General features: G+C 36.9%; 1 protein-coding gene across 2 annotated transcripts; it reads left to right on the top strand.

Moving 5' to 3' along the window:
• The first annotated feature begins 34940 nt into the window (after positions 1–34940).
• On the top strand, positions 34941–68188 carry CYP2C8 (cytochrome P450 family 2 subfamily C member 8). 2 transcript variants are annotated; one of them, XR_010146990.1, is made up of 10 exons: positions 34944–35203; positions 36742–36904; positions 37075–37224; positions 39476–39636; positions 46758–46934; positions 59357–59498; positions 62208–62395; positions 64001–64039; positions 65922–66063; positions 67651–68188. XR_010146990.1 is itself a non-coding variant. In XM_001153207.7 (9 exons), the coding sequence occupies exons 1-9, from the start codon at positions 35036–35038 to the stop codon at positions 67830–67832; spliced, it is 1473 nt and encodes a 490-aa protein (XP_001153207.1). In that variant the 5' UTR covers positions 34941–35035; the 3' UTR covers positions 67833–68188. The 2 variants fall into 2 exon arrangements, 1 of the variants encoding a protein (XP_001153207.1); XM_001153207.7 differs by lacking the exon at positions 64001–64039 and having other exon boundaries at positions 34941–35203.
• Positions 68189–72089: the final 3901 nt, after the last annotated feature.

Genomic DNA, 72089 nt, shown 5'->3' with positions numbered 1-72089 from the left:
CCTCACTATAGTATTAAGAATATAACTTTTTTTCTTTTTTGTTCTATTTACATAATATTTTTATTGAGGACAATTCATATACCATTTCTTCATACATTTTAAGTATAAATCATGGTTTCATTATTTTCATAGAGCTGTGCAGCCATGACAGAAATCAATTTTAGAACAGTTCCTTCAACCTGAAAAGATAACCAATATGCTTAACAGTCACTTCCTATTGTTCCCCAATTCCCCAGCTCTAGGCAATGCTAATCTACTTTGTGTATCTATAGATTTGCTATTCTGGACATTTTACATATATAGAGTCATACAGTAATTGATCTTTTGTTTCTGTCTTCTTTCACTTGCATAATCTTTTCAAGATTCATTGATGTCGTAGCACACATAAGTACTTCATTTCCTTATACGGTTGACTAATACTCTAGTGTGGATATATTATATTTTATGTTTCCATTCATTGATTGATAAACATTTTGATTGTTTCTATTTTTTGGCTATTATAAATAATGCTGGTATGAATATTTATGTACAAGTTTTTGTGTATATATATGTTTTCATTTGTTTACAGCATATACCTGAAAGTGGAATTTCTGAGTCATATGGTTACTCTATGTTTAATCTTTGGAGCAACTGTGGCTGGATCAAAGACACGCCTATAAGAACTAAAAAGAATATATTCCTACAAGAAAACATAGGCATAAAATTGGCTGAACCATTTTATATCCTCAGCAGGGTGTATGATGGCTTCCATTTTTTCATACCCTTGCCAATGCTTTTCATTATCTGTCGTTTTCACGCTAGCCATCCTAGTGGGTAAGAAGTGGCTTTTTATTGTGGTTTTAACTTGTATTTTCCTCATGGCTAATGAGGTTGGGCATTCTTTCATGTGCTTATTGACCATTTGTATTATCCTTTTATGGAAATATGTATTCAGATTCTTTGCATTTTTAATTGCATCATTATAATTTTTTAAGTTATTGAGTTGGAAAAGTTCTTATATACTGATACAAGTCTCTTATCAGATACATAATTTGAAGATATTTTCTCCCATCCTGTGGGTTATCTTCTCTTTTCTTGCCAGTGCTCTTTGACATACAAAAGGTTTCTAATTTTTATAAAACCTAATATACTGATTTCTTTGGTTGCTTGTAGTTTTGGTATCATATTTAAGAAACAGTTGCCTAATCCGGGATCATAACGATTCATTCCAAGTTTTCTTCTAAGAGTTTTATAGTTTTAACTCTTGCATTTATGTCTATAATCTCATTCTGAGTCAATTTTTCATTCTAGTGTGAGTTATGTGTCCAAATTTATTCTTTTGCACACGGATATCTAGTTGTCTTAGCGCCATTCATTGAAAAGAATATTTTTGTCCTAATGAAGAATCTTGGCACATTTGTTGAAAATCAATTGGCTATACATGTGAGGGTTTATTTTTGGATTCTCAATCCTATTCCATTGATCTATAAATCTTTCTTTGTACGCCACTACACCCAATCATCTTTGTTGTAAATTTTGATGTTGAGAAGTGTTATTCCTTCAATGTTGTTTTTTCCACAATTTTTTTGGTTCTCAACAATTTGGGTTACTTACATTTCCATATAAATTTTAGGACAACCCTGTCAATTTCTGCAAAGAAGGTAGGAGGGATATGGTTATGGATTGTATTCAATCTGTAGATTTATTTAGGAAGTAATATCATCTTAACAATGTTAAACCTTCCAATAGATGAATGTGGGATATCTTTCCCTTTACTTAGATCTTCTTTAATTTCTTTCAACAATATTTTCTATAGGCTAGCTTAATCTTGATGGACTGTCTTTATACAACCACTGATTCATCAAATTCACTTCCATTAATGGAAATATTAGCATTGGCTTATAAATGTTCTACTCTCCTTTGGCCTAAAAATAATTTTGAGTTGACAAATTTAGAAAAGTGTATGAAGTTGATGTTACAATTGAAGATGATTTTGTATGTCTAGCAAGTACAAATGTGGAAAGGATTGATGTGTCTCAGTAGAGTTGATTACACAATATTGGAAGTTCCACATATCACTCAGAAATTATAAGAACATTAATAAAATAATCTTGGCATAGAAGATTGAATACGATAAAAAGTACTTTGGGTATGTTAATGATCCCCTGTAGTCAATATTTCAAATTGTCACATTTTATTTTCTTGAAAGCTGACAAAGTGTGTCTTCCAAATTTGTTCTGCTTACTTAATAAGTTTTTGGTTACTCTTAGGTGCTTACATTTCCAAATAATTTCTAATGGTATCTCTTTGTTAATTTCCCCAAAACACTCTTCTGTTATTTTTATCAGGGTGACATTAACTTTGTAGGTCAATTTTAAAGAATTGATTTCTTGACATGTTGAATTTTTTAATTCATGAATCTGATTTTGCTTCCAATTTGTTATGGCTTTTTTTATTTTCTTAGTAATGTTTAGTTTTAAGTGCAGTGACTTGTACATCTGTTAGGTTTTTTCCTTAAGCAAATGATATTTTTGATGTTATTATAAATAGTGTGCATTACAAAATGCCTTCTCATTTCTTTTTTTCTGGTACAAGGAAATATAATTACCTTATTATGTTTATGACCTCATATCTAGCAACTTTGCTAATTTTAGTTATCATTGACAATAATCTTTTTCTTGATGCATTTGTAATTTCTATGTACACAATTCTGTGATCTGATTTAATGTTTATTTCTTATTCTGTAATGGTCATAACTTTAATTTATCTGTATTGCATTATTTCACTGGTAAGGACAGTGTTGAATATAAATCATGATAGTGGGGAGCCTTGTTATATTTCTAATCTCCAGGAGAGAGTGGAGGTTTAATATCTCACAATTGGTGAGATATTAACACAAAATGGTGTTTAATGTATAGTTTGGTAAATTTTTTTATCAGATTTAGGCAATTGTCTCTCTTATTATTTTAAATTTTTTGGTCACGAATATGTATAATTTGATCAAGTGGATTCCGTTTGTTCAAATTTTATTTCATTTTTAGTTGACAACAATTGTATATATTTATGGGGTATAAAGTGATATTTTGATACAGGTATACATTATAGAATTATCAAATGGGAATGATTATTATATCTATCATCTTGAACATTTATTTCTTTGGGATGAAAACTGTTAAGCTTTTATCTATTTTGAAATAGATATTATTGCTAATTATAGTCACATTTCTGTGCAGTAGAACACTACAACTTATTTCTCCTATCTAACTGTAACTTTGTGGCTATTTGCTGATGACTCCCCTTTCCCTATCCACCCCTTCTCCAAAGACTCTAGTCACCATCATTCTACTCACTATTTCCATGAGTTTGACTTTTTTAGATTCTACCTATATGTGAGATCTTATAGTATCTGCCTCATTGTGTCTGCCTTATTTCACTTAACATAATGTCCTCTAGGTTCATCCATGTTGTCACAAATAACAGAATGTTCTGGATTTTTTAAAGATTGAGTAGCATTCCATTGTGTATATATACCACATGTCTTAATTCATTCATCTGTTGATGGACACTTAGGTTGTTCCGATATTTTCGCTGTTGTGAATAATGCTGCTATGAGCATGAAAGTGTGGATATCACTTTCACATGCTGATTTTATTTTCTTTGGGTATAAACCCAGTAGATTGGTGGATTATGTGATAATTCTATGTTTAGTTTTCTGAGAAACCTCCATATTGCTTTCAAAAATGGTTGTGCTAATTTACAATACTAACAACAGTGTATGAATTTTCTATTCTTTACATCTTTGCCAAGATTTATTTTTCTTTTTTAATCTATTAATATGGCCATTTATTTTGACCTGCCTATATATGTGGTATACATAACGTATATTAATATGCATTAATGAAAATACACATAGAGACACAGTTATATTTGATTTGCTATATTTAGTTGAGGATATTTGTATTTATATTTATAAGAAACATTGGTCTGCTAATTTTACTCATCAAAATTTTATTGTCAGTTTTCTGATATTAAGGTAATGTATGCTTAATCATATTAAGGTAAATGTTGCTCTCTTAAAATAATATAGGGAATGCTCCCTAGTGTAAACATATTTTTATTGCCTTTTTTCCTTCTCTATTTTTTTCTTTTTATTATTATTATTATTATACTTTAAGTTTTAGGGTACATGTGCACAATGTGCAGGTTAGTTACATATGTATACATGTGCCATGCTGGTGTGCTGCACCCATTAACTTGTCATTTAGCATTAGGTATATCTCCTAATGCTATCCCTCCCCCCTCCCCCACCCCACAACAGTACCCAGAGTGTGATGTTCCCCTTCCTGTGTCCATGTGTTCTCATTGTTCAATTCCCACCTATGAGTGAGAACATTCGGTGTTTGGTTTTTTGTCCTTGCGATAGTTTACTGAGAATGATTTCCAATTTCATTCATGTCCCTACAAAGGACATGAACTCATCATTTTTTATGGCTGCATAGTATTCCATGGTGTATATGTGCCACATTTTCTTAATCCAGTCTATCATTGTTGGACATTTGGGTTGGTTCCAAGTCTTTGCTATTGTGAATAGTGCCACAATAAACATATGTGTGCATGTGTCTTTATAGCAGCATGATTTATAGTCCTTTGGGTATATACCCAGTAATGGGATGGCTGGGTCAAATGGTATTTCTAGTTCTAGATCCCTGAGGAATCACCACACTGACTTCCACAATGGTTGAACTAGTTTACAGTCCCACCAATAGTGTAAAAGTGTTCCTATTTCTCCACATTCTCTCCAGCACCTGTTGTTTCCTGACTTTTTAATGATTGCCATTCTAACTGGTGTGAGATGGTATCTCATTGTGGTTTTGATTTGCATTTATTTTTTTATTGCCTTTTTTCCTTCTCTATTCTTTATCTGTTCATTTATTTCTATATTTGGCATGCCTAGTAAGCCTTGGTTAAGTGCCAGTAGTTACATATAAAAAAATGCAGAGTTTCCAGTGAGGTTTATCTTCTTCCAGAAAGGGTTCATCCCTCTCACACTAGGCAGATAGAATTATTTAACACCTCCTGCCTTCACCCAGAATTAGATATGAACAACATCCAACATTGACTGTAGCCATCAGCTGACCTCTGAGGTTCTCCCATCTATGGATCCCTGAGACTGATTTTTAGCTGAAAAGTTCTCCAATCTTCTAACCCACAGTTTCTGTGTTTAATCAGCCTTTTAGTTGCTACTCTAATAGCTACTCCATTTCACTTGAAGCCAGCACATATGACTAGTATTATTTTAAAAATGAGATAACAGGGAGGCAGAGGTTGCAGGGAGCAGTGATTGTGCCACTGCACTCCAGCCTGGGCAACAAAGCAAGACTCCATCTATAAATAGATAAATAAATAAATAAATATAAATTTTAAAAAGATAACTAAAATTCTAGTTTGAAAGAAAAAACGGATTGTGAGTTTGCTGAGGTTGAAATTACTACTGTCATCTTCTGGGTAAGAAGGAATTCTGAATATCTGTGTTGTGCCATATGGAAGCCACTAGCCACAGGTACCTATTAAGTACTACAAACGTGATTAATGCAACTGAACAACTGAATTTAAAACTGCCTTTACTTGTAATTACTTTAAATTTAAATTAAATAACCATGAATCACTATGGCTACTGTATTGGACAATGCAGATCTAAGTTTTTTTTTCAGTAATGCAGGGTTAGAAATCCTTCATCCTCAATCTGTAATACTAAAATCCTGAAAAATTAAAAGCAAATTAAGTTATTTGTAATTTTATTTGATGGCCAAGACTTTAAGTGAAGTGAAATGAATCCATTTATGTCCCTTACTCATCCACCTTTGTGTAATTACTAATAGTTTTCTAAAGAAATATCAAAATGTTTGATTATATTTTATCATCCACATTACTAGAAGTTTCCAAAATCTGTAGAAAATATAACAATATATTTTTAAAGTCAAACCATTCTGGATTAGAAAACATATTGGGCTCCAGGGATTTCAGATAAAGGATGGTGTACTTATACCTCCATGAAGACAAATAATCATATCCCCAGTTAAAGCAGAAAAGTGGGAAGAGGGTATGATTGACTACCACCCCCCACCCACAGATAATTTTGAAATGAATGGTAAAAATAATTTTGAGAAAGGAAAATTTCCTCCAAGTTGTAAAATAGTTATGTGGATTTTATGTGCCCAAATTATGCCTCTTCTTAGGTTTTCATGTGATTTTCCTTCCAGGAAAATACATGATCAGAGTCACAGTTGCATGCATAGGGAAGAAGGTTGAAGGAGTGTCATTTATGAACAGAGCATTCTCCCTTTGGCTTTTCTAAATAAGTCAGGTACTGTCTCAAGCAAACTGCCCTGAAAATGGAAAATTCAAGTAGGTGTTCCAAAACACAAGTGACCTGTGTTAAGTCAAGTTTAGCCTACAGGTATCTGTTTACATGTTTTAATGTCAGTCCAAAGGTTTCTCTATAGATAGTGGACTCTGACCTGCCTGAACATGTAAACAAACTGTAACCTACTCTTGTACCAGTTACCAAGTTTCGGCTAATCAAAGGCAACCAAATGTTCCAACTATGTTCAAATAAGACAACTGCTAAGCTGTAACCAATCTAGCTATTTCTGCACTTCACTTCCATTTCTTGTACATCACTTCTCTTTTTCTGTCCATAAATCCCCTCTGACTACATGGGAGTACAGAGTTGCTCTGAAGCTATTCTAGCTTAAGCAGCTGCCCAATTTACAAATATTATTTGCCTAGTTAAACTTTGTTAAATATAATTTGCCTGTAGGTTTTAATTTTAACAAATGTTGTCGGAAGTGGGATCCAAAGTAGGTATTTTAGTGACCCCCAAAACATCAAATGACCAAATGAGGTACCTGCCATGTTGATTCATGTCCATTACTTTCTCACAGCTACTGGGGATTGTGGTTAAATTCTCTCTTGGATTACAAAGCTCTACAGATTTGTATTTTGAGCTATCTGTGTTTGAACACATTTTTAATCCAAGCTGGATTTAACAGTCATAACAAAAACTGGATTAAATTAAAATTCAGATTAAATTTAATCCTTAACTGACTTGGATACAGTTAGAGGCCTTAAATGCCTGACTTGGTCTTACAGAAACTGACAGTAAACGGAAATACTGAAAAGGGTGTGAAGTTCAGTTTTCATAAATTGCAGAGTTTTTTTTGTGTGTGTGTGTCCTATCCCCTTTGCTGCTTCTTCGTGCGTAGTTAGGTGGGGAAAAATCATTGGCTAAAGTGATCAAGAGGAATCTGAGAGCCAAAGCTAACATTTAACATAAAGATAAGATTCTTAATATCTAAAGAAATGAGTACTCTACCTTCTGGCTATGCCTACCTATACATGTATAATTATTAGGCTCCTAAAACAATAAATGCTTACAAAACTGAGTTACTAAAAATATTAAATTACAATAAAATGTTCCAAATGAACAACACTACACTTTAAAAAGTACATTTACAAATGATAGCTTCCAAACTAGTCTCATCCAGGGATACCTATTGATATGCAAGAGCTTCTAAAGAGTGCAATATGTGTATTGCATCATTTAAAAGGCTTTCTAAAAGATAAATAAAAGGCTTAATTGAATAATTAATAAAAATGTTCCATATGCTGATTCTCTTGGAAAAGGCAGAGCAAAATGGCAGAAGAGAAGGCAAAATTAGTTGAACCCTCATAGTATCCAGTTTTAACTACATATTACTAAAGAGGCACTAAAGAGATAGAAAAAAAACCAAAAACAATCTTGACTCTCCAATCACCCCTTCCCCACTTCTCAACAGTAGCAGCATGGTGCAGAGAACATTTCTGTGTGCTTGTGGAGGGAGAACACAGCAAATCTGAGGCATTGAACTCAGTACTGTCCTGTTAGAGAAGAAAGAAAAACTGGATTAAAACTCAGCTGATGTCCACCCATGGAGGGAGCATTTAAACCATGCACAGCCAGAGAGGAATTGCCAATCCCAGTGGACCAAACTTGAGTTAACACAAACCTCACCACCAAGGGCTGAAGTACACTGTGTCTGTAAGTAAACTTGAAAGGCAGTCTAGGCCATAAGGACTACAACTCTTAGGTTAGTCCTGGGGCTGGACTGGGTCCAAAACAATAAACTGGGGGTGGGGTGGGCACACAACCTACTGAGATACCAGTTAAGGTGGCAAAGGGAATGCTGGTGTTACCTGTCTCATAGTCGCAGGTTGTACAAGTTGTGACTTCAAAAATATCCCTTCCTTCCACTTGAAGAGAAGAGAGGAAAGAGAGGGGAGGACTTTGTCTCACACCTTGAACACCAGCTTAGTCATGCTGGATAGGGCACCAGTCACAGGCATGAGGCCCCCATTCCAGGCCCTAGCTCCCAGATGACATTTCCAGACACACTTGATCCAAAAAGAAACCCACCGCCTTGAGGAGAACCCAGTCCTGGAAGCATTTATCACCTGCTAACTGAAGAGTCCTTGGGTCCTGAATAACCAGCAGCAATACCCAGGTACTACATCAAGGGCCTTTGGTAAGCCTCTGAAACTTGCAGGCTTCAGGTGGGATTCAGAACATTACCAGCTATGGTGTCTATGGGTTGAAACTCCTTCCACTTGAGAAAAGCTGAGGGAAAGTAAAGGGTTTTTTTGTCTTGCACCTTAGGTACAAGTGCAGCCATAGGAAGGTGGAGCACCAAACAGGCTCTTGGGGTCCCCAATTCCAAGATTTGACTCTTAAATGGCATCTCTGGACCATCCAAGATGGGGGACGCCCTGAAGGGTGAGTCCCAGGCCAGGTAGCATGCATCACAAGCTGACTTAAGAGCCTTCAGCTTCAAAGGAAATATGTACATAAAATATACATATCCATGTATATGTAATGTATATTGTATAAATTTGTGTAGTTACTGTTTTAAATTACTAAAATAATTTATAATTAATATTTAGTTTGTCAAATCCAAAAATCCTAAAAAAATAAAAACTTTAGATATGTTTCTACCATCTAATGATCCATTTTAACATGTTTAGAGATACTTCATTCAATTATTATTTTCAATACATGTTTTCTAGCTATATAATAACTTTTTCCTATACAAGAAGACACATACTATAACAGTAACTAAAAGGTTATTAAAAATGTGTTTTCTTCATGGGACATTTTGAAAAATATATTTTCTGACAAAGGTACTTATTTTACAAGCTATAAAATATTATAAATATGGTAACATTAGATAAAGATAACTAAATCAATTAGATTGCATTAGTAAAAACCAATACAGATTAATGGCAATCAGATCCACTTCCAGTGGAAAACATAAGTTCACCTCTTATAAAATAGTCACTAAAAGGCCTTTGCCCTAATAACAAAACTTCATATACTTTCACTCCTATATTCTAATATCACTAAATATTATGAGACTCTAATACATTATGCCATAATATATATTTTACCATGTAAAAAAGCTTTTCATAATCTATTGACTAAATACAATCCTACCTATGATAATCTAAAACCTAAACTTTGGGTCTTCTAAAAACAACATAAAAAAAGACTACCCTTGCCACGCAGACAATAACAAAATTTTAAGACCTCAAACCTTATGTTTGTAATCTCACAACTCAAAATGGTCCTCCAGACTCTGAAATCTATACACCCATTACAGATCTTAAAGTAAATCTTTCTCCCTGAAAACAGATAACATCCTAGACATGGACAACTACCCAAAATAACAAATCAAGACTTCTCTGCCATTATAGAAACTCTTAACTTTCTCAATTTTTTCCTACTTATGCCTTTATAAAAATTAAAACTAAAATAGCGGTCTTATGTACACTCATAGGATATACTTTTATTTGTAAAAATATTCACAGCCAACTTTATACATAGACAAACTTATGCCTTAATAAATAAAAACCAAAGGGCCAGTGTGGACAAAAAAATTAATGGTACCTTCACTATTCCATAATCAGTCAGAAACAAAACATTGGTTAACTCCTCTCTACAAAGGTTATGACTATATAGCAGACTTCTTTAAATTCCATTATAAGAGTTATATTAAATAATAAAATTACACTAAGTTACTGACTAAACACAAAAATTATCCAATTACTAACACTTCTTGGAACACATAAATATATTGAATATTATAAAAATTTGATTATAAAAATTAACAGGCTATTTGCTTAAAAATAGACTATCTAACTCATTCTTTAATCTATTTGATTTTAATTCATTTGGGTCATGGCTCATAAAAATCCTTACCAAAAAAATACTTCAAACTGTTACCATTATCCTAATAGTCATAATAGTAATCCCCTGATACACTAAATTCTCTCGAAAGCTTTAAATTTTTACATGTAGCCTTCCATAAAATGTCAAATAGTCTGTCTTCAACTAAAAAACCAAAAATTCAAATATAATGTAGTCATAAAAGTACTAAAACCTATAAACAATGTATTAAGACCAAAAAAAGTAAAATGACATTAAAGTTCTAAAAGTCACTCTCGCCTAAATTAAAACCACACCCAAAAAAGTTTTTAAACAGAACTAGGAGGCCAATTTTTCTGCTATTTATTTATTTGTCTATTTGTTTTTATTTCTACTTTTGTGTTCAAGATGTACATGTGTGGGTTTGTAGTGTGGGTAAATTGGACGTCACTGAGGTTTGGTGTACAAATGGTCCCATCACACAGGTAGTGAGTATAGTACCAGATGGGAAGCCTTTCAACCCATGCACCCCTCTCACTCTCCCTCTTCAAGCAGTTCCCAGTGTTTATTGTTCCCGTCTTTGTGTCCATGTGTATTCAATGTTTGCCTCCCACTTATAAGGATATAGAGTATTTGGTTTTTTTTGTTCCTGCATTAATTCACTTAGGCTAACAGCATCCAGCTGCATCCATGTTGCTGCAAAAGATATAATTTCTGTATTTTATGGCTGTGTAGTATTCCACTGTGCATATGCACCACATTTTCTTTATCTAGTCCAGCATTGATGGGCATCTGGGTTGATTGCATGTCTTTGCTATCGTGAATAGTGCTGCAATGCATAAAATGCATGCATGTTTTAGAGAGAACAATTTATTTTCCTTTGGGTATATATCCAGTAATGGAATTCCTGGGTTGAATGGTTGTTCAAAGTTCCTTGGGAAATTTCTACACTGCTTTTCAAACTGGCTGAGCTAGTTTATATTTCCACCAACAGTATATAAACATTCCCTTTTGTCCACATCTTCACCAGCATCCCTTGGTTTTGACTTTTTAGTAGGAGCCATTTTAACTGGTGTGAGATGGTATCTCATTGTAGTTTTGATTTGCATTTCTGTAATAATTAATAATGATGAGGAATTTTTCATATATTTGTTGGCTGTATCTATGTCTTCTCTTGAGAAGTATTTATGTCTTTGCCCATTTTATTTTTAAATTATTTATTTTTAATTAAATAAGAATTCGACATATTTATAGGGTACAACATGTTTTCATATATGCATACAATGCAGAATGATGAAATCAAGCAAATTAGCATCTCCATCACCTCACCTACTTTTCTTTTATTGGTGAGAACATTTAAGATCTTTTCTTTTAGCACTTTCAAAACATACAATACTGTTTGCCCTTAGTTTCCCACTCAGGTTTAGAAAAATTCAGTGACAGGCTCAGGAGTAAGGCATGAAGATAATAAATGATCACTGTTATTACTCTCTAGTACTGGGCTGAATATCAGGAATCTAGAAATGGTCTAGATTCTGATCCTGATGCTACTGAGTGGCAGATTGAGAATTATACAGCCACCAGCTGCATTGAATGAATTTAGGCAAGTCTCTTAGGTGACCAGCCCCTGTAAAACTTTGAGCATGGAGAGGCAGAGTACAGTGAATGCCCTCTGTAGGCAGAAAGGAGGACAGGGAAGAGAAATTGTGTCAAGATGAACAAGTATCTTCTCTTAGATTCACCAGTAGTTCAGTCCCTTCCCTCTATAGAAGAGCAGAGAAAGACCAGGAATACTGCTTTAATGGACTATGTCCCCAAATGTCAAGCCACATTAGGAGCAATAAATAAGTATTCTTGCTTGACAGTGTCATGAACTAAAAATGCTGTCAGTAATCTGGCCATCACCCAGAAGTTAGAATATTTAAAATGAGAAATATACCATCTTGAGAAAAGCAAAAACAAAAAAAAACAAAACTTTTGCACAAGTAATAATGGCAATAATAGCTATTGGCTTTTGAATGTTTATTACATACCAGGCTGTGTTCTAATGAAAGTATTTCATTTAACCCTCACATAACCCTATGATATAGGTATATTTATTATCTCCTTTTTACAGATGGGGATAATGATGCAAAGACAGCCTAAGGAACTTGCCCCATGATACATAAGATGGGATGAAATTTGTATCTTTTCTGGCTTGTTTCCATCCAAGAGTAAGAAGTGTATTTTGAGGGATTTATGTAGTTCACATGGATGGATTTGTGTGGTTTGTAGACTTACCCTAGAATGCAATTTGAAACTTCTTCTGTCTGTGATCACTTATTTTTTCTTATTATACAAACACTGACTACCATAAGCTCTATTTTAATTCAGAGATTAGTTCTTTTCTTCCATCTAAGACATTCAATCCAATGCCCTGTTTGATTTTACTGAGATATAGTTTCTAGACAAAAGCTTTCTATTTAACTGTCACTATGGCTCATCCAATCAGTTACATGCTGTTTTACCTATAGGCCCCTTTTCTTTACCCCATTGTAGATAGATAATCAGAACAAACGCTTGAAAAGTTTGAGGCTACCATTACAGTTTGCAAAATTTGTCAGAAGCAGACTCACCCTAGGATGCAATTTGAAATCTCTTCCTACATTCTGTTGTCATTTATCTGTTTTTCTTTTCTTTTCTTTTTTTAATTTATTTTATTTTTTATTACACTTTAAGTTCTAGGGTACATGTGCACAACATGCAGATTCGTTACATAGGTACTCATGTGCCATGTTGGTTTGCTGCACCCATCAACTCATCATTTACATTAGGTATTTCTCCTAATGCTATCCCTCCCCCAGCTCCCCACCTCTTGACAAGCTCCAGTGTGTGATGATCCCTGCCCTGTGTCCAAGTGTTCTCATTGTTCAGTTCCCACCTATGAGTGAGAACATGTGGTGTTTGGTTTTCTGTCTTTGTGATAGTTTGCTGAGAATGATGGTTTCCAGCTTCATCCATGTCCCTATAAAGCACATGAACTCATCATTTTTTATAGCTGCATAGTATTCCATGGTGTCTACATGCCACATTTTCTTAATCCAGTCTATCACTGATGGACATTTGGGTTGGTTCCAAGCCTGCTATTGTGAATAGTGCCACCATAAACATACGTGTGCATGTGTCTTTATAGCAGCATGATTTACAATCCTTTGGGTATATACCCAGTAATGGGATGGCTGGGTCAAATGGTATTTCTAGTTCTAGATGCTTGAGGAATCACCACACTGTCTTCCACAATGGTTGAACTAGTTTACAGTCCCACCAATAGTGTAAAAGTTTTCCTATTTCTCCACATCCTCTCCAGCACCTGTTGTTTCCTGACTTTTTAATGATCGCTGTTTTGACTGGCGTGAGATGGTTTCTCATTGTGGTTTTCATTTGCATTTCTCTAATGACCAGTGATAATGAGCATTTTTTCATGTGTCTGTTGGCTGCATAAATGTCTTCTTTTGAGAAGTGTCTGTTCATCTCCTTTGCCCAGTTTTTGATAGGGTTGATTTTTTTTCTTGTAAATTTGTTTAAGTTCTTTGTAGATTCTGGATATTAGCCCTTTGTCAGATGAGCAGATTGTAAAAATTTTCTCCCATTCTTTAGGTTGCCTGTTCACTCTGATGGTAGCGTCTTTTGCTGTGCAGAAGCTCTTTAGTTTAATTAGATCCCATTGGTCAATTTTGGCTTTTGTTGCCATTGCTTTTGGTGTTTTAGTCATGAAGTCCTTGCCCATGCCTATGTCCTGAATGGTATTGCCTATGTTTTCTTATAGGCTTGTTATGGTTTTGAGTCTAACATTTAAGTCTTTGATCCATCTTGAATTAATTTTTGTATAAGGTGTAAGGAAGGGATCCAGTGTCAGCTTTCTACATATGGCTAGCCAGTTTTCCCAACACGCTTTATTAAATAGGAAATCTTTTCCCCATTTCTTGTTTTTGTCAGATTTATCAAAGATCAGATGGTTACAGGTGTGTGGTGTTATTTCTGAGGGCTCTGTTCTGTTCCATTCATCTATATATCTGTTTTGGTACCAGTACCATGCTGTTGTGGTTACTGTAGGCTTGTAATATAGTTTGAAGTCAGGTAGCCTGATGCCTCCAGCTTTGTTCTTTTTGCTTAGGATTGTCTTGGCAATGCAGGCTCTTTTTTGGTTCCATATGTATTTTAAAGTAGTTTTTTCCAATTCTGTGAAGAAAGTCATCGGTAGCTTGATGGGGATGGCATTGAATCAATAAATTACCTTGGGCAGTATGGCCATTTTCACAATATTGATTCTTCCTATCCATGAGCATGGAATGTTCTTCCATTTGTTTGTGTCCTCTTTTATTTCATTGAGCAGTGGTTTGTAGTTCTCCTTGAAGAGGTCCTTCACATCCCTTGTAAATTGTATTCCTAGGTATTTAATTCTCTTTGTAGCAATTGTGAATGGGAGTTCACTCATGATTTGGCTCTCTGTTTGTCTGTTATTGGTGTATAGGAATGCTTGTGATTTTTGCCCATTGATTTTGTGTCCTCAGACTTTGCTGAAGTTGCTTATCAGCTTAAGAAGATTTTGGGCTGAGACATTGGGGTTTTCTAAATATACAATCATGTCATCTGCAAACAGGGACAATTTGACTTCCTCTTTTCCTAACTCAATACACTTTATTTCTTTCTCTTTCCTGATTGCCCTGGCCAGAACTTCCAACACTATGCTGAATAGCAGTAGTGAGAGAGGGCATTCTTGTCTTGTGCCGGTTTTCAAATATGGTGATTTGGTTTTTGTTGAATTGTTTAATTTCCTTATAGATTTTGGATAACAGGCTTTGTTACACGCATCTTTTGTGAATATATTCTCCTGTTCTCTGGTTGTCTGTTTATACTTAGTTTTGTTTTTTTTTTTTCCTCTGTAGAAGCTCCTTAATTTATTCCACTTATCAATTTTGGTTTTTGTTACAATTGCTTTCGGGGTCTTAGTCATAACTTCTTCACCAAAACTGATGTCCAACATGGTATTTCCTAAGTTTTCTTAATTTTTTTTTAGGTCTACATTTAAGTCTTTAGTCCATCTTGAGTTATTTTTTGTATAGGGTGAAAAGAAGGGTGCCAGTTCTAATCTGCTGCATATGGCTAGCCAGTTATTCCAGCATCATTTATTCAACAGGAAATATTTTCCACATTGTTTGTTATTGTTGACTTTGTTGAAGAACATGTGGTTGTACGTGTGTGGCTTTATTTCTGGGTTATATAATACGTTCCATTGGTCTACGTGTCTTTGTGCCAGTACCATATTATTTTGGTTACTATTGCCTTGTAGCATATTTTAAAGTCAGTTAATATGATGCCTCTAGCTTTGTTCTTTTGCTTAGAGTTCCTTTGGCTATTCATGCCCTTTTTTTGTTCCATATGAATTTTAGAATAATTTTTTTAATTACTGGAAAAATGACATTTTAATTACAGGAAAAATGACATTGGTGGTTTAATAAGAAAAATAGTGAATCTTTAAATTATAAGGTCATTTTAATGATATTGATTCTTTTTATCCATGAGAATGGAATGTCTTTCCTTTTGTTTTCATTACCGCTAATTTCTTTCAGCAGTGTTTTGTAATTTTCATTGTAGAGACCTTTCACTTCCTTGGTAAGCTGTATTTCTAGGTATTTTATTTTTTGTGGCTTTTGTAAATGGCATTGTATTCTTGATTTGGCTCTCAGCTTGGAATTTATTGTTATATAGAAAAGCTACTAATATTTGTACACTAATTTTTTATCCTTAAATTTTACTGAAATTGTTAGTCAGTTCTACGAGCCCTCTGACAGAGTCTATGAGGTTTTCTAGGTATAGAATCATATTGTCTGTGAAGAGAGTTAGTTTTGCTTCCTGTCTTCTTATTTGGATGCTTTTTATTTCTTTCTCTTGCCTGATTGCTCTGGCTAGGACTTTCAGTACTATATTGATTAAGAGTGGTGTGAGTGGGAATCCTTGTCTTGTTCTAGTTCTCAAGAGTAATGGTTCCAGCTTTTGCCTGTTCAGTATAATGTTGGCCATGGATTTTCATATATGGCTTTAATATTTTAAGAAGCCACTATGTTAAACTAAATTCATGCACTAGGCCTTAAAAAACCAGACCAAACCAAAAAGAGTCACTCATACTAACTACAACATAATCAAACTAAAAGTTAAAAGAAAAAAAAATCAAAACAGAACAAGTTTTTTTTTCTCTCTCTCTTAAAAATACTGGAGGGAAGGTGGAACAATATGACAACATAGAAGGCTCCAGTAATCATCCCCCCTGACAGGACACCAATTTAACAACTATCTGTTAGAAAAAAAAACAGTCTTGAATAAACAATACCATCCCTCCCCCATCTCTTGCCCCTACCTCTGCAGCTACTGTGTGCTGCAGAAAGCATTTCCGAGAGCTGGGGGAGAGAACACACAGCAATTGTGAGGCATTGAACTCAGTGCTGTCCTGTTACAGCAGAAAAGAAAGCCAGAACAGACTCAGCTGATACCTGCCCACAAATGGAGCATTTAAACCAGCCCTAGACAGAGAGAATTGTCAATCCAGGAGATGGAACTTGAGTTCCCGCAAGCCTCTCCCCCATGGGCTAACATGCTCTAGAGTATCTAAATACTCTTAAAAGGCAGCCTAGCTCACAAGGACTCCAACTTTTAGGTGAGTCCTAGTGCTGAACTGGGCCCAGAGTCAGTAGACAGGGTGGGTGGGGAACGTGACCTATTGAGACATCAGCTGGTGATGGCTAAGGGAGTGCTGGCACCTCCCCTCCCCAAAACCTCAGGCTGCACAGCTCACAGCTCCAAAAGAGATCCTTTCCTTCCACTTGAGGCAAGGAGAGAGAAGAGTCAAAAAGACTTTGTCTTGCATTTTGGATACCCAGTCACCCACAGCAAGATAGGGCACTAGTCAGAGTCATGAGGCCCTGGTTCTAGTCCCTAGCTCCCTGATGATATTTCTAGACAACTCTGGCCCAGAAAGGCTGTGTTGAAGAGAAGGACCCAGTCCTAGCAGCATCCATCACCTGATGAATAAATAGTCCTTAAGCCCTGAATAATCAACGGTGATACTAAGATACTAAATTGCAAACTTTGAGTGAGACTCTGAGACTTGCAGGCTTCGGGTACCAACTTGGCCACAGAGGTGCAAAGTTCAGGACAAGAGGGGAGCCCACTTCCCTGAATAGTGAGTTATAGGCCAGGCAGCATTAAATACAAGCTGCCTGAGGCCCTTAAGCCTTAATGGACCATCAGTGGTAGTCTTGTAGAACTTCCCAGGGGTCTGTCGTGGTGGCCATGGAGTGAGACTCTTCTGCCTTTGGAAAGGGTAGGGAGAGTGGGAAGAACTGCATCTTGTAGTTTGAGTGCCATCTCAGCCACAGTACCACAAAACACCAGGTATACTTCTAAAGATTTTGACTCTAGTCCCTGGCTCCTGACAGGACCTTTGGACTCACCTATGGCCTAGAGGACCTCACCATCCTGGAGGGAAGGACACAAGCCCGGCTGGCGTTGCCACCTGCTGAGTGCAGAGCCTTAGGGTTTTGAGCAAACATATGATATTGTTTATTCAAGACTGTTTTTTTTCTAACAGATAGTTGTTAAACAAAGCATAGTTACAGAAGCCCATGGGTGGGATCAGGTGCTGTGTTGGCTTCAGGTTTGAACCAGTGCAGTCATAGTGGTGGAGGCCACAGGGTTGCTTGTGTCACCCACCTGCAGCTTCAGATGGCTCAAAAGAGAGAGACTTTGTTTGTTTGAGAGAAAGTTTGAAGAAAGAACAAGAGCATCTGTCTGGTAATGCGGAGAATTCTCCAAAATTTTGTCCGAGAACATCACGATGGTAACTCAATGAATCTGCAAGAACTACAGCATTACTGAGATTTCATTATCACCTAAAGCAGATACAGCTTAGACAACACCCAGATTCTTTCAAATAACTGAAAAACCTACCAAGAAGGACTGGTACATACAAGCTCAGACTGCAAGGACTACAATAAATACCTAATTCATCAATGCCCAGATACAGATGAACAAGTGTCAAGAAAATCCAAGAAAACATAACCTCACCAGATACACTAAATAAGGCACCAGAGACCAATCCTAAAGAAACAGAAATATGTAACCTTTAAGACAGAGAATTCAAAATAGCTCTGTTTAGGAAGCTCAAAGAAATTCAAGATAACACAGAAAAAGAATTCAGAATTCTATCAGATAAAGCTAACAAAAAGATTGAAATAATTTTTTAAAAATCAAGAAGACATCTTGGAGTTTAACAATCCAATTGGCATGCTGAAAAATGCATCAAAGTCTTTTAATAACAGAACTGATCAAACTAAAGAAGAATTAGTGAGCTTAAAGATACGCTATTTAAAAATACACAGTCAGAGGAGACAAAAATAAAAATAAAAAGCAATGAAGCACTGCTATAAGATCTAAAAAACAACCCCAAAATGGAAAGTCTAAGAGTTACTGGCCTTAAAGAGGAGGTAGAGAAAGAGATAGGATAGAAAGTTTATTCAAAGTAATAAAAACAGAGAACTTCTCAAACCTAGAGAAAGATATTAGTATCTAAGGTTATGGAACATCAAGCAGATTTAATCCAAAGAAGACTACCTCAAGGCATTTAATGATAAAACTCCCGAAGGTTAAGGATTTTTTTAAAAAAAAGTATTCTAAAAGCAGCAACAGAAAAGAAAGAAATGATATACCATGGAGCTCCAGTATGTATGGCAGCAGACTTTTCAGTGCATACCTTGCATTCCAGAAGAGAGTGGCATGGCATATTTAAACCGCTGAAGGAAAGAAGATTTTACCCTAGAATAGTGTATCTGGGAAAAAATAAAAATAAAAATAAAAATAAATCCTTCAAAAATGGAGAAATAAAGACTTTCTCAGACAAATGGTGAGGGATTTTGTCAACACAAAGCCTGTCCTACAGGAAATGCTAGAGGGAGTACTTTAATCAGAAAGAAAAAGAAATAAATAAGCAATAAGTAAGCACCTCAAGATACAAATTTCACTGGTAACAGTAAGTACACAGGAAAACACAGAATATTACAACACTCTAATTGTTGTGTATAAACTACTCTTTTTTTATGCTATCCCTCCCCCCTCCCCCACCCCACAACAGTACCCAGAGTGTGATGTTCCCCTTCCTGTGTCCATGTGTTCTCATTGTTCAGTTCCCACCTATGAGTGAGAATATGCGGTGTTTGGTTTTTTGTTCTTGCGATAGTTTACTGAGAATGATGATTTCCAATTTCATCCATGTCCCTATAAAGGACATGAACTCATCATTTTTTATGGCTGCATAGTATTCCACGGTGTATATGTGCCACATTTTCTTAATCCAGTCTATCATTGTTGGACATTTGGGTTGGTTCCAAGTCTTTGCTATTGTGAATAGTGCCGCAATAAACATATGTGTGCATGTGTCTTTATAGCAGCATGATTTATAGTCCTTTGGGTATATACCCAGTAATGGGATGGCTGGACAAATGGTATTTCTAGTTCTAGATCCCTGAGGAATTGCCACACTGACTTCCACAATGGTTGAACTAGTTTACAGTCCATCCAACAGTGTGAACGTGTTCCTATTTCTCCACATCCTCTCCAGAATCTGTTGTTTCATGACTTTTTAATGATTGCCATTCTAACTGGTGTGAAATGGTATCTCATTGTGGTTTTGATTTGCATTTCTCTGATGGCCAGTGATGGTGAGCATTTTTTCATGTGTTTTTTGGCTGCATAAATGTCTTCTTTTGAGAAGTGTCTGTTCATGTCCTTTGCCCACTTTTTGATGGGGCTGTTTGTTTTTTCTTGTAAATTTGTTTGAGTTCATTGTAGATTCTGGATATTAGCCCTTTGTCAGATGAGTAGGTTGTGAAAATTTTCTCCCATTTTGTAGGTTGCCTGTTCACTCTGATGGTAGTTTCTTTTGCTGTGCAGAAGCTCCTTAGTTTAATTAGATCCCATTGGTCAATTTTGGCTTTTGTTGCCATTGCTTTTGGTGTTTTAGACATGAAGTCCTTGCCCATGCCTATGTCCTGAATGGTATTGCCTAGGTTTTCTTCTAGAGTTTTTATGGTTTTAGGTCTAACGTTTAAGTCTTTAATCCATCTTGAATTGATTTTTGTATAAGGTGTAAGGAAGGGATCCAGTTTCAGCTTTCTACATATGGCTAGCCAGTTTTCCCAGCACCATTTATTAAATAGGGAATCCTTTCCCCATTTCTTGTTGTTGTCAGGTTTGTCAAAGATCAGATAGTTGTAGATAAGCGGCATTATTTCTGAGGGCTCTGTTCTGTTCCATTGGTCTACATCTCTGTTTTGGTACCAGTACCATGCTGTTTTGGTTACTGTAGCCTTGTAGTATAGTTTGAAGTCAGGTAGTGTGATGCCTCCAGCTTTGTTCTTTTGGCTTAGGATTGACTTGGCGATGTGGGCTCTTTTTTGGTTCCATGTGAACTTTAAAGTAGTTTTTTCCAATTCTGTGAAGAAAGTCATTGGTAGCTTGATGGGGATGGCATTGAATCTGTAAATTACCTTGGGCAGTATGGCCATTTTCACGATATTGATTCTTCCTACCCATGAGCATGGAATGTTCTTCCATTTGTTTGTATCCTCTTTTATTTCATTGAGCAGTGGTTTGTAGTTCTCCTTGAAGAGGTCCTTCACATCCCTTGTAAGTTGGATTCCTAGGTATTTTATTCTCTTTGAAGCAATTGTGAATGGGAGTTCACTCATGATTTGGCTCTCTGTTTGCCTGTTGTTGGTGTATAAGAATGCTTGTGATTTTTGTACATTGATTTTGTATCCTGAGACTTTGCTGAAGTTGCTTATCAGCTTAAGGAGATTTTGGGCTAAGACAATGGGGTTTTCTAGATATACAATCATGTCGTCTGCAAACAGGGACAATTTGACTTCCTCTTTTCCTGACTGAATACCCTTTATTTCCTTCTCCTGCCTAATTGCCCTGGCCAGAACTTCCAACACTATGTTGAATAGGAGTGGTGAGAGAGGGCATCCCTGTCTTGTGCCAGTTTTCAAAGGGAATGTTTCCAGTTTTTGCCCATTCAGTATGATATTGGCTGTGGGTTTGTCATAGATAGCTCTTATTATTTTGAGATACATCCCATCAATACCTAATTTATTGAGAGTTTTTAGCATGAAGGTTGTTGAATTTTGTCAAAGTCCTTTTCTGCATCTATTGAGATAATCATGTGGTTTTTGTCTTTGGTTCTGTTTATATGCTGGATTACATTTATTGATTTGCATATATTGAACCAGCCTTGCATCCCAGGGATGAAGCCCACTTGATCATGGTGGATAAGCTTTTTGATGTGCTGCTGGATTCAGTTTGCCAGTATTTTATTGAGGATTTTTGCATCAATGTTCATCAAGGATATTGGTCTAAAATTCTCTTTTTTGGTTGTGTCTCTGCCCGGCTTTGGTATCAGGATGATGCTGGCCTCATAAAATGAGTTAGGGAGGATTCCATCTTTTTCTATTGATTGGAATAGTTTCAGAAGGAATGGTACCAGTTCCTCCTTGTACCTCCGGTAGAATTCGGCTGTGAATCCATCTGGTCCTGGACTCTTTTTGGTTGGTAAGCTATTGATTATTGCCACAATTTCAGCTCCTGTTATTGGTCTATTCAGAGATTCAACTTCTTCCTGGTTTAGTCTTGGGAGAGTGTATGTGTCGAGGAATTTATCCATTTCTTCTAGATTTTCTAGTTTATTTGCATAGAGGTGTTTGTAGTATTCTCTGATGGTAGTTTGTATTTCTGTGGAATTGGTGGTGATATCCCCTTTATCATTTTTTATTGCGTCTATTTTATTCTTCTCTCTTTTTTTCTTTATTAGTCTTGCTAGCGGTCTATCAATTTTGTTGATCCTTTCACAAAACCAGCTCCTGGATTCGTTAATTTTTTGAATGGTTTTTTGTGTCTTCTATTTCCTTCAGTTCTGCTCTGATTTTAGTTATTTCTTGACTTCTGCTAGCTTTTGAATGTGTTTGCTCTTGCTTTACTAGTTCTTTTAATTGTGATGTTAGGGTGTCAATTTTGGATCTTTCCTGCTTTCTCTTGTGGGTATTTAGTGCTATAAATTTCCCTCTACACACTGCTTTGCATGCGTCCCAGAGATTCTGGTATGTTGTGTCTTTGTTCTCGTTGGTTTCAAAGAACATCTTTATTTCTGCCTTCATTTCGTTATGTACCCAGTAGTCATTCAGGAGCAGGTTGTTCAGCTTCCATGTAGTTGAGCGGTTTTGAGTGAGATTCTTAATCCTGAGTTCTAGTTTGATTGTGCTGTGGTCTGAGAGATAGTTTGTTATAATTTCTGTTCTTTTACATTTGCTGAGGAGAGCTTTACTTCCAAGTATGTGGTCAATTTTGGAATAGGTGTGGTGTGGTGCTGAAAAAAATGTATATTCTGTTGATTTGGGGTGGAGAGTTCCGTAGATGTCTATTAGGTCCGCTTGGTGCAGAGCTGAGTTCAATTCCTGGGTATCCTTGTTGACTTTCTGTCTCGTTGATCTGTCTAATGTTGACAGTGGGGTGTTAAAGTCTCCCATTATTATTGTGTGGGAGTCTAAGTCTCTTTGTAGGTCACTCAGGACTTGCTTTATGAATCTGGGTGCTCCTGTATTGGGTGCATATATATTTAGGATAGTTAGCTCTTCTTGTTGAATTGATCCCTTTACCATTATGTAATGGCCTTCTTTGTCTCTTTTGATCTTTGTTGGTTTAAAGTCTGTTTTATCAGAGACTAGGATTGCAACCCCTGCCTTTTTTTGTTTTCCATTTGCTTGATAGATCTCCCTCCATCCTTTTATTTTGAGCCTATGTGTGTTTCTGCCCATGAGATGGGTTTCCTGAATACAGCACACTGATGGGTCTTGACTCTTTATCCCATTTGCCAGTCTGTGTCTTTTAATTGGAGCATTTAGTCCATTTACATTTAAAGTTAATATTGTTATGTGTGAATTTGATCCTGTCATTATGATGTTAGCTGGTTATTTTGCTCATTAGTTGATGCAGTTTCTTCCTACTCTCGATGGTCTTTGCATCTTGGCATGATTTTGCAGCGGCTGGTACTGGTTGTACCTTTCCATGTTTAGTGCTTCCTTCAGGAGCTCTTTTAGGGCAGGCCTGATGGTGACAAAATCTCTCAGCATTTGCTTGTCTGTGAAGTATTTTATTTCTCCTTCACTTATGAAGCTTAGTTTGGCTGGATATGAAATTCTGGGTTGAAAATTCTTTTCTTTAAGAATGTTGAATATTGGCCCCCACTCTCTACTGGCTTGTAGAGTTTCTGCCAAGAGATCCGCTGTTAGTCTGATGGGCTTCCCTTTGAGGGTAACCCGACCTTTCTCTGTGGCTGCCCTTAACATTTTTTCCTTCATTTCAACTTTGGTGAATCTGACAATTATGTGTCTTGGTGTTGCTCTCCTCGAGGATTATCTTTGTGGCATTCTCTGTATTTCCTGAATCTGAATGTTGGCCTGCCTTGCTAGATTGGGGAAGTTCTCCTGGATAATATCCTGCAGAGTGTTTTCCAATTTGGTTCCATTCTCCCTGTCACTTTCAGGTACACCAATCAGACACAGATTTGGTCTTTTCACATAGTCCCATATTTCTTGGAGGCTTTGCTCGTTTCTTTTTACTATTTTTTCTCTAAACTTCCCTTCTCACTTCATTTCATTCATTTCGTCTTCCATCGCTGACACCCTTTCTTCCAGTTGATCACATCGGCTCCTGAGGCTTCTGCATTCTTCACGTAGTTCTCGAGCCTTGGTTTTCAGCTCCATCAGCTCCTTTAAGCACTTCTCTGTATTGGTTATTCTAGTTATACATTCTTCTAAATTTTTTTCAGAGTTTTCAACTTCTTTGCCTTTGGTTTGAATGTCCTCCCGTAGCTCGGAGTAATTTGATCATCTGAAGCCTTCTTCTCTCAGCTCGTCAAAGTCATTCTCCATCCAGCTTTGTTCTGTTGCTGGTGAGGAACTGCGTTCCTTTGGAGGAGGAGAGGCACTCTGCTTTTTAGAGTTTCCAGTTTTTCTGCTCTGTTTTTTCCCCATCTTTGTGGTTTTATCTACTTTTGGTCTTTGATGATGGTGATGTACAGATGGGTTTTTGGTGTGGATGTCCTTTCTGTTTGTTAGTTTTCCTTCTAACAGACAGGACCCTCAGCTGCAAGTCTGTTGGAGTACCTGGCCATGTGAGGTGTCAGTCTGCCCCTGCTGGGGGGTGCCTCCCAGTTAGGCTGCTCAGGGGTCAAGGGGCAGGGACCCACTTGAGGAGGCAGTCTGCCCATTCTCAGATTTCCAGCTCCATGCTGGGAGAACCACTGCTCTCTTCAAAGCTGTTAGACAGGGACATTTAAGTCTGCAGAGGTTACTGCTGTCTTTTTGTTTGTCTGTGCCCTGCCCCAAGGTGGAGCATACAGAGGCAGGCAGGCCTCCTTGAGCTGTGGTGGGCTCCACCCAGTTCGAGCTTCTGCTTTGTTTACCTAAGCAAGCCTGGGCAATGGCGGGCGCCCCTCCCCCAGCCTCGCTGCCGCCTTGCAGTTTGATCTCAGACTGCTGTGCTAGCAGTCAGCAAGACTCCATGGGCATAGGACCCTCTGAGCCATGTGCGGGATATAATCTCCTGGTTCGCCATTTTTTAAACCCATCGGAAAAGCGCAATATTTGGGTGGGAGTGACCCAATTTTCCAGGTGCCGTCTGTCACCACTTTCTTTGACTAGGAAAGGGAACTCCCTGATCCCTTGCACTTCCCTTCTTCGGCTCTTGCACGGTGCATGCACCCACTGACCTGCTCCCACTGTCTGGCACTCCCTAGTGAGATGAACCTGGTACCTCAGATGGAAATGCAGAAATCACCCGTCTTCTGCGTCGCTTACGCTGGGAGCTGTAGACCGGAGCTGTTCCTATTTGGCCATCTTGGCTCCTCCCCCCGATTTCTCTTTTTTTTTTTTTTTTTGAGACAGACTCTCACTCTGTCGCCCAGTCTGGAGTGCAGTGGAGCGATTTCGGCTCACTGCAAGCTCTGCCTCCTGGGTTCATGCCATTCTCTTGCCTTTGCCTCCTGAGTAGCTGGGACTACAGGTGCCTGCCACCATGCCCATCTAATTTTTTGTATGTTTTAGTAGAGATGGGGTTTCACCGTGTTAGCCAGGATGGTTTCAATCTCCTGACCTCGTGATCCACCTGCCTTGGCCTCCAAAGTGCTGGGATTACAGGCATGAGCCACCGTGCCCAGCCATAAACTACTCTTATCTTATGTAGAAAGGCTGAATGATGAGCCAATCAAAAATAATAACTACAACAACTTTTTCAAGAAATAGGCAGTGCTGTAAGATATAAATAGATACTACAAAGAGTTAAAAAGCAGGTGGAGGAAGTTGAGGTGTAGAACTTTTATTAGTTCATTTTTGCTTGTTTGTTTGTTTATCTAAACAGTGTTACATTTTTATCAGGTTAAAATAGTGGGTACTGAGACAGTATTTGCAAGTCCATGTGGGAATCTCAAGTCAAAATACATAAAATGGATACAAAAAAAATAGAAAGCAAGAAACTAAACTGTATCAACAGAGAAAATCACCTTCACTAGAAGGAAGACAGGAAGGAAAGAAGACCACAAAACAACCAGAAAACAAATGAGAAAATGGAAGGAGTAAGTCCTTACTTATCAATAATAACATTGAATGTAAATGGAATAAACCATCCAATCAAAACACATAGAGTGGCTGAATGGAGGAAAAAGCAAGATCTATTGACCATTGCCTGCAAGAAACACACTTCACCTATAGAGACACACATAGACTGAATGTAAAAAAATGGAAAAATATATTCCATGCCATTGGAACCCAAAAAAGAGCAGGTGTAGCCATACTAATATCAGACTAAATGGATTTTAAGACAAAAACTATAAGAAGAAAAAAAAACTGTAAGAAGAAACAAATAAGTCAACTTTGATGACCCCATTTAATGATAATGGAGACAATTCAGACAGATGATATGAGAATTTTTAATATATATGCATCCAACACTGGAGCACCCAGATATGTAAAGCAAATATGATTTGAGATATATAGAAAGGTAAACTTTAATGCAATAATAGCTGGAGATTTCAACACTTTACTTTCAACATTGGATAGGTCCACTTGACAGACAGTAAACAAAGAGGCTGGGTACAGTGGCTCACACCTGTAATCCCAGCACTTTGGGAGGCCAGAGTGAACAGATTACTTGAGCTCAGGAGTTTGAGACCAGCCTGGCAACATACTGAGACAATGTTTCTACCCAAAAAAAAAAAAAAAAAAAAGAAGAAAAGAAAAAGAGGGAAGGGAAGGGAAGGGAAAGGAAGGGGGAGGGAGAGGGAGGGGAGGGCAGGGGAGGGGAGGGGAGGGGAGACATCTGACATAATCTGCACTACACATCAAATGGATATAATAGATATTTACAGAAGGTTTTATATAATCACTCTAGAACACATACTCTTTTCCTCAGCACATGGATTATTCTCAATAATAGACCATATTTTAAGTCACACGACAAGTCTTAAAACATTCAAAAATAATTGAAATAATATAAACCAACTTCTATGGCCACAGTAAAGTAAAACTGGAAGTCAATAACAGAGGAATCTTGGAAAATATACAAATATATGAAAATTAAACAGTGTGCTCCTGAATGACCAGTGGGTCAATGAAGAAATTTAGAAGAAAATTGAAAATTTCTTGAAATAAATGATAATAGAAACACAACATAACAAAACCTATGAGATACAGCAAAAGCAGTACTAAGAGGAAGTTTATAGCTGTAAGTGCCTACATCAAAAAAAGAGGAAAACCTTCCTATAAATAACCATAACAATGCATCTTAAAGAACAAGAAAAGCAAGAGCAAATGAAAGCCAAAACTAGAAGAAAAGAAATAATAAAGATCAAAACAGAAATAAATTAAATTGAAAAGAAAATAATATAGAAGATGAATTAGCAAAACGTTGATTTTGGAAGGTTAAACAAAACTGAAAAACCTCTAGCAAGATTAATTTTAAAAAGAGAAGACCCAAATAAATGAAATCAGAGATGAAAAAAGAGACCTAACAACTGATACTGCAGAAATTTAAAGGATAATTAGTGGTTACTATGAGCAACTATAAGTCAATAAATTGAAAAACTTAGAAGAAGTGGACAAATTCCTAGACATATACAATCTATCAAGATTGAAACATGAAGAAATCTAAAGCCTGACATGCCAATAACAAGTAATGAGATCAAAGTTGTATTAAAAATCTTCCTGTAAAGAGAAGCCCTGGACCCGAAAGCTTCACCACTGCATCCCACCAAACATTTAAAAAACAACTAATACCAATTCTACTCAAACTATGCCAAAAAAAAAAAAAAAAAAAAAAATAGAGCAGGAGGGAATACTTCCAAGCTCATTCTACAAAGCCAGTGTAACCCTGACAATAAAACCAGGCAAAAACATATCAAAAAGAAAAAACTATATGCCAATTTTGCTGATGAATATTGATGCAAAAATTCTCAACAAAATGCTAGCAAGCTGAATTCAGCAATATTTTAAAAGGACCATTCATCGTGATCAAGTGGGATTTATCCCTGGGATGGAAAGATAGTTTAACTTATGCAAGTCAATTAATGTGATACATCCTGTCAACAGAATGAAAACTATGTGATCATTTCAATTGATGCTGGAAAATCATTTGATAAAGTTCAACATCCTTTCATGATAAAAACCCTCAAAAAACGGGGAATAAAGGAAATAAAACTCAACATAGTAAAACTCATATATGATGGAACTATTAATTATGATAGCTATTATCTTACTTAAAGAGGAAAAATTGATAGGTTTTTCTCTAAGATCTAGAGTTTAAAAACAATGCCCATTTTTATTTTCACCACTGTTATTCAACATAATATTGGAAGTCCTAGCTAGAGTAATCAGACAAATGAAAGAAATAAAGGGCATTTGAATGGAAAAGGACAAATTCAAATTACCCTTGTTGCAGATGGTATAATCTGATAGTTGGAAATACCAAAAGATTCCACCAAAAAAAGCTATTAGAACTGATTTAGAAATTTAGTAAAGTTGCATGATACAAAATCAACATACAAAAATAAGTAGTATTTTTATATGTCAACAGTGAACAACCTGAAAAAAAATTAAAAAGTAACCTCATTTACAATAGTCACAAACAAAATTAAAGATCTAGGAATTAACTTAATAGTATGAGAGAAAGATCTCTATAAAAAAACTGGAAAACTCTAATTTAAAAAATTGAAGAGAACAGGGAACAAATGAAAAGATATTTCATGTTCATGGAATGGAAGAATCAATATTGTTAAAATATTCTTGCTACCCAAAGAAATCTACAGATTCAATGCTATCACTACCAAAAAAATGTCATTCTTCACAGAAATAGACAAAAAAACTATCCTAAAGTTTATAAGGAATTATGAAAGACCTAGAATAGGAAAAGCTATTCTAAACAAAAATAGTAAAATCAGAAGAACCACATTACCTGACTTCAAATTTTACTACAAGGTTAGAGTAACCCAAAAAACATGGTACCAGCATAAAAAAAGGACACATAAACCAATAGAACAGAATAGAGAATCCAGAGACAAATTTACACAACTACAGTGAAGTCACTTTTGACAAATGTGCTAAGAACATACACTGGGGAAGAGACAGTTTTTTCAATAAATGGTGCTAGGAAAACTGGATATCCATATGCAGAAGAATGAAACTAGACCTCTATCTATAATCATATACAAATATCAAATCTAAATGGATTAAAGACTTAAATCTAAGACCTCAAACTATGAAAATACTACAAGAGAACAATGAGGAAAATCTCCAACACATTGGTCTGGGCAAAGATTTCTTGAGCTATACCCCACAAGCACAGACAACCAAAGCAAAAATGGACAAATTAGATCACATCAAGTTAAAACACTTTTGCATAATAAATAAAACAATCAACAAAGTGAAGACACAGCCCACAGAATGGGAGAAAATGTTTGCAAACTACCCATCTGACACAAGATTAGTAACCAGAATATATGAGGAGCTCAAACATTTCTGTAGAAAAATATTTAATAATCTGATCAAAAAATGGGCAAAACACTCGAATAGATATTTCTCAAAAGAAGATGTATGAATGGCAAATAGGCATATAAAAATGTGCTTAACATTGATCATCAGAGAAATGCAAATTAAAACTACAATGAGATATCATCTCACTTCAGTGAAAATGGCTTATATCCAAATGACAGGCAATAACAAATAAAGAGAATGTGGAGAAAAGGGAGCCCTCATACACTGTTGGTGGGAAGGTAAATTACTACAACCACTATGAGAGAACAGTTTAGAGGTTTCTTGGAAACTAAAAATAGAGCTACCATATGATCCAGCAATCCCATTGCTGGGTGTATACCCTAAAGAAAGGGAATCAGTGTGTCAAAGAGATAACTGCATTCCTATGTTTGTCACAGTACTGCTCACAATAGCCGAGATTTGAAATCAACCTAACTGTCCATCAACAGATGAATGGATAAAGAAAATGTGGCATATATACACAAAGAAGTTCTATTCAGCCATAAAAAAAGAATGAGATCCAGTCATTTGCAACAACTTAGATGCAACTGGAGATCACTATGTTAAGTGAAATAAGCCAGACACAGAAAGACGAACATTGCTTGTTTTCACTTATTTGTGGGTTCTAAAAATCAAAGAAATTTAACTCATTTCATACCCCCCATTCTCCCACTACCCTTCCCATCCTCTGGTAACTCTACTGTCTATTAGAGAAGTTACTCTCTCATAGTTACAAAAGGCTGGGAAGGGTAGTGGGAGGGTGGGGGGTATCTGGGGTGCTTAATGAATGCAAAAAAATAGTTAAAATAAAAGACCTACTATTTGATAGAAAACCAGAGTGATTATAGTCATTAATAATTGAATTGTACATTTTAAAATAACTAAAAGAGCATAATTATATTGTAACTCAAAGGATAAATGCTTGAGGGGATGGATATTCTATTTTTTGTGATGTGATTTTTACACATTACATGCCTGTATCAACACATCTCATATACTCCATAAATAAGTACACCTACTATGTACCCACAGAAATTAAAAATTAAAGAAAAAAATTAAATGAATTCAAAAACAAAGAGAGTCTCTCTACTGTAAACCTTACAAAAAATAATGTGAAATCCTTACTCCTATATTAGAACAGAATAGAAAACCCATAGATAAAGCCACATACCTATGGCCAACAGATCTTTGGCAAAGTTAACAAAGATATACACTGTGGAAAGGACACCCTATTCAATAAATGGTGCTGGGAAAATTAGCTCGCCATAAACAGAAGAATGAAATTGGGCCCCTAACTCTTACTACATATCAAAATTAACTTAAGATGGATTAAAGACAAATATGAGACCTAAAAGCATAAAAATCATAGAAGAAAACCTAGGAAAAATTCTGACATTGGCCTAGGCAAATAATTCATAACTAAGACCTCTAAAACAAATGCAACAATATCCTGTGACAATTGGAACTTTGCCCAGTTTTTAATGGGGTTATTTGTTTTGTCTTATTGACTTGTTTGAGTTCCTTATAAATTCTGGATATTAGCTCTTTTTTGAATGCACAGTTTGCAAATATTTTACTCTATTTTGTAGGTTGTCTGTTTACTCTGTTAATTATTTCTTTGCTGTGCAGAAGCTTTTTAGTTTAATTAAGTCCCATTTGTCTTAAGATGTTTTAGCAAAAATAAGAATCTAGATGTAAATCTTACACTATTCACAAAAGTTAACTCCAAATTGTTTATAGAACTAAATGTGAAACACAAAACTATAAAACTCTGAGAAGATAACATAGGAGAAAATATAGAAGACCTTGGCAATGGTTTTTCAAATACAACAAGTGCACAGTCCATGAAAGAACAAATCAATAATCCGAACTTTGTTAAAACAAAAAAGTTTTACTCTGTAAAAGACACTATCAAGGGAGGGAGAAGTCCAGCTAAAAGAGGAATAATAGTTCCAAAAGATACAAGAATATATCTTTATAAGAATAAAACACTGTCATCCAAAATACCCAAAGAACTCTTAAAGCTCAGCAACAAAAAAGTGGACACCCTCAATAGAAACATGGGCAAAGGATTTGAACAGACACCCCACCCACGAAGATAAACAGATGTCAAATAAGCATGAAAACTGTTCAACATCACACATAATTAGGGGCCTGCAAACGAAGACAACAATGACACATACCTTTATAATAATGAACATCTAAGGCATTGATTAAACCAAATGTTGGCAAGGATTTGAAGCAATGGGAACTATTAGTTATTGCTGATATGAATGCAAAATGTCACAGACACTCTGGAAGAGAGTTTGGTGGCTTTTACAAAACTAAAATATGCTTACCATATGATCCAGCAGTTGTGCTCCTTGATATTTGCCAAATGAGTTGAAAACATATGTCCACACAAAACTTGCACAAGGACATTTATAGCATCTTTATTCATTATTGCCAAAATTGGAAGCAACCAAGATATCCTTCACTAGATGAATAGATAAACTGTGGTACATCAATGCAAGGGAATATTATTATATTACTATTTGGTGGTAAGAAGAAATGAGCTTTCAAGCCATGAGAAGACATGGAGAAACCTTCTGCATATTAATAAGTGATGGAAACCTGCCTGAAAAGGCTACATACTGTGTGATTCCAACTATATAACAATCTCTTATAGTAAAGGCAAAACCATGGCAACACTAAAGTGAACTGTGGTTCACTTGTTACCAAGGATTTGCATGGAAGGGAGAGAATACGCAGAGCACGGAGGGTTTTTAGGACAGCAAATCTATTCTGTATGATGCTACGATGGTGGATATATGGCATTATACATCAGTCAAATTTATAGAATGTACAACACAAACAGTAAACCCTATGTGAACTTCGAACTTTGGTTGATGATTATGTCTTATTGTTGGTTCACTGACTGTAACTAATGAACCCCACTGATGGGGGTTGTTGATTGTGGGAAAGACTATTTGTAGGTGCGGTGAAGGGGTTTGTGGGAACTGTTGCTCGGAGCCTAAAATTGCTATAAAAATAAATTCTATTAATTAAAAAAAAAACCCCGCTCTAATTCACAACCCTATCCAAGCTGAGGTGGGTGTCAATCTGTGACTGTAGAGGGCTTAATTAATGCTAATACACTCTTGATCATTTGGACTTAGGTGGGAATTCTATGGGATAGGGTATTTCACTGAACCACCAAGCAGGAAAACTGGGATTCTAATACAAAATCTTTTACTGGTGCATTGATAATGCTCTAACTCACTGAGTCACCAATTGCTCATTCCTGAAAAACAAAGCAAAATTAAATTAGTAGATCTCAGAGATCCCGCCTGTCTTTAAATTATCTATGTTCCTTTTATTCTATAAAAAGAAAGGTCAAGGCAGGAGCCTCAGCTCAGGAGAAGAAACAAGGAGCAGAGCAAGGACAACTCTTTCTCAAGGAATAAAATTATTGCTCTAAAGAGAGAAAGTGAACTTATTTTATCCAAATAAACTAGCTTATACCTACGTGAGTGAGGCAGCAAATTACTACTTCCCTTTGCCCTGGATAAAGGGTTCACCAGGACCTGGACTCACTCACCTTTTAAAGGTTATAAAACCAAACACGTCTGACCCACATTTTACTCAACTGGTGCTAGAATTATTAACTAAATTAATGTTTATTTTGAAAGTCACTGATTAGATTAATCCACAAGTATTGAATTTTAGTCAGTCTTGGTGGCCCGGTTTAACTGGATGTTTTGCTTAAAAGGAAGGCAGCAAGATGCAGGGGTTATGGTTTCCAGCCCCAGCTTGGTCACTTGCATTCTGTGTGTCCTTAGCTAAAGTACTGAATCTCCATGGTCTAACTTTCTCCTCTCTAAACTGGGAATAATTTTACAGTGGGCAAAGATAATTGAGAGAATAAAAAGAGATGTGATGAGTGTGAAAATTCTCTGTAAATTTGTCATAATGTCTATAAACATAATCGATAAAACATTGTATAACTGGGTCTTAATATTTTCTTAATGAAAGAGCTGGAAATAACTGTACTGGTCAATTTAGAATAAAGGTAATCTTTTCAGAGCATGCCTTTGTATACACACTTTGTTATTAGTGATCTAGTAATGTTCATAAATCCAGTTGTATTTAGATCTTCATGACCATTGACTATCAGTTCCCATTTCAGGTCTGCACATTGCAGTGGTTCTGTGCCCTGGGTCCATTCAGTGATTTCCCTGTGTTCCGTCTTCTGTTGAATCCACAACTGTTGTTCTGTGTATAACTTCTCTTCCTTGCTGTGTATGATTACATTCTATTATTTGTAACAATAACAGACCAAAAACAATAGAAGCAGCCATGTCTGGAGGTGACTGGAAGGTGGAGAAGCCATAGATTTTCAAGCCCTGTGCCATAAATTATGTGAGATTGCCCCTTTCCTTAATAGTGCTGAACAACTTTCACTTGTGAGGTGATGCAGAGGGGAGAACTCTAATTTTTATTTCTTCTTTTGAGCGTCTCCGGTCCTCTTATCCTTATAAACAAATAATGGACTTCTATTTAATGTGAAGCCTGTTGCTTTCTGAACAGAGTCAAGGTGGCATATCTTCAGAGTAACTAATGTCTGGGGTTTGTTTTGTTTTTCTAAAATTGTTCTTGAGCCAGCTGTGGTGTAAGTGGTAATGAACCCCAATGGGTATCAGAAGATCTCTGCTCAAATCCCGGTTTTACCGGCAATGAGCTGTGTGGCACTGACAGGTGTCCTGTTCTCCCAGAGTTTCTTTCCCAGTTTGAAAAATAAAGAATGATAATCTTTATATTCCAGTCTCTTTTAATGATGAATATACGTTTATATATACTTTTATATATTTAATATAATATTTAATAGTATAAATATGTATTTATGTTATTATTATGTAATAATGTATGTAACGCTCCCTGCTAATTCAGTTTGTCTCTTTGACATGTAAAGTAAATAATCACCTATTATTATAATAATGTAATAATAACACAAATATTATTATGTAATAACATATATATTTATGTATATTGTTTATATACATTTAAATATATATAAATATACATTTATTAGCTAATAATTTGATATATATGGTAATTCAACATGTATGAGTTATATTCACTATTTCATGTTTAGGCAGCTGTATTTTAAGTGAACTATACTAAATATTTGAAAGGCTTTTGTTATCAAGGGCTAAGTCTCCTATTTTTTGATATAGCATTATAATGTACATTTTTTATATACAAAATATAGAATACACTGATTTCCCTCAAGGTCATAAATTCCCAACTGGCCATTAATCTGAGAATATTGAATTTTGAGTATATTCTAACATAGAATCATTTACTTCAGTGTTTCTCCATCATCACAGCACATTGGAACAACCAGGGACTTTTAATTAAAAATACCTGGGCTCCAATCCAATACAATTAAACCAGAATCTCCTAGATTGGCACTGGAAAGAAGGAGTAGGACAAAAGAACATTTTATTTCTATCCACGGGCCAAAGTCCACTCAGAAAAAAAGTATAAATTGGATCTAGGTGATTGTTTACTTTACATGTCAAAGAGACACACACTAAATTAGCAGGGAGTGTTATAAAAGCTTTGGAGTGCAAGCTCACAGCTGTCTTAATAAGAAGAGAAGGCTTCAATGGAACCTTTTGTGGTCCTGGTGCTGTGTCTCTCTTTTATGCTTCTCTTTTCACTCTGGAGACAGAGCTCTGGGAGAAGGAAGCTCCCTCCTGGCCCCACTCCTCTTCCTATTATTGGAAATATGCTACAGATAGATGTTAAGGACATCTGCAAATCTTTCAGCAATGTAAGTATGCCTTAAGTTCCTCCAGCCAATTGCAAAGGGTAAGTTATTTGACTGCTATTTTTAGACAAAATATATTCCTGGAAGCACACTATTATAATAGATCATTGTAAAGCAAAATACTCCCTCTGAACTTCTTTGATGTTTCTTTTGTCTTCCTATTTTTTTTTTTTTGAGACGGAGTCTCGCTCTATTGCCCAGGCTGGAGTGCAGTGGCACTATCTCCACTCACTGCAAGCTCTGCCTCCCAGGTTCACACCATTCTCCTGCCTCAGCCTCCCCCGAGTAACTGGGACTACAGGTGCCCTCCACCACGCCTGGCTAATTTTTTGTATGTTTTAGTAGAGACAGGGTTTCACCGTGTTAGCCAGAATGGTCTCAGTCTCCTGACCTCATGATCTGCCTGCCTTGGCCTCCCAAAGTGCTGGGATTACATGTGTGAGCCACCGTACCTGGCCTCTTTTGTCTAAGTCTGTCATTGTCAGAAATAGCGGAGTGAGTTGATGCATTTTGTGAATACAGAAACATTGGGGTCATTGTATTATATAATCATTTAATACAGTGGCAAAAGTTTAAAGTGCTGTTTCTCCTCTTTGTTTCACAGTGTTTTGCTATGATTTTTGACTGAAGGTGAAGGGAAGTGTGTGTGATTAGAAATTTCATCCAATAAGTTCTCTACTGTAGTAGTCATGTGTTTTATTCAGAATGGTCATGAAAATTGAACTTCTCTGAAGATTCATTTGATGGCTAATGTGAAATAAATATCTGTGGGTTCAGGGCAAACATAAGTGCATGAAAGAAAGAAGTAATCAGTCAGGGCCCAATTGGTGGTTAACAGAATTCTTTTGGATTCTGAAGAAAGCCACTGTCTGTGGCCAAGGTTGCTGGAGAATGGAAGAAATTGTTCTTCCAGGAGATGCTGAATGTCCTGATTCTAACTTTGTGGTGCTTCATCGTTCCATATTGGTAATACCAGCAGTTACAAACTGGACTGGGCATTAGAATCACCTGGGGTGACACTGTAAATACAGATTTCTAGGGTTCATCACAGGACTGCTGTATCAGAATCCTCATGTTAAGAGCTTTACAAGTGACCCTGAAGTCCTTAGCTGGGTAGTGGCCTCAAGGTGGACATGGGGGATTGATAAATTGCTCAAGCATCAGTTTAAATTAGCAGAGATTCCAGTTTGGAGCTTCTACATATTACCTGTGGGACTCTGAGAATGAATCTGCAATTCTCTGGCCTCAGTTTCTTCATTTTTAAAACAGGGCAAATGAATGTGCTCAATGTGTTGAAGTGAGGATGAACTGTGTGATTTGTGTACCAATTGCCTGGGTCATTGCGTGGCACATCACAGGCCATGTATAAGTGGCAGCTATAACAATCACCATCACATTTATGTACAAAATTCAGAAATATCGAATCTATGTGTGGCAAATATGAACATTAAAAAATACAATGAAAATGTCAGTCTGAATCATACATAGTATTTGGAGCAAATAGCGACTTATTTTGCTGCTATTTGCATTTCCTTTCCCAGTTCTCAAAAGTCTATGGTCCTGTGTTCACCGTGTATTTTGGCATGAATCCCATAGTGGTGTTGCATGGATATGAGGCAGTGAAGGAAGCCCTGATTGATAATGGAGAGGAGTTTTCTGGAAGAGGCAGTTCCCCAATATCTCAAAGAATTACTAAAGGACTTGGTAGGTGCACATATTTCTGTGTCAGCTTTGGTAATTGGGGTGAGGGGGATGGAAAACAGAGCCCTAAAAACTTCTCAGCAGAGCTTAGCCTATCTGCATGGCTGCCGAGTGTTGCAGCACTTTCTTCCTTGGCTGTGAATTCTCCCAGTTTCTGCCCCTTTTTTTATTAGGAATCATTTCCAGCAATGGAAAGAGATGGAAGGAGATCCGGCGTTTCTCCCTCACAACCTTGCGGAATTTTGGGATGGGGAAGAGGAGCATTGAGGACCGTGTTCAAGAGGAAGCTCACTGCCTTGTGGAGGAGTTAAGAAAAACCAAGGGTGGGTGACTCTACTCTGCATCACTGACCTTAACAGTTGCCTGTCTTCACTAGTGACATCCTTGGAAACATTTCAGGGGTGGCCAGGTCTTCATTGTGCATCCTGGTTGTCAGCCCTCAGGTGGTGGAGGGAGATTTGAAGCACAGAGACAAGGGAGGTTTTGTGTATCTGTGCTTTGCTTGTATAAATGTGTTGGTTCATAGGGTGTAGGAATAAAAGGTCATTTAATCCTATTTTCTGCTCAATTTTGTTTCCTTGTTTTCAAATCAGAAATCATAAATAAGGGTCTTGAGTTCATTTTTGAAGAGTTAAAGAAGGTTTCCCCCATAGCATAAATCTGCATTACCTCCACCAGAACATTTCACCAGAGAACACTTGGAAAGTGGACATGGTGAAAGTGACCTCATCACACTTCATGAAATATGAACCAAGTTATATGTGCTTTCATTTAATTCGAGTTTTTTCATATGGTCATACTCACATGTCTGGAAATTCCTTCCAGGTCCATGCCTACAGCTCTGGCCAGCAATGACACTATGTATGGTTTTACTTGCTTAGGTATATCTCAGTACAGTTTTCATCAGTTCTTATTTCTCAGGAAACACAGTACTATTTGAAAACTGTCAGGATTAATTATTTCTTGTTAACCACTACTTACTGTAGCAATTAATATATTTTAAGTAAATATAATCTATAGTATAACTCAGCAAATACACAAATACTAATTTGTAAATAATTTGTTTAACTAGATTTTAACTATTATGAAAAACTCTTTATCCTGTCTTCTTTAAATGTAATTTGGCTATGTTTTCAGTTTTGTCATCTTTTTTCCCCTGTATTGGTTCTTAGCTTTGAAATTTGTGCTAATCATTTTTCTCCCACTGCCAATTTACTCACCTATGAAGTGCTTGTTATAATCAATCTGATTATCAGCTGGGATATAAAATTACCTTTTTAAATTCACTCTCCCAAATGCAGTAAAAAAAAAAAAAACCTGGATATCAGCTTGTACCTGAGAAACACACACACACACACACACACACACACACACACACACACACACGCTCTCTCTCTCTCTCTCACCAAGGCTTCCCAAATTACCTTTCACCCCCTTGGCTAAAACAACAGTTTTTCTGAAACTTTAGAGCCCTGTAATGTTTAAAGGAGTCTGGCATAGAAGCAGCTAACTCAGCAGGTTTCTTGTTGTTCAATGTTCCAACTTTATTCACAACCCTTTCATTTCGTGTCACTCTTATTTAGGACCTATAGATGTAAATTTGGGCACCCTTTCCATTTATGTTCACTAGTCACTTGGTTACAGCAATTTCATTTTAGAGATTCCTTCACCGAATAAAAGCCTTTTTAATAATTTCTTTACCTGTAAAATTACAGATTTGGCCTAACTTATGGTCAAATTTAAAACTTTATTAAAACATACTTATCTTGATGACTATACTGAATAATATCCCAGAATCCACAAGAGTAGTTTTGCCCAAATGAATTAAATTTGGAAGATGATTGGAAATGATAAACATTATTTCTAAAGGAAGGAAATTCATTTTTTACAAATTGAAAAAATAAATAAAAAGATTCCATTTATCAATTTACTTTTTGGTTAGCTTTACTGGGATTTAGATTTGAAATAAAAAGTTAACATTTTACTTATTTAGATAAACAAATCTGTTATACTTAATGCTCATTTATATTAGTTTTTCTTCTCATACCATATGGATGTACTTGCTTTTCACATTTGTTCCCTCAAACACATGCATTCACCCACAATCTCCCTAACTTTATTCCCATTGGTTCAGCACATTATACTTTCAGCTATTCATTATATATAAGACATTTCTAGGTCCCCAACTTTTCTCTTCCTATCTCTGTGTTTTATTGTCCAGAGGCTTTGCAAACAGACATGATTCTGCTCTAAAAACTTGAATTATTAGGATTTCAAAAAAGTCTTCTTTTTCCTTCCAAAATAAAAGACACTTGGGGTTAAAAGAGTTTAAATAAAGGCATTGGATGTGAAAAACCACAGGCGAAATGACATTGTTTAGCTAGCCTGTAATGCTCAACTCATATTTAAGGTAAAAGTAATGTGTTTATTTCATCCATGCTGATTTTTTTTGGACACATGGGGAATTTGTAAGATATTGTTTAAAATTTCTAAATTTCCTTTATGTCTTAACAAATGCAAATCTTTTAAATATTTATTTTTTAATAATTTTTAAAAAAATTTTTAAATCTTTAGCCTCACCCTGTGATCCCACTTTCATCCTGGGCTGCGCTCCCTGCAATGTGATCTGCTCCGTTGTTTTCCAGAAACGATTTGATTATAAAGATCAGAATTTTCTCACCCTGATGAAAAGATTCAATGAAAACTTCAGGATTCTGAACTCCCCATGGATCCAGGTAAGGCCAAGATTTTATTTTCCTTGGAAACCATTTATGCTCTTTTTTTATGATAAGTCCAAAATTCTATATGGACCAAGCCATGAAGTGCATGTTTGAACACCACAGTCCTGCTCAGAAATTTATGAAGTGAACATCTGGGAAAGATGACCAAGCCTTTTATTTTACACACAGAAAATGAATGTCCAAATAAAGGGGTGGCTTTCAAGCCCAATGGCTTCCTGACCAGTGGTTTATCCACTAAATCCCAAAGCCTGTTTCAAAAAGCCCAAAAGCATGTCCATATCACCCCCATGGACATGGGGGCCCTTTCTGAAGGCTTCCATTACTCAGTAGGCTTATCCTCCAATCAATGCTTACTGACCATTTCATCACATTACTTGGCAGAAATATTCTAATTTAGGGAAAGATTATCTCCATCAAGGAGGGAGAATATTTGTGATCATAGAAGGTGCCAGGAAACACTGAGTAGGGCAGGTGTGTTTGATGCTGCTGCTGAGAACCTGGCTGATGAGGCAGCTAGGTTAGGAATGACAAAAATGATCGGTTTTATGGTATATGAACCATAAACAAACATCCAAATTTTACCCTGTGCTGAATTGGCATGCCCTACACTCTGCCTAAATAATAACTGTGTGATCTTAGAGAAATCACTTAACTGCTCAGATGCATGGCTGGGTTTTAAGATATCTTTGAGCTGCTCCCACTTCTAAAATACTGATTTCATTTTTGAAGCTACTTCACAGAAATAAAAACAGTGGGTTCTAGCTTTGTACTCTCTATCAGGTTGTCCAAAACCAGTTAACCTCTAGTGTCATCAACTAAATATAAATCATAGTAATTCATGCCATCTTATATTTCAAGGTTGTAGGGAAGACTTGGTTTAAAAATGAGAAAATTGATATTAAAATGCTTTTATACAATAAAAATGATGTATGAGTGAAGAAAATAATTACCACCCTTGATTTCCTGTTCAAAATTTTCAGCCTCCAATCTTTAGGTACAGAAAATTGCTATACGTGCACAATAAAAATTTCCCCATCAGAAGCGCAAGGGGTCAGGGAATTCCCTTTCCTAGCCAAGCAAAGCTGTGAACAGACGGCACCTGGAAAATTGGGTCACTCCCACCCTAATACTGTGCTTTTCCAGTGGTCTTAGCAAATGGCACACCAGGAGATTATATCCTGCACATGGCTTGGAGGGTCCCATGCCCACGAAGCCTCACTCATTGCCAGCACAGCAGTCTGAGATCCAACTGCAAGGCAGCAGCGAGGCTGGGGGAGGGGTGTCCACCATTGCTGAGGCTTGAGTAGGTAAACAAAACCACCAGGAAGCTCGATCTGGGTGGAGCCTACTGCAGCTCAAGGAGGCCTGCCTGCCTCTGTAGAATCCACCTCTCGGGGCAGGGCATAGCTGAATAAAAGGCAGCAGAAACCTCTGCACACTTAAATGTCCCTGTCTGACAGCTTTGAAGAGAGTAGTGGTTCTCCCAGCATGGAGTATGAGATCTGAGAATGGACAGACTGTCTCCTCAAGTGGGTCCCTGACCCCTGAATATCCTAACTGGGAGGCACCCCCTAGTAGGGGCAGACTGCCACCTCACAGGGCTGGGTACTCCTCTGAGACAAAACTTCCAGAGGAACGATCGGGCAGCAACATTTGCTGTTCAGCAATATTTGCTGTTCTGCAGCCTCTGCTGCTGATACCCAGGCAAACAGGGTCTGGAGTGGACCTCCAGCAGACTCCAACAGACTTGCGGCTGAGGATCCTGACTGTTAGAAGGAAATCTAACAAACAGAAAGGACATCCACACCAAAACCCCTTCTGTACATCACCATCATCAAAGACCAAAGGTAGATAAAAGCACAAAGATGGGGGAAAAACAGAACAGAAAAACTGAAAATTCTAAAAATCAGAGTGCCTCTCCTCCTCCAAAGGAACGCAGCTCCTCACCAGCAACGGAACAAAGCTGGATGGGGAATGACTTTGACGAGCTGAGAGAAGAAGGCTTCAGATGATCAAATTTCTCCAACCTAAAGGAGGAAGCTCAAACCCATCGCAAAGAAGTTAAAAACCTTGAAAAAAGATTAGATGAATGGCTAACTAGAATAACCAATGCAGAGAAGTCCTTAAAGGACCTGATGGAGCTGAAAACCATGGCAGGAGAACTACGTGACACATGCACAAGCTTCAGTAGTTGATTCGATCAAATGGAAGAAAGGGTATCAGTGATTGAAGATCAAAAAAATGAAATGAAGCAAGAAGAGAAGTTTGGAGAAAAAAGAATAAAAAGAAATGCACAAAGCTTCCAAGAAATATGGGACTATGTGAAAAGACCAAATCTACGTCTGACTGGTGTATCTGAAAGTGACGGGGAGAATGGAACCAAGTTGGAAAACACTCTGCAGGATATTATCCAGGAGAACTTCCCCAACCTAGGAAGGCAGGCTAACATTCAAATTCAGGAAATACAGAGAACGCCGCAAAGATACTCCTCGAGAAGAGCAACTCCAAGACACATAATTGTCAGATTCACCAAAGTTGAAATGAAGGAAAAAATGTTAAGGCTAGCCAGTGAGAAAGGTCGGGTTACCCACAAAGGGAAGCCCATCAGACTAACAGCGGATCTCTCGGCAGAAACTCTACAAGCCAGAAGAGAGTAGTGGCCAATATTCAACATTCTTAAAGAAAAGAATTTTCAACCCAGAATTTCATATCCAGCCAAACTAAGCTTCATAAGTGAAGGAGAAATAAAATCCTTTACAGACAAGTAAATGCTGAGAGATTTTGTCACCATCAGGCCTGCCCTAAAAGAGCTCCTGAAGGAAGCACTAAACATGGAAAGGAGCAACCGGTACCAGCCACTGCAAAAACGTCAGATTGTAAAGACCATCAAGGCTAGGAAGAAACTGCATCAACTAACGAGCAAAATAACCAGCTAACATCATAATGATAGGATCAAATTCAAGCATAACAATATTAACCTTAAATGTAAATGGGTTAAATGCTCCAATTAAAAGACACAGACTGGGAAACTGGATAAAGAGTCAAGACCCATCAGTGTGCTGTATTGAGGAAACCCATCTCATGTGCAGAGACGCACATAGGCTCAAAATAAAGGGAAGGAGGAAGATCTATCAAGCAAATGGAAAACAAAAAAAGGCAGGGGTTGCAATCCTAATCTCTGATAAAACAGACTTTAAACCAACAAAGATTAAAAGAGACAAAGAAGGCCATTACATAATGGTAAAGAGATCAATTCAATAAGAAGAGCTAACTATCCTAAATATATATGCACCCAATACAGGAGCACCCAGACTCATCAAGCAAGTCCTTAGAGACCTATAAAGAGACTTAGACTCCCACACAATAATAATGGGAGACTTTAACACCCCACTGTCAACATTAGACAGATCAACGAGACAGAAAGTTAACAAGGATACCCAGGAATTGAACTCAGCTCTGCACCAAGCGGACCTAATAGACATCTACAGAACTCTCCACCCCTAATCAACAGAATATACATTCTTCTCAGCACCACACCGCACTTACTCCAAAATTGACCACATAGTTGGAAGTAAAGCACTCCTCAGCAGATGTAAAAGAACAGAAATTACAACAAATTGTCTCTCAGACCACAGCGCAATCAAACTAGAACTCAGGATTAAGAAACTCACTCAAAACCACTCAACTACATGGACACTGAACAACCTGCTCCTGAATGACTACTGGGTACATAAAGAAATGAAGGCAGAAATAAAGATGTTCTTTGAAACCAATGAGAACAAAGACACAACATACCAGAATCTCTGGGACACATTTAATGCAGTGTGTAGAGGGAAATTTATAGCAGTAAATACCCACAAGAGAAAGCAGGAAAGATCTAAAATTGACACCCTAACATCACAATTGGAAGAACTAGAGAAGCAAGAACAAACACATTCAAAAGCTAGCAGAAGGCAAGAAATAACTAAGATCAGAGCAGAACTGAAGGACATAGAGACACAAAAAACCCTTCAAAAAATCAGTGAATCCAGGAGCTAGTTTTTTGAAGATCAACAAAATTGATAGACCATTAGGAAGACTAATAAAGAAGAAAAGAGAGAAAACTCAAATAGATACAATAAAAAATGATAAAGGGGATATCACAACCGATCCCACAGAAATACAAATTACCATCAGAGCATACTATAAACACCTCTACACAAGTAAATTAGAAAATCTAGAAGAAATGGATAAATTTCTCCACACATACACCCTCCCAAGACTAAACCAGGAAGAAGTTGAATCTCTGAATAGACCAATAACAGGCTCTGAAATTGAGGCAATAATTAATAGCTTACCAACCAAAAAAAGTCCAGGACCAGGTGGATTCACAGTCAAATTCTATCAGAGGTACAAGGAGGAGCTGGTACCATTCCTTCTGAAATTATTCCAATCAATAGAAAAAGAGGGAATCCTCCCTAACTCATTTTATGAGGCCAGCATCATCCTGATAACAAAGCCTGGCAGAGACACAACAAAAAACGAGAATTTTAGACCAATATCCCTGATGAACATCAATGCAAGAATCCTCAATAAAATACGGCAAACTGAATCCAGCAGCACATAAAAAGCTTATCCACCACGATCAAGTGGGCTTCATCCCTGGGATGCAAGGCTGGTTCAATATACGCAAATCAGTAAATGTAATCCAGCATATAAACAGAACCAAGACAAAAACCACATGATTATCTCAATAGATGCAGAAAAGGCCTTTTAAAAAATTCAACAGCACTTCAGGCTAAAAACTCTCAATAAATTAGGTATTGATGGGACGTATCTAAAAATAATAAGAGCTATTTATGACAAACCCACAGCCAATATCATACTGAATGGGCAAAAACTGGAAGCATTCCCTTTGAAAACTGGCACAAGACAGGGATGCCCTCTCTCACCACTCCTATTCAACATAGTGTTGGAAGTTCTGGCCAGGGCAATCAGGCAGGAGATGGAAATAAAGGGTATTCAATTAAGAAAAGAGGAAGTCAAATTGTCCCTGTTTGCAGATGACATGATTGTATATTTAGAAAACCCCATCATCTCAGCCCCAAATCTCCTTAAGCTGATAAGCAACTTCAGCAATGTCTCGGGATACAAAATCAATGTGCAAAAATCACAAACATTCCTCTACACCAATAACAGACAAACAGAGAGCCAAATCATGAGTGAACTCCCATTCACAATTGCTTCAAAGAGAATAAAATACCTAGGAATCCAACTTACAAGGGACGTGAAGGACCTCTTCAAGGAGAACTACAAACCACTGCTCAACAAAATAAAAGAGGCTACAAACAAATGGAAGAACATTCCATGCTCATGGGTAGGAAAAATCAATATCATGAAAATGGCCATACTGCCCAAGGTAATTTATAGATTCAATGCCATCCCCATCAAGCTACCAATGACTTTCTTCACAGAATTGGAAAAAACTACTTTAAAGTTCATATGGAACCAAAAAAGAGCCCGCATTGTCAAGTCAATGCTAAGCCAAAAGAACAAAGCTGGAGGCATCAGGCTACCTGACTTCAAACTATACTACAAGGCTGCATTAACCAAAACAGCTTGGTACTGGTACCAAAACAGAGATATAGACCAATGGAACAAAACAGAGCCCTCAGAAATAATACCACAGATCTACAACTATCTGATCTTTGACAAACCTGAGAAAAACAAGAAATGGGGAAAGGATTCCCTATTCAACAAATGTTGCTGGGAAAACTGGCTAGCCATATGTAGAAAGCTGAAACTGGATCCCTTCCTTACACCTTATACAAAAACTAATTCAAGATGGATCAAAGACTTAAATGTTAGACCTAAAACCATAAAAACTCTAGAAGAAAACCTAGGCAATACCATTCAGGACATAGGCATGGGCAAGGACTTCATGTCTAAAACACCAAAAGCAATGGCAACAAAAGCCAAAATTGACAAATGGGACCTAATAAAACTAAAGAGCTTCTGCAAAGCAAAAGAAACTACCATCAGATTGAATAGGCATCCTACAGAATGGGAGAAAAATTTTGCAATCTACTCATCTGACAAAGGGCTAATATCCAGAATCTACAAAGAACTCAAACAAATTTACAAGAAAAAAACCAAACAACCCCATCAACAAGTGGGCAAAGGATACGAACAGACACTTCTCAAAAGAAGACATTTATGCAGCCAAAAGACACATGAAAAAATGCTCATCATCACTGGCCATCAGAGAAATGCAAATCAAAACCACAATGAGATACCATCTCACACCAGTTAGAATGGCAATCATTAAAAAGTCAGGAAACAACAGGTTCTGGAGAGGATGTGGAGAAATAGGAACACTTTTACACTGTTGGTGGGACTGTAAACTAGTTCAACCATTGTGAAAGACAGTGTGGCGATTCCTCAGGGATCTAGAACTAGAAATACCATTTGACCCAGCCATCCCATTACTGGGTATATACCCAAAGGATTATAAGTCATGCTGCTTTAAAGACACATGCACACGTATGTTTATTGTGGCACTATTCACAATAGCAAAGACTTGGAACCAAGCCAAATGTGCAACAATGATAGACTGGATTAAGAAAGTGTGGCACATATACACCGTGGAATACTATGCAGCCATAAAAAGGATGAATTCATGTTCTTTGTAGGGACATGGAGGAAGCTAGAAACCATCGTTCTCAGCATACTATCACAAGGACAAAAAACCAAACACTGCATATTCTCATTCATAGGTGGGAATTGAACAATGAGAACACTTGAACACAGGAAGGGGAACATCACACACTGGGGTCTGTTGTGTGGTGGGGGGAGGGGGAAGGGATAGCATTGGGAGATATACCTAATGTATATGACGAGTTATTGGGTGCAGTACACCAACCTGGCACATGTATACATATGTGACAAACCTGCACTTTGTGCACATATACCCTAGAACTTAAAGTATAATAAAAAATGTATATATGTATAAAAATTTCCCATCAAAATGGACATGATATCTTATTCATATTTATAGTTATAATTTCAATCAGGGCTTGGTGTAAGATACATATATCTTATGACATGTTTTTATTTAATATTCTTTTCTCTTTTAGGTCTGCAATAATTTCCCTCTACTCATTGATTGTTTCCCAGGAACTCACAACAAAGTGCTTACAAATGTTGCTCTTACACAAAGTTACATTAGGGAGAAAGTAAAAGAACACCAAGCATCACTGGATGTTAACAATCCTCGGGACTTTATCGATTGCTTCCTGATCAAAATGGAGCAGGTAAGATATTAGCAACAGATCAGTATTTTGATTTCTTGTCCATTTTGTGATTCATCGAATCCTTCTGTAATTTACTAAGGATGTTTAAATGATCAGGCCAGTAATGCTTGACAAGCATCTTAATTACTTTTCGTATTTATGGGCCTGCACTAAACATCATGGAAAATACAAAATTGTCCAATGGCTAGAATGCATAGACCCTCTTCTTGAAATAAAAATAATCTACATGAGTAGAATAATATAGACACTGCAGTCAAATGGAAACAATTATAAATAAGTAGAAAATACAAAATATCCTACCACAAACTGAAGATGGATATCAATATTGCACATAGATTATGTGACAATGGAAAAGAATGGCTTATCATAAATGGGCTTCCTGTATGCCCTGCACATTGACATAGCCCTTAATATATTTGCAGTGTGGAACAGAAGAAAGGTTTCAGATGGAATGAGTAGTTTGTGGAGAGGTGAGTGGTGGGAAAGAGTTGGTGGATGGAAGAGAGAAGGTTTAATTTAGTGTAACCTAAAATGAATTTGCACAAAGGAGTTGGAGGTTGATGTTTATCAGGTAACCTGTGAGAGTGAATCCTGTTATTATTGAACTATTTATTGAAAAAGTATATTTTTTCCTATTGAATTGTCTTGACAACCTCATTAAAAACCAGTTGAGTATAAATGTGAGGATTTGTTTGTGGGCTCTCAATTCTACTCCATTGGTCTGTCTGTCCTTATGTCAGTAGTACCTCATTTTGAAGTCTTAATTACTGTAGTTTTGTGTCAAGTTTTCAAATCAAAAAGTATGAGTCCTCAAAGCTTTTTTCAAGACTATTTGGGCTTTTTTGTGTTCATTTAGTCGCAACAAAAATTTAAGAATAAACTTGTCAATTTCTGCAAACAAGCTCATAGGAATTTTAAGATTGCATTAAGTCTATAGATTAATTCAGAAAATTATGACATTTTAAATATTGAGATGAAATTCATATACCATATATCACCCAATTTAAAGTGTACACTTTAATGGTATTTTGTTTAATTACAATACTGTGCAACTGAGGTAGGAGGTGGGAGTCAACTCCAGAGGTGGGTCTTGGACATGGGACCAGATTGATGGCTAGCTAAAACAGGGCCAGGATGAAAGCAGCTTTCAATCATTCCTGCCCACCAGTATGCCGTGTCAATTTACTATTCCCATGGCAACACCCAGGAGTTACCTCCCCTTTCCATGGCACCCAATGATCCAAAAGATAGGACCCCTTCCTTGCACAAACTGTCCCTTAATACGCATGCAATTAAAAGTGGGTATAAAAATGACCACAAAACTGCCCTGAGCTGCTACTCTCTGCCTATATCATAGCCCTGCTCTGCAGGAGCCCTCGCAGAGCTGTACCACTGCCTGTTCAACAAAGCTGTTTTCTTCTACCTCTGAGTTGCCTTTGAATTCTTTTCTGGGCAAAGCCAGGAACCCTCCCAGGCTAAGCTCCACATTGGGACTCGCCTGCCCTGCATCACAACTACCATTCCTCTCTACTTTCAAAACTTTTTTATCACTCCACAGAAACATACTATATCATTAAATAGTCACACCTCATTCCCAACTCCATCATGTAGTAAACATTAATCAACTATCTTTATGGATTTGCCTATAATGAGTATAACATATAAAAAGACCCATGGCATATGTGATCTTTTTTCCTGGCTTCTTTCACTTAGCATAATGATATGGAGGGTCAACTAAGTTTTAGCATGTGATAGTACTTTGTTGTTTTGTGTGGTTCAATAATATTCCATTTTCATGTACACATATGACAATTTGCTTATCATTCATCTGTTGATGATCATTTGTGTTATTTTCACCTTTTGGCTCTTATAAATAATGTTGCTATGAACATTTGTATACAAGTTACTTCATGAATATATTTTCATTTTTCCAGGGTATAGTCCTAGGAGTGTTATTTCTGGGTCATATGGTAATTTTATGTTTAACTTTTTGAGAAACAACTAAACATTTCTACAGTAAATACACCATTTTAAAATCCCATCAGCAATGTTTGAGGGTTCCTCTTTTCCATATTATAGCCAATATTTGTAATTTTCTGTTTTTTGTGTCAGTGCAAAGTGGTATTTCATTGTGGTTTTGACTTGACCAATGATATTAATTAGCTTTTTACCATTTTTACATGTTCTTTAGAGAAATGTTATTCAAGGCCCTTGTTCATTTTTATTTTATTTTATTTATTTATTTATTTATTTATTTATTTATTTATTTATTTATTTATTTTGGAGACAAGGCCTCTCTGTGTTGCTCAGATTGGAGTACAGTGCTGTCATCTTGGCTCACTGCAACCTCTGACTCTTGGGCTCAAGTGATTCTCCTACCTCAGCCTCCCAAGTAGCTAGGAGCACAGGCACAAGCCCCCACACCCAGCTAATTTTTGTATTTTTTTTGTACAAACTTGGTTTCACCATGTTTCCTAGGCTGGTCTCAAACTCCTGAGCTCAAGCAGTCCACCCATGTTGGCCCTCCCAAAGCACTGGGATTGCAGTTGTGAGGCACCACACCTGGCCCTTTGCTTATTTCTATACTGGGTTGCTTGTCATTTGTTGTTGAACTGTAGGTAATTGTTTATGGATTCTGGGCATTAAACCGTTACTAAATACGTATGAAATGCAAATATTTTCTCCCATTCTACAGGTTGTCATTTCACATTTTTAATTTTGTCCTTTGATGAACAAACATTTTAATTTGGTGAGGCCCAGTTTATCTCTCTTATTTTAGTTGCTTTGGTGTCAAATCTATGCATCCACTTCCAATTCTGAAGGCATTAAGATTTAACCCGATGTTTTATTCTAAGAATTGTATAGTTTTAGTTCACATTTAAGTTTTTCGTTCACTTTCAGTTATATTTTGCATAAGAGTGAGATAGGGGTTCAACTTCATTCTTTTGTATGTGGCTACCCAGTTGTCCCAGCACTGTTTGTTGAAGAAACGCTTCCTTTATTTATTTATTTATTTTGAAACTCTTCCTTTAGATTAAATGATCTTGGTACATTTGTTGAAAATGAACTGGGCATAGATGATTAGGTTTATGTTTGGATTTCAATTTTATTCCACTGGTCTTTATTTCTTTCCTTTTGCCAGTACCATGCTGTTTTGACTACTATAGTTTTGTTTTGAAGTCTGGAAATTTGGAAATTGAGTCCTCTCCCTGTAGTTGCATATAAATTCAGGATGGGCTTTTCCATTTTTGCACAAATAAAAATTTTAAAAAGGACATTGGAATTGTGACAGTGATTACATTCAATCTTTAGATTACTTTTGGAAGCATTGCCATCTTAACAATTTTAAGTCTTTCATTATTATTATTATACTTTAAGTTTTAGGGTACATGTGCACAATGTGCACATTTGTTACATATGTATACGTGTGCCATTTCAATCCTTTAAAATGACATGGTTTGCCATTTATTTAGGTACTCCTTATTTTTCTAAGCAACATTTCATAGTTTTCAGTCTTTTATCTTCTTGATTATAGGTTCTCAGGGCTTTTGGCCCTTTTGATGCTATTGCAAATGTAACTATTTCCTTGATTTTATTTTCATATTGCTCATTGCTGATATAAACAGACACAACTGATATCTGGACCAATCTTACATCCTAAAATTAAGCTGAAAACATTTATCAGCTCTAGTTGTTTTTTGTGGGTTATATGGACTTTTCTTTATATATAATTGTGTTATCTTAAAATAGAAATAGTTTTACGTCTTCCTTTCTTACCTAAATGCCTTTTATTTCTCTTTCTTGTCTAATTGTTTTGGCTAGGACCTTAAGTGCTATGCTGAATAGCAGTAGTGAAATTGGATATACTTGGATCTTTTCCCCCTGATTTTGGGGTATAAGCTTTTAGATTTTCACAATTTGATATAAAATACCTTTGGAATTTTTATAAATACATTTTATTATAAGAAATTTCCCTTCTATTCATATCTTTGAGTGATTTTATCAGGAAGAGTATTGAATTTTGTCTTATGCTTTCTCAGCTTCTATTCAGATGGTCTATTTTGTTAGATTTTTCCTTTCTTTCTAATATGGTGGTGTATTACATTGATTGATTTTCTTATTGAAGCACTCTTGCACTCCTCATATAGATCCCATTTAGTTATGGCACATAATCCTTAATTTTTTTTAAAAAATCCATAATATACAAGTTGCTACATTATTTCTCTTTCTTGTCTAATTGTTTTGGCTGGGACCTTAAGAACGATGCTGAATAGCAGTAGTAAAAGTAGATATACTTGGGGTTTTTTACCCCCTGATTTTAGGGCATAAGCTTTTAGATTTTCACAATTTGATATAAAACATCTTTGGAATTTTTATAAATACATTTTATTAGGATAAGGAATTTTCCCTTCTATTCATATTTTTGAGTGATTTTTTATATTATACTTTAGGTTCTGGGATACATGTGCAGAATGTGCAGGTTTGTTACATAGGTATACATGTGCCATGGTGGTTTGCTGAACCCATCAACCTGTCATCTAGGTTTTAAGCCCCGCATGAATTAGGTATTTGTCCCAGTGCTCTCCCTCCCCTTGCTCCCCACCCCGCAACAGGCCCTGGTGTGTCATGTTTCCCTCCCTGTGTCCATGTGTTCTCATTTTTCAACTCCCACTTTTGAGTGAGAACATGCAGTGTTTGGTTTTCTGTTCCTGTGTTAGTTTGCTGAGAACGACGTTTCCAGCTTCATCCATGTCCGTGAAAAGGACATGAATTCATTCTTTTTTGTGGCTGCATAGTACTCCATGGTGCATATGTGCCATATTTTCTTTATCTAGTCTATCACTGATGGGCATTTGGGTTGGTTCCAAGTCTTTGCTATTGTAAATAGTGCTGCAATAAACACACTTGTACATGTGTCTTTAGAGTAGAATGATTTATAATCCTTTGAGTATATACCCAGTAATGGGATTGCTGGGTCAAATGGTATTTCTGGTTTTAGATTCTTGAGGAATTGCCACACTGTCTTCCACAATGACTGAAGTAATTTACACTCCCACCAACAGTGTAAAAGTGTTTCTATTTCTCTGCATCCTCGCCAGCATCTGTTGTTTCCTGACTTTTTAATGATCACCATTCTAACTGGTGTGAGATGGTATCTCATTGTTAATTTTATGTGTGGATATTGTAAATGGGATTACTTTTAAAAATTATTTTTTAAATTGTTCGCTGTAGGAATATAGAAATACTACCAATTTTTGTATGTTATTTTGTATCTTGCAACTTTACGGAATTTGTTTATTATTTCTCATAGTTTTTTAGTGGAGTCTTTAGGTTTTTTTAAATATAAGATTATATTCTCTGCAAATGAGTATAATTTGACTTCTTCCATTCTAATTGGGATCCCCTTTATATCTTTCTCTGATTGCTCTAGCTAGGTATTCCAGTACAATGTTGAATAACAGTGGTGAAAGTAAGCATCCTTGTTGTTTTCCAGACCTTAGAGGAAAGGCTTTTAGTTTTTCCCTATTTAGTATGTTACTAGCTGTTGGTCTTTTGTAGATAGCTTTTACTATGGTGAGGTATGTTCCTTCTATACCCTGGTTTTTTTAGGGCTTTTACCATGAAGGGATGTTGAATTTTATCAAATAATTTTTCAGTATCAATTGAAATGACCATATGCTTTCGTTCTTTATTCTGTTGATATGATGTACCACATCAATTAATTGGCATATGTTAAAGCACCCTTGCATACAGGGATAAATCCCACTTGGTTGTGATGAGTGAGCTCTTTAATGTATTCATTAATCTGGTTTGCAGCTATTTTCTTGAGGATTTTTGCATGAATATTCCTCAGAGACATTGGCCTATAACTTTTTTTTTTAATGTGTCTTTGGTTTTGTTATCAGAGTAATACTGGCCTTATAGAATTAATTTGGAAGTATTCCCTCCTTCACTATTTTGTGGAATAGTTTGAGTAGGATTGGTATTAGTTCTTTAAATATTTGCTGGAATTCATCATTGAAGTCATTGGGTCTTGAGCTTTTCTCTACTAGGATGCTTTCTCTTGAGTTCAATCTGATTATTTGCTATAATTTTGTTCAGGTTTTGGATTTCTTCATGGTTCAATTTCAGTAGGTTGTATGTATCTAGGAATTTGTTCATTACTTCTAAGTTTTCCAATTTATTGGTATATAGTTGTTCATGGTAGCCACCAATGATCCTTTGAATACCTGTGATATCAGTTGTAATGTGTTCTTTTTCATCTCTGACTTATGTGGATCATGTCACATTTTTCCTTAGTCTGGCTAAAGGTTTGTCAGCTTTCTTTAATGCTTCTAAAGAACAACTTTTTGCTTTGTTAATATTTTGTATTGTTTTCTTTATTTCAATTTATTTCTGCTCTGAGTTTATTATTTCTTTTCTCCTACTAATTTTGGGTTTGGTTTGCTCCAGCTTTCGTAGTTTTTTAAAGTATATTGTTAGGTTGTTTATTTGATGTTTTTCTTCTATTTTGATAGTTGACACTTACAGCTATTAACTTTATTCTTAGTACCACTTTTGCTGAATCCCATAGGTTTTGATATGCTGTGTTTTCTCATCATTTGTTTCAAGAAATTTTTCAATTTTCTTCTTAATTTCTTCATTGTCCCACTGTTCACTCAGGAGCATATTGTTTAATTTTCATGTATTTGAACTTATACAAAATTGACTCAAGCTGGATTAATGACTTAAATGTAAGCTCCAAAACTATAAAAACCCTAGCAGAAAATCTGGGCAATACAATTCAGGACATCTTTGGGAGTTTTATTATTAAATGCCTGGAAGTAGTCTTCATTGGGTTTAATCTGCTTGGTGTTCTATCAGCTTCTTGTACTTAGATAGTGATACCTTTCTCTAGTTTTGGAAAGTTCTCTGTTATTTTCCCTTAAATAAATTTTCTACTCCCTTCTCTTTCTCTACCTCCTCTTTAAGGCCAATAACTCTTAGATTTGCATTTTGAGACTATTTTCTAGATCCTGTAGGTGTGCTTCATTGTTTTTTATTCTTTTTTCTTTTGTCTCTTCTAACAGTATTTTCAAATAGCTTGTGTTAAAGCTCACTAATTCTTTCTTCTGCTGGATCAATTCTATTCTATTATTCTACTAAAGACTCCAATGCATTCTTCAGTATGCCAATTGCATGTTTCAGCTCCACAATCTCTGCTTGACTCTTGTAAATTATTTCAGTCTTTTTGTTATGTTTATCTGATAGAATTGTGAATTTCTTCTCTGTGTTATTTTGAATATCTTTAGGTTTCCTCAAAACAACTATCTTATATTCTCTGGCTGAAAGATCACACATCTCTGTTTCTCCAGGATTGGTCCCTGGTGCCTTATTTAGTTCATGTGGTGAGGTCATGTTTTCCTGGATTTTCTTTATACTTGTAGATATTCATCGGGGGCTGGGCATTCTAGAGTTAGGTATTTTTGTCGTCTTTGTAGTCTGGGATTTTTTTTGTACACATCCTTCTTGTTAGGCTTTCCAGATATTAAAAAGGACTTAACCTATTTTCGATTTGCCCCTAGAATACTGCACCGGCAGTGAACTGCACTTTTTTTAATAAATGGGAAATGAGTTAAGTGTTGTGATCTAAGCTGTATCTGCTTTAGGGGCACTCCAAGCCCAATAATGCAGTGGTTCTTGAAGACTTGTAGAGGTACTGCCTTGATGGTCTTGGACAAGATCCAAGAGAATTCTCTGGATTACCAGACGGAAACTCTTGTTCCCTTCCCTTAATTTCTCCCAAATAAACCAAGTCTCTCTCTCTGTTCTGAGTCAATTGAAACTGGGGATGGAATGACACAAGCACTCGTGTATCCACCACCACTGTGACTGCACTGGGTGAGACTTAAAACAAGCAGAGCACTGGGTCTTGCCCAAAGCTTGCTGCAACCATTCCCTGGCTACTGCCTATGTTTCCAAGGATCTGGGGCCCTACAATCAGTTGGTGGTGAATCCAGCCAGGCCTGTGTCCTTCCCTTCAGTGAAGCAAATTCCTCCAGTACCCAGGCATGTCCAGAGGTACCACCCAGAAGCCAGGGACTAGAGTCAAAAACCTTAGAAGTCTATTTGGTGTTCTATTGTACTGCAGCTGAGCTGACACTCAAACCACAAAATGCAGTCCTTCTCACTCTTCCCTTTCCTTTCCAAAGGCAGTGGAATCTCACCCCTTGAGCAGTGCTACCACAGGCCCATGCAGAATACAGACCCTGTACAAGAGCCAAGTCCTGGTTTTGGAGAGTCCAGGAGTGCACTTGGTGCTCTACCCTCCTGTGATCAAGCTAGTACCTAGTTGCAAGACAAAGTCGACTTTATATTTCACTCTGATTTCTCAAGTAGAAGGAGTCTTTCCTGATAGCCAGCTAGCTGGGAATGTGTTGAGTCTTACCTGAAGCCGGTAAGCCTCAGAGACTTACCCAAAGCCCTCAACATAGTACCTGGGTATTGCTGCTAGCTATTCAAGCCCCCCACTCCTCAAGCAGAAGAAAGCAGTTTCTTTTGGAAGTGAAAACTGTGCAGTTTGGGATTAGGAGAGGGGGGATGTCAGCACTCCCTTACCCAACCCCAGCTGCTGTCTCAGTAGGTTGCACCTCCCACCCCAGTCTACTGTCTCTGGGCCCAGTTCAGCACCAGGACTCACATAAAAGTTACAGTACTTGTAGCCAAGACTGCCTTTCAGGTTTATTTACCATCCCAGAGCCCTATAGTCCACAGTGATGAGGCTTGTAGAAACTCGGTTCCAACCACTGGTATCAGAGATTCACCTCTGGCCAGGGCTGGTTTAAATGCTCCCTCTGTGAGTGGGCATCAGCTGATTTTGGGCCTGTTTTCCTTTCTGCCTTAACAGAACTGCACTAATTTTATGCTCTATAATTGCTGTGCTCTCCCTCCCTCAGTACTCAGAAATACTCTCTGAACCATGCCACTGCTGCCAGGGGAAGAGAGGATGTCAGTAATTCAATAGTATTTTTTCTATCTCTTCAGTTCCTCTTTCAGTGATATATATTTAAATCAAGGTGCATGCTCATCTGATTTTGGTTCTTATGAAGGTACATTTTATGTAGATAGCTGTTAAACTGATGTCTTTGCTTGGGGAATAATCAATGAAGCATTCAATTCTGTCATCTTGCTCCACTCTCCCATTTGTATATCTTCTTTTGAGAAATTTCTGTTCATGTTGTTTGCCCACTTTCTAATGGGATTATTTGGATTTTTTTCTTGCTGTTTTGAGTTTCTTGTAGACTCTGGAAAATAGTGCTTTGTTGAAGGTATATTTTGCAAATATTTTCTCCCATTCTGTAGGTTGTATGTTTACTCTGCTTGTCATTTCTTTTACTGTGCAGAAGCTCTTTAGTTTAATTAGGTCCCATTGTCAACTGTTTTTGTTGAAATTGCTTTTAAACACTGAGTCATAAATCCTTAGCCTACACCAATGCTCAGAAGAGTTTTTTATAGGTTTTTTCTAGAATTTTTATGATTTCAAGTCTCATATTTAAGTCTTTAGTCCATCTTGAGTTAATTTTTTATGTGGTGAGATATAAGAATCATATTTCATTCTTCTACATGTTCCCCTGGGTAATATCAGCCAAGCACAAATCCCACAGCTACCAGCGTAGGTGGCTCTTTCCTGCAAGAACCACCTCCTAGCTGGAAGCCAATAGGCACAGCCTATTACAACATCTGCTGGCAAAATAACATAGCATTTGGGAAGGAGAAAACTTTTATCGTATCTCAGCTAACACCATACCCACATCACCTCAGCTAATCGGAAGGTCTTGAGTGTGTTCACAAACCCAATACATTGCTAGTACAGCTGGCATTTGAGAAAATTACCACACTAAACCTATTTATAACCAAGTAAATCTTACAAAGTCTATGTCACTCTCTTGCCACCTCCATCAGAGGTGGTGCTTGCACCTGCTGCTAGGAGACCAGAGGACAGTTAGGCCCAGTTAAGCCCCATTCAACATTGCCCTCCTTTGTAGCAAAGAGTGGAACCCAAGCACTGTACATCTCTCAGACCTTTCCACAGCGTGAGGCATCAGAGATTTCCAGTTGGCTGACAAAGATGTCAGTGTTCAATTATCCTCAGAAGGAAGAGCCAATATTACAGGTGAATAATCATAAGCCAAATGGACTGTTAAAGAGAGAGCAATGGAGCTTATTGGTCAATTCATAAGAAGAATCTACAACTCACAAACACGCACACACACATACACACAAATAAAGTAAAAAGAAGCTGGCAGAGGTGAAACCCTGAGAGACTTACTAATCCATGGAAAGGGCAAGTAGGAGTGTTCTCAGCCTCCCTACCCAATTTGGCAGACTGCTGGGATCTGAACTCAAGGTGACCTTCCTTGCCTTCATGAGCACAAGTACTGGAGTAGGCTGTGGTTTTGAGACTTCTCGAGGATATTACCTTGTTCACACAAGGTCCCTTTCCTTTTCCTTGGATCTGAGCTGTTTTTAACTATTTTGGTAGAATTCACTAGTGAAGTAATCTTGAGCTGGAACTTTTTTTGAGGGGGGTGGAGTTCTTGATTACTAATTCAAATACTTTTCTTATTGTAGGTGTATTCACACTTTCAATTTATGAGAACTTTATTCGATTAGTCCCTTGGCCTTGGCATTTGCATTGCCCCTACTCTTCTTTATCCAATATAGGCAGTTAATGCCTCAAGTTTTTGTATTAATAATTGCCATTTCTCTTCACTTTGTATTTTCCTATTTATTCCTGAACTTATTCCTAAGAATAAGTTGCCTGTTGCCTATCTGGATTACAACTTTGTTAGACCTGTCTTGTCTTTGTGAACTCATTCTCTTTCACTATATTTCATTCTTGGTTTTGTTGACATATTTGTTTTACACATTTCAGCTTTGTAATGAATATGTAGGTGATACTGAGTCTTTGTAAATTTTTGACAGAAGAAAATTGCAAACTCTTGATTCAAGAGTGTAATGCTTTTCATGATATAGCCCTAATTTACCTATATCTATAAACTAAAATTGTGTTCACCTACAAATAATAAAAAAATCATAAAAATGAATGTGTTAGGCTGTTCTTGCATTGCTATAAAGAAATATCTGAGGCCAGATAATTTATAAGAACATGAGGCCCAATTGGCTCACAGTTCTGCAGGCTGTACAAGCATGATGCTCGCATCTGCTCAGCTTTTGGAGAGTCCTCAGGGAGTATTTGCTCATAGCAGAAGGCAAAGCAGGAACAGGCACGTCACATGGCAAGAGGAGAAGCAAGTTGGGGAAACAGTTTTAAAAAACCAGATCTTATGTGAACTCACTTATTATCAGGATAACATCAAGGGAAATAATGCTCATGAGAAATCTACCCCCATGACCCAATCACCTCTCACCAGATTCCACCTATAACAACGGGGATTAAGTTTCAACAAAAGATTTGGGAGAGATAAATATTTATTATCCAAACTATATCAAGAGCTTAATCAAATAGTTGGCTTATATATCTCAAATACAAGAAGTCTTATAGTGGACTAGACTAGAAATAATATGGTAGCCCTGAAGCATGAGAGAGTCAAGTGCCTTCTTTTTTTTTTTTTTTTTTTTTTTTACCATATTTAGTATAGAAGTCTTCATTACTATGATCAAATGCTCATGTCCCAAGATGATGTCAATCCTACCTCCCCCTTCACATTTGTGTTTTGAGTAATGAGGAGAAAAGAGAAGAAGATTCATGTTCTGGTTTGAATGTGTCCTCTACAGTTCATGTGCTAAAAGTGAATGCCCAATGCAACAGTGTTTGTGGGTGCAGCCTAACAAAACATGACTAGGTCATCAGTGTTCTGACCTCATAAATATACTCATGTTGTTATTGCAAGAGTGGGGTAGTTCTTGATAGCTTGTTATAAATGTGAGTGTGCCCCCCCAATTGCTCTCACTCTTACCCTTTCTTGCCCTTCTACTTTTTGCCATGCAATGAAATAGGATGAAGGCCATTGCCAGAAGCCAGTGCCATGCTCTTGGATTTCCCGGCCTTCAGAATCATCAGAAATAAATTTCTTTTCTTTATAAATTACCAAGTCTATAGTATTCTGTTTTATAACACAAATTGAACTAAGACAGGGCATCAGTATACTTCTGCTTTTATTTCTGGGGAAAGAAATATTCTGTGTGACTAACCTAAGCAGCGAATGATTTCATGAATGGAACTTGTAGGTCTGTCAGGAAATAAAGTTTGAGTCAACTGATCTGCAGTTTCTGCCATACCACACAGTTGCTTTTTCTAATACTGTACTGTCCAGTATCTCTTTTGGCTAACTTTAAAAAATAGTCGGTTTTTTAAAATTTAGTGTATTTAGATATACTGGCACATAATTTGTCAGATAATTGCATGAAATCACTTCTAGGAAAAGGACAACCAAAAGTCAGAATTCAATATTGAAAACTTGGTTGGCACTGTAGCTGATCTATTTGTTGCTGGAACAGAGACAACAAGCACCACTCTGAGATATGGACTCCTGCTCCTGCTGATGCACCCGGAGGTCACAGGTAGGACCACAGATGATGAACAAAGTGAATTTCAGAACAATGCTGAGAAGATGGTGCCAGTATCCTCCACCTTGTTTCTCTCAGAGAAGCCTCATTCTTTAAATTTCTGTGTCATCAGCTGTAATCTGTCTAAATTTGATGACACGATTTAAAATGACATCTTTGTACAATGGAGGAGGATGACAGAGATCAGTAAAAACAGTATGGCAGTAGCAAAATAAGTAAAGCCCTGATGAAGTGTCTGGATTTCAGCAGAGGTAATTTGTGGTAAGGAGAGCCAGCATAAATTGCCCTAGTATTGAATGTTGGTTTTATTATGAAAAGTCCACTTTGAACAGTAGGTTCATTTCTCATTTTAAAAATTCCATGCTCTAATGCTGGGGTGGGGAGATGAAAACAATCTTTATTGAAGCATAAGTGGAAATTCTAGAATTGTGCTGAGGCATCCTAACATAAATTCCAGTCTGGGAAGTAATCTAAAAGTTAGTCTCTTACAAAGGTGTTTCTATTTAAGCAGAGGCCATACCTAAAGGAATTTTATTATTCTAGGAGTGTGTTTCATAAAAATGCTATTTGACCAAATAGGGATATTTGGAAGGGGGTTTAATAATTGCATCTTTCACATACAACTTTTCTTTAGAATTTACAATTTACCTTTAGAGTAAACTCTACATTTCCTTAGAATTTACATTTAAATAGTTCCTGCTTTGCAGCAGATAACATACCTTTTTCCCTGTGTCAGGATCCCACAGAAATTTCAATAACTAAATTACAAATTAAAATTAGCCTGCTGAAGTGAAAAGAGAGGAGAATAGAAAATAGCCAATAAGTCTTTGGCAAATTTCTAAAACATGGAGAGACAATGGAGGGCTGACAATTGACACAGCTTAGAGGATGGAGTTGTAAGTATTAGCAGAGGAAGATTTATCAAGAGGAGAAGTTAATCTGTGTCACTGTGATTCTCATAAGGTTCAGTATTTGGAGGCACCAAGAGCCAAAGACAGTAGGGAATGAGACTGAAAAGGGAGGCTCTCCTGCCCAAGTTTCCTCCATAACTTCTTTTATCAGGTACCTGATTTTTTCCCACTGGGAAAGGGAAGCATACTCTCCAGAGAAACCGAGCCTAAGAACCCCTGTACTCGGGGACACTTTACAGGGCCAGGAAACTGTGAGATGTGAAGACAGAAAAAAAAAGGTTTGAGAAAGATCTATTCCTCAGATTCAAAGACTCAGCATTTTTCTTCATCTTGCTTCCTGACATTCAGCAGCCAGCTAGATACTCTCCAGAGAAGAAACAAGTCTGGAGAAAAGACCTCCGTATTTTGCCAACTTAATAGAAAGTTATCTATAAATGTCCAGCAGAGTGAATGAAATTAAAACATCCATCACAGGACACAAAGTCATGGAATTTCAGAGCACCAGAAGTAAAGGGAAAATTAAAATCTTTCAGAGAGTTATATCAGGTCATATATAAAATATCAGCATTCAAACAGCATCAGAATTCTCAAGCATATTATCTTGTGTATTCATAGAAAAAAAGTATTTGGGACCTACATGGTTGCTACAAATTTCACCCTCTATACTAAGTTTCTCCAATACTGGGGGTTGTGCTCCATCTCATGTCTGAAACTAAGTCAGAAGAAATAATGGGTGCCAGGAATCAGGAGACCTCATGTAAGAGAATGAGAGTGTCAGAGAGGCTGCTGTGCTCCTAGGAAACAACCACTTCAGAAGGGACCAGGTGAATAATATATGTAGAGGAGACTTCAAGAACCAAAGAGATGTGATTGATAGTCTGAGATTTCCCTATAATTGGGAAATTATTACTAGGAGTTTCAAACATGTGCAAATACTCTAACTTGAAGAATAGAAAATTGTGATTTAACTAAAGAACCAAGGAAGAATGCGTATGTGTGTATATATGTGTGTGTGTGTGTGTGTGCTTCTGTGAGTATATTTAGAATGATGTAAACAATGAATAGTGATATAACCAGAAATTGTGGTCTAAATATATTCTGGAAAGTAGAAGGAGGAGAATTGTGTGTGTGTACGTCTGTGGGTGTGTCTGTGTGTACACATATAACTTTGTGGGCGTGTGTCTATATATGGAATAGAGATGGAGATGAAAATTCTCATCTCTCATACCAGAAAATCATTAAATATTGTCTAAAAATTGTTAAGTAAAAAATAGAAAGAAATAGTGTAAATTTCAGAAGAAACTGCTAGCATGCTCAAAGTGGCCACAATTGGAAATGGAAGAATGAAGACAGTACCATTGCTAATTGCATCACTGCCCCTGCTCCACCACTGCACACACAAATATATTTATAAAACCATTACAATTTAACATTATACCCCATATATTATTTTGATAATACATATTTGATTCTTATTTTTCTGTTTGCAAGCACTGTAATTTATTGACTTATGTTCTGTTTATTTTTTAAATAATGTATTACTTAAATTTGTATTGTCATATATGCTAATTTATAGAAATGTACTTATGCACTGTAATGACTAGTTTGTAGGAGAGTGGTATGTATCTATATTATGGTAATTCTTTTTATATGGCTGGTTGTACTTCTGGACATGTAACTCATGTTTGTAATGTTGCTGGGATTTTTATATCATGTTAATGTGGCCATGAATTGCTATGACAAATGTTCCATATATCTTCGTTTCCATCAGTTCTTTCTTGTGTCTTGTCAGCTAAAGTCCAGGAAGAGATTGATCATGTAATTGGCAGACACAGGACCCCCTGCATGCAGGATAGGAGCCACATGCCTTACACTGATGCTGTAGTGCACGAGATCCAGAGATACAGTGACCTTGTCCCCACCGGTGTGCCCCATGCAGTGACCACTGATACTAAGTTCAGAAACTACCTCATCCCCAAGGTAAGCTTGTTTCTCTTACACTATATTTCTGTACTTCTGAAATTTCCAAAGTGCTAGTTTGGTTCCAACCCTCTAACAACACAAGATGAGAGAAGTGTAAAACTCATACATGTGGCAGCTTGATGGACTTTCTGCTATTTTGTTTGGGGCTATAAAGATTTATAAAGCTAGGTCTCCTTAATAGGCTGCTCTTAGGTGTTACACTTTCAAATAATTGTTGAAAATATCAGTGTGTCAGTTTCCCAAAACACTCTTCTGAGATTTTTATCAAAGTGACATTCATTGTGTAGTTCGATATGGAAAGACTTAACATGTTCATGCATTGAATTTTTTAATTCATGAATATGGTTATGCTCCCAACTTATTGAGCTTTATTCTATTTTCTCAGTAATGTCTTATTTTCAGTGCAGTGGTTTACAACTCTTTTATTAGGTTTTTCCTAGATAATTAATATTTTGTTGTTGTTATAATTTTTTAATTTTTTTATTGCTTTGTAATGGTATAAGTAATTGTATTCAATTATACTATTCTGATGACCTTATATCTAACAACTTTCCTAAATTTACTGATCATAACTGTTAATTTATCTGTAGATATACTTGGAATTTCTATGTATATTATTTTGCTATCTGGGTTAATATGTATTTTATATCTTATTTTCCAATGATTTTGTCTTCAATTTATCTTTATTGCATTATTGTGCTGGCTAGGACTTCCAGGATAGCATTGAACAGAATTGGTGATAGAGGGCATCCTTATTTCATTTCTGATCTGCTGGGGGGTAGAGTATAAGAATATTAATATTTCACTACTGAGAATGATGTTTTAAGTATTTTTTTTAATAATTGACTTTTATTTAACTTCATTTATAAAAGAATTTTCACGAATATAGTTTGAAATGATACTCTACATTTGTTATGAAACATAGTTGGTATTTTCATAAAATCCCAGCCCCCAGAAGGCTCATGTCATTCCAAGTGATCAGACTCCTGTACCTTCCCTAAATAAGGCTAGCAAACTGGGGATGGCAGGGAGCAGAGCCCAGAGCACCTTAGTAGTTTTGCACAGATTTTTTAAAAGCCAGTAACTTCCTTCTGGCTGTTCTAAAAGACAAACACTTTGGAGAAAAGTTGTGCAGTAAGGGAAACTATCAAAAATCATTCTCATAGAACAGTAAGGCAGTGAGGCAAACACGATCTCCCTCATGATTTTAAAGTCTGTAATAGAAATTAACAGTGTCATCTGCAGCCCAATTATGCACTTTAAGATCCCAAAAAATTGCTGCTGTTTTAAGTATTTTAGTAGATATTCTTTATCAGAAATCTTTAAGATTTTAGTAGATATCCTTTATCAGATTAGGGAAGTTTTTTCTCTTCTCTCATTTTTATATAAATTTGTGTCATGAATGTGTGTGCAATTTTATCAAATTGATTCTCTGCATCTATTTATATGATTGTATATACTGGCCTCACATCCCTCACTAAATATACATAAGTATACACAAGCAGCTGGATTTGTTCTGTTACTTATTGTTCAGGACTTCTGTATTCATATTCATAAGATATTTTGGTCTGCAATTTTTCTTCCTCAAAATTTTCTTTTCAGAGCTTTGATAACAAGATAATGCTGGCTGCATAAAACTAGGTGAGAAATGTTCCCTAATGTGGGTCTGTTTTTATTGCTTTCCCTTCCTTCCACTTTTCTTCGTGTGACTGCTTAGTTGTATCCTTGAAATGCCTAAAAACCTATGGCTCAGTACCAGATATTATATATGAAAAAATGCAGAATTTCAGAGAACATTTATCTTTTTCCAGAATGTATTCATTCCCCTCTCATAGGCAGTTATAATGACAACACCTCCTGTCCTGATTCAGAATTGAATATGACATGAACACAGTCAAAAATTGACTGTAGGTATGAGCTTACCTCTCTGAAGTTCTTCCGTCACTGGGGCCAATTATTGTCTTTGTAATCTGGAGGCCAATTTTGGTCTTTGCAGCTTTACAATACTGTCTATCACATGGTTTCTGTATTCATCCAGATGTTTTAGTTGCTATGCTATAAACTACACAATTCCACTTATTATTTTTCAATTAAAAATAATAAAAGTTATATCTTCATGAAGGAAAACAATGAGACTGATAAGGTTTCAATTACTAATGTCATCCTCTGGAGAAGACAGAATTGATAACTTATCAAGGTGTGATGGGGTTTTCCCTAATTATCACTGATTTTTTACAAGGATTAGGACTTCAATCCACAGTTTTTATCAAAGCACACAACCAGAAGAGGTTTTTCTTTCTCAATACAAGGGTCTATCTACACCTCAATACTGCAGTATGTAATGCCCCAAAACAAAGATTTTTCTTTTACACAATAATAGTCACACTCAGTAGCTATTGTTCAAATAATAATACAGCCTAAATTTAAATTTTCACAATTTTTCTATAATATTTTTATGGCTTTTTTCTCCTGCAGTTTACTATACAGGCAAGGAACAAGCATATAGTTCATTTATGTTGACCTTTTCACCTCCTGTAATCAAGGAAAGTTCCTTTCCTGGTTTGTTTCTTTTCAATCAGTTGACCTTTTTGAGACCAGCAGTCATTTAAAATGTTCCTCAGGCTGGTTTTGTATGACTGTTTTCTAGAGGCAGATTCCAGCTACAATTTTGGCAAGAAAACTACATAGGTGCTTTAAATATCCTGCTGAATCACATTGATGAGGTGGGAGCAGGAAATGTCACATATGTCATTATTGGTCACACTAAGTTCCCCACATAATAAGGTTGTATCCTCCAGATCTTACCATTGTAGGGGTTCTGCTTTTTATATGCAACTAGTAAAAATCTATGGGAGTGCATTAAGACTATCTGAAACTCCTGCTTCCAGAATCACACACCCAACGGTTCTAGCTTTAATTGATGATCCTTACCTGGCCTGATGATCCTGACTTGAATTGTTGCAAAGTGATAATCTTTGTAATTTCATCATCTTTTCAGTGTTTTAAGCTAAAATTAATCTGTAGCATGGCAATAATAAACACACAATAGTTTTTACTTCTTATTGCACTTGCGGTTGTCATCCCAGATGACATCATATTAAAATAGATTACATGTTTATTTACAAAAGTTCTATGAACAGATACTCTGGACATTTCAAGTGTCAACAGAGACTTCCATTTTAAACCATAATCTACATAATCAAAATACAAGATGTGTCAAATTTGAAGTGATGAAATAGAGCGGCAAATGAGGCCAGAAAAGGGCATCCAAACTTGATGATCTGGAGAACACATTCAGAAGGTTGCACACAAGTATCCAAGATGTAAGACTTCAAATGTGATTGGAAAGCTCTTTAGCAAGCTTCCACCACTGGCCTTAAGCTCATCCATGTAAATTACTGTGTCTGGCTGGACCTGAGTTTCCTCATCTATAGATCAACGTTATGGGGCTACGTGATGTCCACTACTTCTCCTCACTTCTGGACTTCTTTATAAATCAGATTATCTGTTTTGTTACTTCCAGGGCACAACCATAATGACATTACTGACTTCCGTGCTACACGATGACAAAGAATTTCCTAATCCAAATATCTTTGACCCTGGCCACTTTCTAGATAAGAATGGCAACTTTAAGAAAAGTGACTACTTCATGCCTTTCTCAGCAGGTAATAGAAACTCGTTTCCATTTGTATTTAAAGGAAAGAGAGAACTTTTTGGAATTAGTTGGAATTTACATGGCACCTCCTCTGGGGCTGGTAGAATTGCTATTTGTCCATGATCAAGAGCACCACTCTTAACACCCATGCGCTCCACCCTCACAATACACCGTCATTATTGGGCCAGATAGTGGGGCTTGCAGGAGTTAACTCTGTTGTTCCCAATTGAGAAAATGAACATCTTGGTTTGACTGAACTCTGCCACTAGATACATCACTCAGGCACCCAAGAGCTCCTCCTAGAAGGTAAAATTCATCTGATCTTTCCTTACCTGCCTTGACAAATGTATCTAAGTCCACAACTGCATTGAGTGTCTTCTACATGGTGTCTGTCACCTCCCAGGCTGAGCTCCAAGGGCACAACTTTCAATCAGAACAGAGGCTCACTCTTGAGTTAGGGAAGAAGAGTAAACAGGTCATTGTAATTTAGTCAGACCAGGACTGTGAGAGAGGAAAGCACAGGCCCCTGGGTAGCGGCTAGAGGGGGACTCTGCATGCTTCTTGCTCTCTCATATAACACAGTGAGGCATAAAATGGAGTAAGCAACTCAGAGGATGTTTCATGTGCTTCAAAGGAGGTGATAAAATTTAAGGGAAGCTAAGAGGTTACATAAGCTAAGAGGTTATTTTGCAGTGATTCCAGAGCACCCTGTCTTCTTCCAATCATGATCATATATCCTGGATACTTGCTTTTCACACCTGTGTTTTGTGTGCTAAGTCTCTGGCCATGGAATCTCCTTCCTTTATTCTTTGATCTTTTATGTCTGCTTTATATTTGGCACTGTAGATACCAACATGACAAGGACAGAGACCTTCCTTCAAGAATTCACAGTTTACCACAGTAGATAAATAAATACAGAATTACGATTCCTGGTAATCTGTGCTTTAATGAAAGCATGAGTATGCTGTTGAGGAAAACCAGAGAGCATAGGATTTGATTACTTGAGGGGATTGTAAAGAGTGTGAAGATGAAATGAAATTGAACCTATGTCCTGAATGTAGCCTAATAAAGACGTATCTTAGCCAAAATGAACAACAGGATATGAAACTTGAAACTTCATGGTGTGTTCAAGATTGATGAAGAGAGTGTATGACCAGAGCTGAGAACAGATTATGTGAAAAGTGGAAGGAAAAATCATGGAATATCAGGCTTGGAACAGGAAACAAGAATGTGCATGTATTTCTATAATGACAGATGGAAACTCAAAATGGCAAAAGAGCTGTTTTAATGTGGGAATAAATAAAGAAACGACTGTTATGGAGCTGATAATCAATGAATATTTGTTGAATGAAGGGTACCTATTGAGATTAGATGTTAGACAGATAGCAAATATGTCTCTTTTTGTACATTTGTTTGTCCCACCATCCATTAATCCATCCATCATGTCATCCATCCATTCATCCACATGTTCATTCATCTACCCAATCATTAATCAATTATTTACTGCATATTCTGTTTGTGCAAGTCACAAACGACTGTTTGTCACAGTCACAGTTAAACACAAGGAGTAACTACTTTCTTTCTTTGTTATCTTCAGGAAAACGAATTTGTGCAGGAGAAGGACTTGCCCGCATGGAGCTATTTTTATTTCTAACCACAATTTTACAGAACTTTAACCTGAAATCTGTTGATGATTTAAAGAACCTCAATACTACTGCAGTTACCAAAGGGATTGTTTCTCTGCCACCCTCGTACCAGATCTGCTTCATCCCTGTCTGAAGAATGCTAGCCCATCTGGCTGCCGATCTGCTATCACCTGCAATTCTTTTTTTATCAAGGACATTCCCACTATTATGTCTTCTCTGACCTCTCATCAAATCTTCCCATTCACTCAATATCCCATAAGCATCCAAACTCCATTAAGGAGAGTTGTTCAGGTCACTGCACAAATATATCTGCAATTATTCATACTCTGTAACACTTGTATTAATTGCCGCATATGCTAATACTTTTCTAATGCTGACTTTTTAATATGTTATCACTGTAAAACACAGAAAAGTGATTAATGAATGATAATTTAGATCCATTTCTTTTGTGAATGTGCTAAATAAAAAGTGTTATTAATTGCTGGTTCAGTTCTCAGACTTTCCCTCTTTTGTGCATAATGCAAGAAATAAAGAAAAGAGAGTGCCAGGAGGCCAGGCTTGTCCTCATAATAATAAGCAGATAGTGACAAAGGAGAAGAGGGTGAGGAAGGTCTCTGGATGTTTGTCATCTAGAGTTACTGAAGGTTTGGCTTTATAACAGAGAAAGTCTGTCCAAGGGAAGAAACAACCTTCAGGGAAATATTGAGAAAATCAGTTCAGTTGTGTATTATTTGGAGATAAAATGAGGCTAATTACTTCAGGGCCATAGAATCAAATTACCAATGCATTTATGTTAAGTGTAAAACAAGAAATATAAATTAGAAAAATAATGTAATCTGTTGAGACTTTCCAAGGATTTTGTTCTTGTTTGGAGACAGAAGAATAAAACCCAGAACATATGATTAGCAATATGAAAGTATATATTCATACTTGACTCTAAGTTGAAAACATAAAGTGAAAAAAATTCAAATATTTATTAGTGTTCACAATAATACCAAAACAGAGGCATGAATTTAGACATTTAATCTCCATTTCTACTTCACTGATCCACTCATCTTTAACCCCATAGGCGAAAAAATGGAGCAGGGACATGAGGGCACTCAAGCACAAAGCCTCTATAAACAGTCAGAACCAGTACAGCAGGTTCAGTGGTCCTCTTATCAGAATAAGGTTACTGAAATCAGTCTCTTGTCCAATGAAAGCTGTAGCTATGGCTTGTGGAACAGTGGGAAGGGGTGAGCATCTGGTGGAGGCCCGTGCTTGTATAGTTGCTAGAGAAAAATTAAAACCTTGTGCCAGTTAGAACACAGTTTATTCTTTAAGTGTAGAGGTGAATGACCTAACTCTTGCCTGCCATGACCTTAGGTCCTATTTATAAGTTGGTATCTTATTGCCACAAAAAGTCCACCCCATCAGTCTTACGACCTCTGTTTTAACACTAATGTTGATGAGTTGTTTTGTGTAAACCACAAAAGAGAGGGGGTCTAAAGAGGCGTGTCTGACCTCCCATCCTCTCGTGGCCAGGAATACAGTTTTTAAGGTTTTTGCTGAGGTTCCCTTGTCCAAGCAGGCTTAGGATTTATTTTTAGTTTACAATAATTACAAAATTTCAAAGAATCTACCCACAGAATACATCTAAGTTACATAGTTGAGAAGAACCTAGTTACAATGGAGAAGACAGCCACAAACTATCTAAACCTAGTAATCAAATGACATCATTCTGATGAAACACATTGAAATTGTCTATCACTCAAAAATGAAAAGTATCCTCTGTGATATTCCTAGCAGAGATTCCTCTGCTGAATTTAGTCATCAAAAAACATCAGACAGGCCTAAATTGAGGGACATTTTATAAGTATTCAGCCTATACTCTCAAAGAGTGGCAATGTCTTGGAAGTCAAATAATAACTGAAGAACTGCTCCACACTGAAGTTGATGAAAGAGACATGACAGCTAGTTGTGGCATGCGATTCTGGATTCTGAACTAAATTATGAGAGGGACAAAAAGCATATATTTTGGGACTTTTGGTAAAACACCAACAGGAACAAAAATTAGAAAGTTCCAGTGCATTAACATTAATTTTCTGATCCTGATGGTTTTACTATAGTTATATAAGAGAAGCACAAGCACATTGTTATGAGTAAATACATACTAAAATACTTCAAGTATCTGGAATCAGGTTAGTATTTACTTTCAAAAGGTTCCATGTGAAACAATTATTTGTATGAACAAGCAGTTCTTCTATATACCAGTGATTGTTTTTTTAAAAAATAAAGCCAACAGTGCGCTTATGTATGCAAAATAAACTAGGCTTTCACAAATGAAGGATCACTGTTGACAATGCAAACTTGAATTGCTCAGCATCATTAAGCTTTATGGAAATACAAACTAAAACTTCAATTAGATATTATTATATAATTCACCAGAATGGTTCAAATGAAAAAAGGACACATTATGCTGTCTGTTGATGAGAAAGCGAAACAATCACAGTCTCATGGAAAAATTAGTAAAATAGTTCAACCATTTGGATAGTCCTTTGGCAGAATTTATCTAAAGTAAATACATGCATATCTAGCAATTGCAGTTGTAGGTATGTACTGAACAGAAATGCAACAATACCTTGTGATAGCAAAAAGACATGTATAGGAATGTATATAATAGTGCTATTCACAATAGCCCCACACTGGAAGCAAGGCAAATGTTTGAAGCAATATCATAAAACAATTGTAAAATGCTCATAAAGTGAAACACTAAGAAAAAGATAACAGCTATTTCTGCCTGCAACAACTTGATTGAATGTCACGACACATTAAATGAAAGTACTGGACAGTAAATAAGTACTATTGGATGATTCCATTGATATAAATTCACAAATAAATAAAACTATCATTTTGTTTCTTTTTTTAAAAATGTGTGTTTTTTTTCTCAAGATGGCAGATTAGAGGCTTTAACATACCTCAGCCACTTGGAAATAGAAAAATAGTATATAAAGATCAATTGTGTGAGCTTTAATTCAAGAAAAAATGTGGGAATTCGCTGAAATAGTGAAACACACTTCAGATCCCAAGTGAAGGAGGTGGGAATGCAGGCCCCATGATGGTGTTCAGCTTATCAAAACGGGTGAAGCCCCCAGTATGTGAGAGGGCCAGAGAGTCTCCCTCTCTGAATCTCCTTTCTGCTAGAGATCCAGGCCCCAAACGCTGGAACTAACTTGGAGAGAGGCTGGAAGGTGATGAAAGGGAAAGACATCAGGAAAATCTGCAGGTGTTTTCCCAGATCTGGAACTGAGAAGACAATGCCATTTTAAATCTGCGCTCCTGCAAAGTCAGTCATTGTTTGGTGACCTGGCAGCAGCAGTCACTGCAGGCATTTCAGTCTCAGGCCAGAGACTGAAGCACTTGCTCTGGAGCAGGGAAAGGGCACCCACAGTCAGAATTGAGCAGTGAGTGTGGTGAGCACCCCAACAGTAAGCACTGGAGTTGAGCTCTCTCCCATCACAGGACTGGAGTGGAAGGAGAGTTGCTGAAATCAAGGTTTCTCTTGGGCATCATGCCTTGCAGTCTGGGACAGCTTTATGACCTGGAACTGGGCTGCCTGTGTCATTGCTGGATGCCCCATCCTGCTCCCTTGTTCAGTCATGAGAGAGTGTCCCACCAGTTCTGAGAAACAGGAGACAAGCAAACCACACTCCTGCTTACCTGTATTGGGAGCCTGAGCCAAGCTACCCTTTCCTTACTAAGATCTTGGCAAGGTGGTAGGTGCGCCCTCCCCTCCATTCCTGGTCATTTTTCCAAGCATTTGGAGCACCCACTCAGCTGGATTAGCAGCCTGAGCTTCCCCTTCCTTCCCATGAAGAGACCTTGGTGCAGAGGCACACTCTTTGCTCCATGCCTACACATATCACCAAGCTTTGGGTGTACCTGCTCACTGGAATAGGAGCTTGAGCCACCACTTCTTCCCACACAAAGACCTTAGTGCAGTAGCGCTTCCTCTGCTGCACACCCAGACATAACTGCAGGCATTCTGCAAACCCATCCTCAATGATTAGGAGTTTGAGCAGCCTCTACCTTCCCATGCAAAGACCTTGTTGTGGTGATTTCTGTGCTCATTCCCCAGTCATGTCACATGCAGCTTGAGGTGCACATACTCCCCGGGATTAGGAGCTTGACTTGCCCCTCTTATCCCCTACAAAGATGTTTTGGCAGCAGTAGTTTTTTTGCTACATCCCCAGGCATATTTCCAGGCATTTGGTACACTGCTTCCCTGGATAAGGATCCTGAAGTACCCTTCCCTTCAGGTGAAGAGATATTGGTGCAGCCATGGTCTCTGCTTGATGGCCAGAAATATCTCCAGGCACTTGAAGCACCCACTATTCTAAATTAGAAGTTT

The sequence above is a fragment of the Pan troglodytes genome, chromosome 8 (genome assembly GCF_028858775.2).
Source record: "Pan troglodytes isolate AG18354 chromosome 8, NHGRI_mPanTro3-v2.0_pri, whole genome shotgun sequence".
Classification (NCBI taxonomy): domain Eukaryota; kingdom Metazoa; phylum Chordata; class Mammalia; order Primates; family Hominidae; genus Pan; species Pan troglodytes.
The sequence above is the reverse complement of the archived record's forward strand: the minus strand, read 5'-3'. Positions and strand labels throughout refer to the sequence as shown.

Excerpts from the sequence above, each read along its gene's own strand:
- CYP2C8 (XM_001153207.7), top strand. The coding sequence starts at position 35,036 with ATGGAACCTTTTGTGGTCCTGGTGCTGTGTCTCTCTTTTATGCTTCTC. Across the intron at positions 39,637-46,757 it reads TGAACTCCCCATGGATCCAG|GTCTGCAATAATTTCCCTCT; the intron begins GTAAGGCCAAGA and ends TTTCTCTTTTAG. Across the intron at positions 59,499-62,207 it reads GATGCACCCGGAGGTCACAG|CTAAAGTCCAGGAAGAGATT; the intron begins GTAGGACCACAG and ends GTGTCTTGTCAG.